Source organism: Oncorhynchus kisutch, linkage group LG8, assembly GCF_002021735.2.
Source record: "Oncorhynchus kisutch isolate 150728-3 linkage group LG8, Okis_V2, whole genome shotgun sequence".
NCBI classification, from domain to species: Eukaryota; Metazoa; Chordata; class Actinopteri; order Salmoniformes; family Salmonidae; genus Oncorhynchus; species Oncorhynchus kisutch.
Window position 1 is genome coordinate 13,060,268 of NC_034181.2, and position 68,423 is coordinate 13,128,690.

The 68,423-nt window shown below is 41.7% G+C and overlaps 1 long non-coding RNA gene across 1 annotated transcript; it reads left to right on the plus strand.

Moving 5' to 3' along the window:
* The first annotated feature begins 20,794 nt into the window (after positions 1-20,794).
* On the plus strand, positions 20,795-22,308 carry LOC116374813 (uncharacterized). Its single transcript, XR_004210740.1, has 2 exons — positions 20,795-20,885; positions 21,255-22,308. It is a non-coding gene; the product is annotated as an uncharacterized LOC116374813 (long non-coding RNA).
* Positions 22,309-68,423: the final 46,115 nt, after the last annotated feature.

Sequence of the window (68,423 nt, forward strand, 5' to 3'; positions counted from 1 at the left end):
AACATTAAAATAACATCAAATTCATCAGAAATACAGTGTATACATTGTTAATGTTGTAAATGACTATTGTAGCTGGAAACGGCAGATTTATATGGAATGTCTACATAGACGTACAGAGGCCCATTATCAGCAACCATCACTCCTGTGTTCCAATGGCACATTGTGTTATCGAATCCAAGTTTATCATTAGAAAACCCTTTTGCAATTATGTTAGCACAGCTACAAAATGTTGTCCTAATTAAAGAAGCAACAAAACTGGCCTTCTTTAGACTAGTTGAGTATCTGGAGTATCAGCATTTGTGGGTTCGATTACAGGCTCAAAATGGTCAGAAACAAAACTTTCTTCTGATGCTTAGACTGCTTTATTTACTTTTAGAGCTAATTTAGCACATACTGTACCTGCAGGAACTATTTTGCCAAGTCTGCTGAGGTAGATCTTTGTCTATATCTGTATTTCTCTTTGTCTCAATGTATCTTGACGTTTCATCATTATTTATTCATATTGTGGAGGAAACAGCTTCTTGCATAAAACTGAATGGCCAACTGAGTGATGAGTACATTTTAGGGTCTGAGATTCCTGCATAGGAACATCTGACAGCTCTACTTTGCTTTTTAACCTTCAATAACTGTTTGTGTTGATCACAATAACACACCAGCAAGCAAGGTCAGGTAAAATGGACAGGATAGGAAGCAATGGGATAGTTCATAAATGTTATAGGTCAATAAGTTGATGGAATTAGGGTTTGTGTTCCAAAACTGTGCCACATTTCCCTTTCACAAGAACCTAATTTGACCTTTTATTAGAGGGTGAATAATATTAGTAATAACATGGTGGGTGTTTATATTTGTCCTGTTTCACACGTGTATTAACACGCACGTGTGAAATGGAAATGTGTTATTTTTCATATCCCATCGCCCCCTGAGACACCCTTGGAGAGTGGGGTCATGCAGGGTCGGCCATTGTCAACGGCGACCCTTGGGCAATTAGGGTTAAGTGCCTTGCTCTAGGGCACATTGACCCATTGTTCACCTTGTCGGCTCGGGGATTCAAAACTTCCTGTTACCTTTCTGTTACTGGCCAAACACTGATATTGCTTGGTACCATAAACTCTAGCTAATGTTATCACTTGTAAACAACTACAATGGTGTATGGCAAGGTGCTAGCTGTTCTATCAATTGTGACTCTTGTAAAAGAGGGTAGAGTTCCACTCAGATCTTACATTTTGCTTTTATATTCACAGTAGCCTTTTATATTCCTGTTATCTTCTTTTTTCTCTCTCTCTCTATCTGAGAGGTACCCAGTTACTGTGTGTGTGTTTGTTCATCTTTAAGGCATGTCTTCTTAAGGGGAAGCATTTTCCCTTCCCATCACAGTACTATTACTCCCCTCAGGGACTCTTTGTGTTGGCCTGATTGATGATGCTGTGATGTCAATCCTCTCAGGAAACTGAAAAATGTCTGCAATAATTGAGGTAAATAATGGTTTTGTCTCCTCTTAAACATCTTCGAAGGTAAAGTCCCCTGTGTAGGGGACCTGCATGGTTCTGGTACTGGTTCTGACCAACATTTTCTTTTATAAATCGATCTGTGGAAACAAAATGGCTTGTATTGAGCGGTAGCCCTGATTCTCATGGACAAAGGAGAATGTCTCTTCTGACTGAATGAAGCAGGACATGATATCTGACGCCACTTGAAGCTGGTATGTCTCTCCTACCATTTAATTCACTCTTCCTACTGTCCATCAACTTCTGGCTAAACCCTATGTCAGAGCCCCTAACAACGCATATGCCCATAATACTTACTTTGTAAAGCACCAGGAGAGAGTGACCATGTCTCTGTAGCACATTCAGAGATGGATTTATAGCCCGTAATCTAAAATAATTCATAGATTTGAAATAAAAAACACTTTCTGTTTTTTGTCTGATACACAGACAAGATCAATATGAGATGAAGGGTGAGCTCTGTGAGACATTCACAGCAGACGTTTTAATCAAGAAAGGCCTTTAGAAAATATACACATTTGCTTTAACAGTAAATATACAAATATGTATTTTACAGTTATAAAGGAAGGTGAAATTTTATACTATATTATACTATATTTAAAAAAAATGACATTTCAAGCCTTATTCATACGGTTTTGTTGAATAGGAAGTTCATCATATAAAATAATTAATATTTTCATAGTTTATTCATATTTGTACAGTGTTCTTGAGCTTGTGTCCACAAAAGTGACTGCACCAGCAATGTTTAACTATTTTTACCTGAAAGCTGAGATGTTAACCTTTATTGTAGTATGGAGCATGACTAGTTGTTGTTTATGGCCTTCTCATGATAAATAATACGTTTTGGGGATTACATAGATTACATTTTCGATTACATTTAAGAGGATTTATTGATAGTTTTTCCTGGCTTTTGTGTGTACAGGCAGACACATGTGATTGTGATGTGAAATTCAGCAGAATCTGTCCCAGGGCTGTAGGTGCACCAATGTAAGGGAAAGATATTTAAATGTACTTCAGTGATGTATTTATTTTATTTTATTTAACCTTTATTTAACTAGGCAAGTCAGTTAAGAACAAATTCTTATTTACAATGACGGCCTACCCCGGATAACCCTCTCCTAACCCAGACGATCCTGGCCCAATTGTGCGCTGCTCACGGCCGGTTGTGATACAGCCCAGGATCGAACCAGGGTCTGTAGTGATGCCGCTAGCACTGCGATGCAGTGCCTTTGACCGTTGCCCCACTCAGGAGCAGTACACAGGGTTGTACTATTAATGTATGTAATGTATGCTTGTATTGATATACGATTGCTTTACATTATTATTGAATGGGGATTACAGTGGCATAACTATCAATGCAAATGTGCCATTCAAATATGTATGGCCCTGTTCCAATAAAAAACTCTCGCTGAATGCACCAGCTCTCTTTTCGGTCTTGTTCCAGTAAGCAGCTAAAACATCACTCATCTCAGACGTCCCCCAGAGTGGTTGAAACCCATCCAGCGCTGACTGCATCCTCATGGGGGAAGCATTGTGGTTAGGAAATTATCAATGCCGTAAGACAGATCGCCCATATGCCACTGATCATTAACTCGCTTTCCCCTAAGCTCATAAATGTATCATGACATTCCAATGGATCAATCACCAACCACGCATTTCCACTGGTAGTGATAACCTCTTCCCTTGTGTCTAGCAGCTTTTGTGTGTGTGTGTGTCTGTGTGTCTGTGTGTGTGTGCTCATATGTATGTTTGTATAAGTGAATGCTTTATAAATGCTGCTGGGAAGGGTCCCAGGAGCCATGTAAATAGATCAGAGATGCATCAAATCATATTGTATTCGTCACGTACACAGCTAAATGCTTGTGTGCTAGCTCCCTCAACATTGCAGTTCCATAACCAATATCCATAATAGAAAGTCTGATGGATAATTACAATAGAAACAGCAGTATGTGAAGTAATAGTCTGATAGGTCAGGGCTCTCCAACCTTGTTCCTGGAGAGCTACCGTCCTGTAGGTTTTCCCTCTAACCCTGTTCCTGGAGAGCTACAGTCCTGTAGGTTCTCCCTCTATCCCTGTTCCTGGAGAGCTACAGTCCTGTAGGTTTTCCCTCTATCCCTGTTCCTGGAGAGCTACAGTCCTGTAGGTTTTCCCTCTAACCCTGTTCCTGGAGAGCTACAGTCCTGTAGGTTCTCCCTCTATCCCTGTTCCTGGAGAGCTACAGTCCTGTAGGTTTTCCCTCTATCCCTGTTCCTGGAGAGCTACAGTCCTGTAGGTTTTCCCTCTATCCCTGTTCCTGGAGAGCTACAGTCCTGTAGGTTTTCCCTCTATCCTTATTCCTGGAGAGCTACAGTCCTGTAGGTTTTCCCTCTAACCCTGTTCCTGGAGAGCTACCGTCCTGTAAGTTTTCCCTCTATCCCTGTTCCTGGAGAGCTGCCGTCCTGTAGATGGAAGGCAGTTCCATGTAACCATGGTTCAATACTATTCGACAATAATAACCGGGCAATAGTCAAGATATGATAAAACCAGACTTGTTTGGTCTAATGTGGTCAAAAAAGCTGAGAATATCTTCTTCACAGACAGACCGCTCCCCATCTTTAAAACAATATAATCCATATGCCTTGACCATGGCAGTTTACAATATAAGCCAAGGTAACAACAATTAGTTTATATTCCTTCTACTTGCTCAACACCTACATCATGCACTACCAGATTCAGCGGAGGTTAAGAACTTAGGGAATGATTTGTACCAAATAAAATACTTAGATATGTTCAGGACTAGTTTATTCCTAGCCACCAATTATAAAACTGACTGCAACTCTTTGTTTAGGGTTGCAGTGATTTCACTAGCTGTGGTTGCTGACAATTATAGTGTTGAATCATCTGCACACATACACACAATCTTTGTTTAATGCTAATGATAAATCATGAATAAAAAATAAAGAACAGTAAAGGACCAAGACAGCTGCAATGTGGAATACCACACTTTACATGTTTTACATCAGAGAAGATCCCATTAAAGACAATCCTCTGTGTTCTATTAGATAGATAGCTCACTATCCACAGCAGGCGATGAAAAGCCATAACGCATTAGGTCAAATTATGGTCAATAATATTAAAGACTGCACTGAAATCGAACAATACAGCTTCCACAATCTTCTTCTTATAAAAGAAAATGTTTCATTAGGGGTGTAATATATCGTATAGGACACCTTATTTGGTCAGAGAGTGGCGCCTTCATGGCACGCCGATGACACAGCGTGCCATCACTTGAACAACTGTATCTTTGTCAAATAAGCACCAATCGGGGTCAAACAAAGCTTTCTAGCTAGCCAATGAGCTGGGCTTTACGGGAGTCTCCGGAAACCCTGTCTCGGTCTCAAAATGTAGGTTCTAACCTTTTGCGACAGCATGCCTTTTCCTTTTGGACACAACATATAAGAATATTAACTAGGGCTATGATATGACAACAGCCAGTGAAAGTGCAGGGCGCCAAATTCAAAACATCAAATCTCATAATTAAAATTCCTCAAACATACATGTATTTTATACCATTTTAAAGGTTATCTTGTTGTTAATCCCACCACAGTGTCCCATTTCAAATATGCTTTACAGCAAATGCACCACAAATGATTATGTTAGGTCACCACCAAACGACAATTAACACAGCCATTTTTTCCAGCCAAAGATGGCAGTCACAAAAAGCACAAATAGAGATAATATGAATCACTAACCTTTGATGATCTTCATCCAATGACACTCATAGGTCTTCAAGTTACACAATACATGTATGTTTTGTTTGATAAAGTTCATATTTATCAAAATATGAGTTTACATTGGCGTGTTACCATTCACTAGTTCCAAAAACATCCAGTGATTTTGCATAGCCACATCATTCAACAGAAACACTCATCATAAATGTAGATAATAATACAAGTTATACAAATGGAATTATAGATATACCTTTCCTTAATGCAACCCCTGTGTCTGATTTCAAAAAAACTTTCCGGAATAAGAAAACCATGCAATAATCTGTGATGGCGCTCAGAAAAATAGTCACAATAGCTGCCATGTTGGCGTCAACATAAACAAGAAATGACATGATAAATATTCCCTTACCTTTGATGATCTTCATCAGAAAGCACTCCAAGAATCCCAGGTCCACAATAAATGTTTGTTTTGTTCGATAATGTCTGTTATTTATGTCCAAATGCCTCCTTTTGTTAGAGCGTTTGGTATACATATCCAAACGCTCATTCTGGTCAGCGTTTACGTCGGACAAAAACTTCAAAAGGTTATATTACAGGTCGAAGAAACATTTCAAACTAAGTACAGAATCAATCATTAGGATGTTTTTAACATATAGCTTCAATAAAGTTCCAATTCCTTTTGTGTCTTGATGAGCAATGGAACGCAAGTGGATACCACGAGGAATGCGCGTGATCAGAAAATGGCTGACTGCCAGTCACCTGATAGATTCTGCTCTCATTCAGTCCCACAACACAGTAGAAGTCTCATTCAAATTTCTATAGACAGTTGACATCTAGTGGAAGCCCTAGGAAGTGGAACATCATTAATATCGCAAGGGGATTTCATTGGGAACTGTGGTGAATTCATACCAAGCTCAGATTTCTCACTTCTTGTTTTCATTTAGAGTTTAGAGTGCTTTCTATCCAATACTAATAAGAGTGCTTTCTATCCAATACTAATAATAATATGCATATATTAGCAACTGAGACTGAGGAGCAGGCCATTTACTTTGTGCAACTAATTCATCCAAGCTACTCAATACAGCCCCCCAGCCATAAGAAGTTTTTTAAGAGTTATAAAGTTATAAAAACTGGTTGTTTTGAAACTGTTGAAATTAAAATATGGCTTCTAATACTTGAAAAGCTAAATAGCTAAGTCCAAGTATACAGATATGATGATATTCTTGCAGAAAAATGGAATATGCATGCGAATGTCTCCTTCACGATTTGCCCAAATATACCCGGGGACTTCACTCAAAAATTATTGTTGTTCACTCATTTTTCAAGTTATCCATCTGAATCATTGCACATACACTGCTGCCATCTTCTTGACACTATCGGAATTAAAACCAGAGTGATGGCTACAACTATGACATTTCTCTTGAATTTCAAAGATGTTGGTTGAAAAAATGTGTTTTTTTTCTTTGTATTTTCTTCTACCAGATCTATTGTGTTATATTATCCTTCATTCAATTCACATTTCCACAAACTTCAAAGTGTTTCCGTTCAAATGGTACCAAGAATCTGCATATCCTTGCTTCAGGGCCTGAGCTACAGGCAGTTAGATTTGGGTATGTCATTTAGGTAAAAATTGAAAAAAAAGTGTCTATCCCCAAGAACTTTTTAATTAAATAAATGACTATCCTACTGATCCTTGACTTCGGGTGATAACATTTACAAAATAGCCTCCAACACTCTACACAGCAAATTGGATGCAGTCTATCAAAGTGCCATCGGTTTTGTCACCAAAGCCCCATATACTACCCACCACTGCGACCTGTATGCTATCGTTGGCTGGCCCTCGCTTCATATTCGTTGCCAAACCCACTGGCTCCAGGTCATCTATACCTGCTCCCCAGCAGGTATATTTCACTGGTCACCCCTAAAGCCAATTCCTCATTTGGCTGCCTTTCCTTCCAGTTCTCTGCTGCCAATGAAGAATTGCAAAAATCACTGAAGCTGGAGCCTCATAGCTTGGCTCCTCACAACATATAGGACAGACATCCCTCTAAGTGCTCATGGTCAGAAATATACTCAGGAATAGAGAATAGGTCATTGAAATCATTCATATTCCAAATCATGAGTAACAACCCAACTATTTATCAAACCAATATTTAGAATACCATTCCTCAGTGATTCAAATTTGTCTTATCACTCAATGTAAAAAATAACCACAATTTAACACACATCAATATTAGCAGATTTACATACAGTATAATTATCCCATAATTCTACTATTAACTTTTTTAATCATGATTATAATACAGATGAGTATCTCAATGCATTCTTAATCTAAATTACTACAATTTACATGGTGTAGACCTCTTCAATCAACCTGATACCACAAAAGTATAAACAATTTTAATGGCACATCTTCTGGCATCTTCGTTTTTCTTCAGATAGCTTTACCGTTCAAAGTGGACGGCCCATGATAATGTCCCAATTTCAATGTCTCATCTTTACCACTCATGTCTTGTCCATTCGTCAACCACTATACCAGCATCATAAGAAAATGTTAGAACAGATCTTTCTCCATGATCACTCCAAGTGGACTCATCACCGTATGAGAGAACCATGAAAGAAAAGCAGTTGATAGCTTAGATCTGATACTGTACACCAATTTCTGGCTTGGTTCTTTTCTCTCGATAGAGGTGGTTTGGAAAGCCTCCTTCAACGCCTTTGTCACTCTTCTTCAGCCAGTTAGAGGGGGTTTTGAGGTACACACACCATTCGTTCCAAATTATCTCTTCCATGCATTAAGATACCGTCTGATGTCACTTTTCATGATAACCTCGAAAGAACAGATCAGAACAACAGTTTAGTTCAGTTCAGTTCATTAACTACATGATAAATGATTACTTTTACCAATTATTCTTAATACACATATCTAAACATATTTCACAGAGAATATCAAAACATTCTATTGAAACTATTCTTTCAAATTGGTTTATACTCCCCATCTCACTGTCAACTCCATCGTAGAGCCAAGGATCAAGAAATTAGACCTATACCCCTCGGGAATAGAACAAAACAAACACAACAATACAATACACTCAACAATACAATACACTCCTTCACATATCACTTAAGTTGTATAACTTCAATTCAAACCCTCAAAAAACGGAATCCTCCCCCATGTTTTACACACATCTCTCCGTATGAGAGTAATGTAAAACAAAACTGAAAACAAATGTAAAACAACATTTCAGCTAACCTAATCAAATTAAAATCACTAAACTGAAAAAAAAAGTATTTAACCCCTATGGTCATAGGAAAATAGACTTAAAGCAGCATACCCTTAGTTAAAAGCAATGCCCTTCACAGTGGTCCAAATTACAAATATGGCTAAGAAACATATTTACCAATTACACAAATTATTTTGAAAGCAGTATTACAAATGACCATACATTTATTATCCAAATGGCTTTCCAATGCGGGTGATTAAGCCACAACGGAAAGTCATCAGAAGGTCATAGGTCATACGAAACCCTTCAAAGCAGTGTTTTTCACTATATTAAACAATTTGCAAACAATAATCAACTAGTTCCAACATTTTTGTATTTCCATGTTCCCAGAACATTCCTTTATCAAAATAATTTCCGTGTGTAATGAATAGTCAGAAAATAAAAACTCATTAAAATCCCAATGTGGTAGTTTATGGCCTCAATTTCACTCACTCTCCCCCAGAGTATAGTCCCTGGAAACATTCCAGAGAGAGACAGTGAAATATCAATTTTCCCGGAGAAAACACAAAAACACTTAGTATTCATTACACTACATCGATTCAGAAACTCAAACGTGAAACTATAAACCAAACCTAATGATAATTCCACTGTGTCTCAAATCATTAAACATAAGTTTTAATCACCATCAATGTATATGTATGATACAATGTTTAATTAAGTTAAATCAACTCCTAAAAAAACTTTTAATCAGCAACCTAATAATTTCAACCTGTTGATATAAATTTAGTAAAAACCAATCCTGATTCTTTTAAACAAATCTAAAATCCTACAAAAGTCGGTGCTGTCTCATCATCGTAAAAATACAAATAAACTTATTTTTCAACAAAGGTCAATACTGTTCAGCACATCCATTAATGATCTTCCTTTAGTCTGTACAGGGTCTGAAGTTCCAATGTATGCAGATGATACAGTGATAAATTCATGCAAATAACAAACTACACAAGAACTCACTACTATAATGATTCAGATGACAAAATTGCTCAGAGACTCATGTTTACATCTCAATAAAATAAAACACAGTCTGCATGTTCCTCAAAAAACAACTACTGATGTAAAAAGCTCCTGGTGGTATCTGATTTTAAGTGCCAAGGCATCAGCTCCTGGTGGTATCTGATTTTAAGTGCCAAGGCATCAGCTCCTGGTGGTATCTGATTTTAAGTGCCAAGGCATCAGCTCCTGGTGGTATCTGATGTTAAGTGCCAAGGCATCAGCTCCTGGTGGTATCTGATGTTAAGTGCCAAGGCATCAGCTCCTGGTGGTATCTGATTTTAAGTGCCAAGGCATCAGCTCCTGGTGGTATCTGATTTTAAGTGCCAAGGCATCAGCTCCTGGTGGTATCTGATTTTAAGTGCCAAGGCATCAGCTCCTGGTGGTATCTGATTTTAAGTGCCAAGGCATCAGCTCCTGGTGGTATCTGATTTTAAGTGCCAAGGCATCAGCTCCTGGTGGTATCTGATTTTAAGTGCCAAGGCATCAGCTCCTGGTGGTATCTGATTTTAAGTGCCAAGGCATCAGCTCCTGGTGGTATCTGATTTTAAGTGCCAAGGCATCAGCTCCTGGTGGTATCTGATTTTAAGTGCCAAGGCATCAGCTCCTGGTGGTATCTGATTTTAAGTGCCAAGGCATCAGCTCCTGGTGGTATCTGATTTTAAGTGCCAAGGCATCAGCTCCTGGTGGTATCTGATTTTAAGTGCCAAGGCATCAGCTCCTGGTGGTATCTGATTTTAAGTACCAAGGCATCAGCTCCTGGTGGTATCTGCTTTTAAGTGCCAAGGCATCAGCTCCTGGTGGTATCTGATGTTAAGTGCCAAGGCATCAGCTCCTGGTGGTATCTGATTTTAAGTGCCAAGGCATCAGCTCCTGGTGGTATCTGATGTTAAGTGCCAAGGCATCAGCTCCTGGTGGTATCTGATGTTAAGTACCAAGGCATCAGCTCCTGGTGGTATCTGATGTTAAGTGCCAAGGCATCAGCTCCTGGTGGTATCTGATTTTAAGTGCCAAGGCATCAGCTCCTGGTGGTATCTGATTTTAAGTACCAAGGCATCAGCTCCTGGTGGTATCTGATTTTAAGTACCAAGGCATCAGCTCCTGGTGGTATCTGATTTTAAGTACCAAGGCATCAGCTCCTGGTGGTATCTGATGTTAAGTGCCAAGGCATCAGCTCCTGGTGGTATCTGATGTTAAGTGCCAAGGCATCAGCTCCTGGTGGTATCTGATTTTAAGTGCCAAGGCATCAGCTCCTGGTGGTATCTGATTTTAAGTACCAAGGCATCAGCTCCTGGTGGTATCTGATTTTAAGTGCCAAGGCATCAGCTCCTGGTGGTATCTGATGTTAAGTACCAAGGCATCAGCTCCTGGTGGTATCTGATGTTAAGTACCAAGGCATCAGCTCCTGGTGGTATCTGATTTTAAGTACCAAGGCATCAGCTCCTGGTGGTATCTGATTTTAAGTACCAAGGCATCAGCTCCTGGTGGTATCTGATGTTAAGTGCCAAGGCATCAGCTCCTGGTGGTATCTGATGTTAAGTGCCAAGGCATCAGCTCCTGGTGGTATCTGATGTTAAGTGCCAAGGCATCAGCTCCTGGTGGTATCTGATGTTAAGTGCCAAGGCATCAGCTCCTGGTGGTATCTGATTTTAAGTGCCAAGGCATCAGCTCCTGGTGGTATCTGATTTTAAGTACCAAGGCATCAGCTCCTGGTGGTATCTGATTTTAAGTGCCAAGGCATCAGCTCCTGGTGGTATCTGATGTTAAGTACCAAGGCATCAGCTCCTGGTGGTATCTGATTTTAAGTGCCAAGGCATCAGCTCCTGGTGGTATCTGATGTTAAGTACCAAGGCATCAGCTCCTGGTGGTATCTGATGTTAAGTACCAAGGCATCAGCTCCTGGTGGTATCTGATTTTAAGTACCAAGGCATCAGCTCCTGGTGGTATCTGATTTTAAGTACCAAGGCATCAGCTCCTGGTGGTATCTGATTTTAAGTGCCAAGGCATCAGCTCCTGGTGGTATCTGATTTTAAGTGCCAAGGCATCAGCTCCTGGTGGTATCTGATGTTAAGTGCCAAGGCATCAGCTCCTGGTGGTATCTGATGTTAAGTGCCAAGGCATCAGCTCCTGGTGGTATCTGATTTTAAGTGCCAAGGCATCAGCTCCTGGTGGTATCTGATTTTAAGTGCCAAGGCATCAGCTCCTGGTGGTATCTGATTTTAAGTGCCAAGGCATCAGCTCCTGGTGGTATCTGATTTTAAGTGCCAAGGCATCAGCTCCTGGTGGTATCTGATTTTAAGTGCCAAGGCATCAGCTCCTGGTGGTATCTGATTTTAAGTGCCAAGGCATCAGCTCCTGGTGGTATCTGATTTTAAGTGCCAAGGCATCAGCTCCTGGTGGTATCTGATTTTAAGTGCCAAGGCATCAGCTCCTGGTGGTATCTGATTTTAAGTGCCAAGGCATCAGCTCCTGGTGGTATCTGATTTTAAGTGCCAAGGCATCAGCTCCTGGTGGTATCTGATTTTAAGTGCCAAGGCATCAGCTCCTGGTGGTATCTGATTTTAAGTGCCAAGGCATCAGCTCCTGGTGGTATCTGATTTTAAGTACCAAGGCATCAGCTCCTGGTGGTATCTGCTTTTAAGTGCCAAGGCATCAGCTCCTGGTGGTATCTGATGTTAAGTGCCAAGGCATCAGCTCCTGGTGGTATCTGATTTTAAGTGCCAAGGCATCAGCTCCTGGTGGTATCTGATGTTAAGTGCCAAGGCATCAGCTCCTGGTGGTATCTGATGTTAAGTACCAAGGCATCAGCTCCTGGTGGTATCTGATGTTAAGTGCCAAGGCATCAGCTCCTGGTGGTATCTGATTTTAAGTGCCAAGGCATCAGCTCCTGGTGGTATCTGATTTTAAGTACCAAGGCATCAGCTCCTGGTGGTATCTGATTTTAAGTACCAAGGCATCAGCTCCTGGTGGTATCTGATTTTAAGTACCAAGGCATCAGCTCCTGGTGGTATCTGATGTTAAGTGCCAAGGCATCAGCTCCTGGTGGTATCTGATGTTAAGTGCCAAGGCATCAGCTCCTGGTGGTATCTGATTTTAAGTGCCAAGGCATCAGCTCCTGGTGGTATCTGATTTTAAGTACCAAGGCATCAGCTCCTGGTGGTATCTGATTTTAAGTGCCAAGGCATCAGCTCCTGGTGGTATCTGATGTTAAGTACCAAGGCATCAGCTCCTGGTGGTATCTGATGTTAAGTACCAAGGCATCAGCTCCTGGTGGTATCTGATTTTAAGTACCAAGGCATCAGCTCCTGGTGGTATCTGATTTTAAGTACCAAGGCATCAGCTCCTGGTGGTATCTGATGTTAAGTGCCAAGGCATCAGCTCCTGGTGGTATCTGATGTTAAGTGCCAAGGCATCAGCTCCTGGTGGTATCTGATGTTAAGTGCCAAGGCATCAGCTCCTGGTGGTATCTGATGTTAAGTGCCAAGGCATCAGCTCCTGGTGGTATCTGATTTTAAGTGCCAAGGCATCAGCTCCTGGTGGTATCTGATTTTAAGTACCAAGGCATCAGCTCCTGGTGGTATCTGATTTTAAGTGCCAAGGCATCAGCTCCTGGTGGTATCTGATGTTAAGTACCAAGGCATCAGCTCCTGGTGGTATCTGATTTTAAGTGCCAAGGCATCAGCTCCTGGTGGTATCTGATGTTAAGTACCAAGGCATCAGCTCCTGGTGGTATCTGATGTTAAGTACCAAGGCATCAGCTCCTGGTGGTATCTGATTTTAAGTACCAAGGCATCAGCTCCTGGTGGTATCTGATTTTAAGTACCAAGGCATCAGCTCCTGGTGGTATCTGATGTTAAGTGCCAAGGCATCAGCTCCTGGTGGTATCTGATGTTAAGTGCCAAGGCATCAGCTCCTGTTGGTATCTGATGTTAAGTGCCAAGGCATCAGCTCCTGGTGGTATCTGATGTTAAGTACCAAGGCATCAGCTCCTGGTGGTATCTGATGTTAAGTGCCAAGGCATCAGCTCCTGGTGGTATCTGATGTTAAGTGCCAAGGCATCAGCTCCTGGTGGTATCTGATGTTAAGTACCAAGGCATCAGCTCCTGGTGGTATCTGATGTTAAGTGCCAAGGCATCAGCTCCTGGTGGTATCTGATTTTAAGTACCAAGGCATCAGCTCCTGGTGGTATCTGATGTTAAGTGCCAAGGCATCAGCTCCTGGTGGTATCTGATTTTAAGTGCCAAGGCATCAGCTCCTGGTGGTATCTGATTTTAAGTGCCAAGGCATCAGCTCCTGGTGGTATCTGATTTTAAGTACCAAGGCATCAGCTCCTGGTGGTATCTGATTTTAAGTACCAAGGCATCAGCTCCTGGTGGTATCTGATGTTAAGTGCCAAGGCATCAGCTCCTGGTGGTATCTGATTTTAAGTACCAAGGCATCAGCTCCTGGTGGTATCTGATTTTAAGTGCCAAGGCATCAGCTCCTGGTGGTATCTGATTTTAAGTGCCAAGGCATCAGCTCCTGGTGGTATCTGATGTTAAGTGCCAAGGCATCAGCTCCTGGTGGTATCTGATGTTAAGTACCAAGGCATCAGCTCCTAGTGGTATCTGATTTTAAGTGCCAAGGCATCAGTTCCTGGTGGTATCTGATGTTAAGTGCCAAGGCATCAGCTCCTGGTGGTATCTGATGTTAAGTGCCAAGGCATCAGCTCCTGGTGGTATCTGATTTTAAGTGCCAAGGCATCAGCTCCTGGTGGTATCTGATTTTAAGTACCAAGGCATCAGCTCCTGGTGGTATCTGATTTTAAGTACCAAGGCATCAGCTCCTAGTGGTATCTGATGTTAAGTGCCAAGGCATCAGCTCCTGGTGGTATCTGATGTTAAGTGCCAAGGCATCAGCTCCTGGTGGTATCTGATTTTAAGTACCAAGGCATCAGCTCCTGGTGGTATCTGATTTTAAGTACCAAGGCATCAGCTCCTGGTGGTATCTGATTTTAAGTACCAAGGCATCAGCTCCTGGTGGTATCTGATGTTAAGTGCCAAGGCATCAGCTCCTGGTGGTATCTGATTTTAAGTACCAAGGCATCAGCTCCTGGTGGTATCTGATGTTAAGTACCAAGGCATCAGCTCCTGGTGGTATCTGATTTTAAGTACCAAGGCATCAGCTCCTGGTGGTATCTGATGTTAAGTGCCAAGGCATCAGCTCCTGGTGGTATCTGATTTTAAGTACCAAGGCATCAGCTCCTGGTGGTATCTGATGTTAAGTACCAAGGCATCAGCTCCTAGTGGTATCTGATGTTAAGTGCCAAGGCATCAGCTCCTGGTGGTATCTGATGTTAAGTGCCAAGGCATCAGCTCCTGGTGGTATCTGATTTTAAGTACCAAGGCATCATACTTGATTCCAACCTTTCTTTTAAAAAGCAAATAATAAAGGATCTGAAACACCAATATTCAACCACGCTAATTTCCCAAAACATATGAAATTGTTTTGACTATTGCGGTAACAACACTATAATTAAAATCTATGATACTCCCCCACTTAACATATTAGTTTACTAGTTTGGCCCAAGCTTGCTTTTCAACATTCATACCCATTCAGTCTTCTGTCAACAGGCTCTCATATTACTCAATCCAGAAATCACCTTTAATGACCTGACATTGTTCCACATAATGGAAACATACTATAATGATGGACTACATGAACTTTCCTGCTCAAATTAACTGGTGTTACTTAAACAATCAAACCAAGAATCAATAACCATCAGAATCTATTCTTACGATGTCTTGTGATTCAGACATCCAGTCTCCCACAAATCTATGATGCCCACCTAGCGAATCAGCTGCTAGAAATACAGAAAAAAATGTACCTGAACAACGGTCAAAACAATTAGAGTAAGGTTATTGTATATTCAAACTAATAACGCAAATTTACGTTATTCTACAACAATCTACCTGCCTCCAGCAACTTTCCCTGACAATTAGTAGCCAACATAGCAACTAACTCTCTTCCTTCTTTTTCCCCCAGTTGGGCAAAAATATAACCCCTCTCATTTCAAAATGTTTTCCTTACCTCTATCGTAAGATTAAAATCCAACTTTATATCTTCCTCTTCTCTTTGCTCTCCACACTTATGAAATGTATCCTATTTCTTTAAAAATAACACACGCAGCACCAAAATTATAACATGCGTCAGTCAATCTATAAGAATGAAAAACATTTCGGTAACCACTTTCTATTGCCATTCTCTCCCCGCTATTATTCAGAATTTCTTTAACTTAGGTAACTGTCTTCTCTATTGATACAGTAATTTAAATACGACCCAATTCTCAATACATTATTCCAGCAGATAATTTAGTGAACAGACATCGTCTTGCATCAGAATTCGCTTCGTTATTATTTTAAGTTGAATTAGTCTATCAATTTAACCTAAACAATCTATTGAAAACGTTCAATTTATCTCTTATACAAACACTAGCGACCATAACTTTCCAGCCAGCTGGGAATGGAACCCGGCCCTCCCGCATTGCAGGCGAGAATTCTACCACTGAACCACTAATGCTATTGCAAAAAACTAAGATTCTCCGCATATGAACCCAATTTCTAAGTAAAATCAAAACACGTCACTATCGGTAATTCCCAGAAGAATAATAGCCCAATTTTAATAGTACAAACGTTACTCCAGCCATGATTCTCAAATTCCAAATGAATATATTGGCAATCAAAGAATAAAATCGACAGTTAATGACTAGGAAACAGATATTGCGCCTTTTAATAAAAGTATATTATGTTTACTTATGCAACGTATTTCAATTACTTTACTACATCACATTAATCACGCAATGATAATTAGTTTGATGGGAAACCTTAGGCTTTGTACGACATTATAAATTACATCGAGAATCCCTCGAATTCTCTTTAACTTTATGGAAAACAGTTTATTCAATAAATCCCACAACTTCTCTCATACTGGGAAGAAAAATTATAACATGTTCAGACCTTAAGGGCAGTTAAATATAAAATGTTTCACCCAGACGGAGATAATCCAATATGCGTTTTATAGTTACATCGTTAGTGTAAGATAACCAAAAGTGGACACACTCTAATCAGTTTCTAGAGCTCAATTTCCCAGATTTTGTAGATTATTTTAATAGTGCTTAAAAACTTCATCTTTATCAAATTATCCATTTAAGATACCAACTCAAAACCTACCTACGTCTACAAATGGGTGGTTTAAATTGTATCTAATCATTCTCAGCATTACTTTATCAAATCTCTAGTAATTGATTATACACACATACAAACACTTTTAATCATAATTTAAAATAATTCACAGAATCCATATAAAACTTAAGAAATCTTAGGTACTCACACAGAACTTTCAGGATCATCCACACAGGATTGGTCAGATGTTCACATAGAACTGGTCAGATGTCCACACAGAACATCAGAAAAAAGGTTTGCCCACACAGAGTCAACCCTACCCCGCTCACACAGAACGGTTCGACAACTATTACCTAGTGATCCCATAACAAAATACTCACACAGAGTAACCCAGGGCATACCTGGCTAGCACATTTAAAATAATTGGAATTATTCTGAGGGTCACTTAGACAAATCACACAGATGCACAGAATGAGGTCCTTCTTCCAATAGGGCTTCACCAAGTGCCGTGTTTCACCTAGAACACACAGACCCCCTGGCCCATCACCCCGACAGACCTCACCAAATCCCCACTGTGATCAATTCAGTGTCAGGAGGGCTCTTGGTCACTGGCAACCGGACAGTGCAGAGTATCTTTTGAGTCCACAAAACCCCCAGATTACTCTCCTCTGACTCGGCCCTGCTTACGCCGCCAAGGTGCCTTCCTTACAAAGGAATTCACGCTCAGAGTATACGTAACAGGCATAATTAAAAAACTCAACTTCAAATCTGTGTGTGGTTCCCTCACCTTTTTATTTAAAAAAAACTCAGTTCGAGATGTGGTATCCACTCGGCTCGCTTCCTTTTAGATCAAAGGTTGGTCCATCTGCTTCGTCCCCGAAGTGTGGTTTCCCTTGAGATCCCAAGTTTAGGGGATCCCTCGTGCACGATTTATTTACCTAGATCGTAGGAACGGTCACAGAGTGAAGATTCACATCCCATCCTCGTCGCTAAATGTCGTGGAAATTTCCTCTATTTACCAAATCATGGGAGCAAACCACAACACAAGTCAGAGTTAGTTCTCAAAGTCCATCTTTAATTATATGAGCTCTATCACAACCCTGTGACTCTCAGAGAAATCAATTCAGTGTCTATCCATGAATTCTCTGAGAGCCCCTACTACATTGCAACTGAGATCCTTTAATAGCAAAGAACACACATAGTCAGACAGCAACAGGCATAATAAATCGTTCAGCTTTGTCTCCTTACTCAAACCCCGAAACCATAAACCAATCCTCCATATCAACAGGCATTTATCAAATTGTCATTTAGATACAACCAATTCTAAATACAACCAATCCTGGACAAACTCAGGGAGAGGAGAGTGATTGCTATAGGTTAAGATAGGGACAACATTAGAGGGAGCATGCCATCCTCCTCTCCCCGATGGGAAAAGTAGGGAGTGACTGGCACACAGACACAGTGGAGCAAAAGATATGTTTACACATGACGACACCTTGACCTCTCCCCTCTCTGCGGACCATGCAACTTAGTCTTGACATAGAACAGATAACTGCCAATGGCCACCACTATAGTACAACAAAATACATTCTTATGAGAAGTAACTTACAAACATATGATGAATATAAAACATCTTACCTATGTTACCAACCAATTCTGATTATTCCCCAACAACCCTCTCTAACTTTAAGAACCAGCTGTCAGAGCAGCTCACAGATCACTGCACCTGTACATAGCCCATCTGTAAATAGCCCATCCAACTACCTCATCCCCATAATGTTATTTTTAATTTGTTGCTCATTTGCACCATAGTATCTCTACTTGCACATTCATCATTTGCACATCTATCACTCCAGTGTTTAATTGCTAAATTGTAATTTTTTCACCACTATGACCACTATGACCATTTACTGCCTTACCTCCCTTATCTTACCTCATTTGCACACACTGTATATATACTTTTCTATTGTGTTATTGACTGTATGTTTGTTTATTCTATGTGTAACTCTGTGTTTGTGTCGCACTGCTTTGCTTTATCTTGGCCAGGTCACAGTTGTAAATGAGAACTTGTTCTCAACTGGCCTACCTGGTTAAATAAAGGTGAAATATATATATATATATTTTTTTTAAACCTTCAGGCAGTTGGAAATTGCTCCCAAGGACGAACCAGACTTGTGGAGGTCTACAATTTTTATTCTGAGGTCTTGGCTGATTTCTTTTGATTTTCCCATGATGTCAAGCAAAGAAGCACCGAGTTTGAAGGTAGGCCTTGAAATACATCCACAGGTACACCTCCAATTGACTCAAATTATGTCAATTAGCCTATCAGAAGCTTCTAAAGCCATGACATAATTTTCTGGAATTTTCCAAGCATTTATAGGCACAGTCAACTTAGTGTATGTAAACTTCTGACCCACTGGAATTGTGATACAGTGAGTTATAAGTGAAATAAACTGTCTGTAAACAATTGTCAGAACAATTACTTGTGTCATCCACAAAGTAGATGTCCTTATCGACTTGCCAAAACTATAGTTTGTTAACAAGAAATTTGTGGAGTGGTTGAAAAACTAGTTTTAATGACTCCAATCTAAGTGTATGTAGACTTCCGACTTCAACTGTGTGTATATATATACAGTATATAGAGTTGTATATAGAGAGAGTTATAGATATACAGTGCCTTGCGAAAGTATTCGGCCCCCTTGAACTTTGCGACCTTTTGCCACATTTCAGGCTTCAAACATAAAGATTTAAAACTGTATTTTTTTGTGAAGAATCAACAACAAGTGGGACACAATCATGAAGTGGAACAACATTTATTGGATATTTCAAACTTTTTTAACAAATCAAAAACTGAAAATTTGGGCGTGCAAAATTATTCAGCCCCTTTACTTTCAGTGCAGCAAACTCTCTCCAGAAGTTCAGTGAGGATCTCTGATGATCATATAATTATGGACAGAAAGACTTTCATTGAATCAGATGGCTCATTCATCATAAAACCTTTTGATGTGGCAAATTATTTAAATGGCTTTATGCCATTGCAAACTCAGACATGAAATGCCAACATCAAACTGGGAGCCATCACATTCATGCATAAAATACCTTATAATGAAAGAAAAGCATTACAATTTTGAATTTTGTAAAGTTAGTGTGGGAGAAGAGCATTTGTTGTTGTTTGTTCGTTATTCCTGGATGTTTGGGAGAAGTTGCTCTCGGAGGATGTGTTGGTACCATTTTTAACTCATGTCTGTGTTCTTAGGCAAAATTGTGAGTGAGCCCACTCCCTTGGCTGAGAAGCAACCCTACACATGAATAGTCTCAGGATGCTTTACTGTTGGCATGACACAGGACTGATGGTAGAGCTTAACTTGTCTTCTCCGGACAAGCTTTTTTCCGGATGCCCCAAACAACCGGAAAGGGGATTCATCAGAGAAAATGACTTTACCCCAGTCCTCAGCTGTCCAATCCCTTTACCTTTTGCAGAATATCAGTCTGTCCCTGATGTATTTGCCTCACTGTGCGTGCAGATGCACTTACCTGCCTGCTGCCATTCCTGAGCAAGTTCTGTACTGGTGGTGCCCCGATCCCGCAGCTGAATCACCTTAAGGAGACGATCCTTGCGCTTGCTGGACTTTCTTGGGCGCCCTGAAGCCTTCTTCACAACATTTTAACTGCTCTCCTTGAAGTTCTTGATGAACCGATAAATGTTTGATTTAGGTGCAATCTTACTGGTGTTACATTCCCCAGTTTCTGTGTTGTAGTTTGTGTATTTGCATGTGTGTATTTCAGGAAATGGCTTCCTGAAATCCCCCAAGCTGCTGATTGGTCGACTCCACGGCTAACTGGAGCTGACCCCGCCCCCTCGTCAAGTTACAGCTGTATCCCATTAGACTCCTTCTCCAGTTATAAAAGCCAGTATTCTGTTGTTCAGGAGAGAGATTGATTGTGATATAGATCATTGCTGAGAGAGGAGGTTGATGGCTGAGGGTTATAGCATGTTGGTCATTGGTATGTACTATGTTAGTTGTTTTTGGTAGCAGCTTTGGTATGTTCTGTGTTTGTTGCTTTGTCCGAGCTTCTTTAATGGCCTGAGTTAGTTTTTTTCTCAGTTTTGGTGTGAAGTGGATTGTTTAATATTCTGTTTCATTTGTTCCCAGGGGAGAAGGGGAAGGCACCTAGGGAGTGCTTAGGCAAGAGGCCCGCGGGCATACATATACCCGTAGTATATTCACTGTCTAGGCACACTAGGTAAGACCTGGGCAGACCACCCCCTGTATTTTGGTTAAGGCACCAGGTGGTGCTAAATTAGGCAAGTAGTGGGTAGGCAGGTAAGGTAGGAGAGGGGGCTTTGAGATTTACTTTGCTTTGGTTCCGTCCAGCCCCTTTTCCCCATATTACCGTGTGAAGGATTAATTCCTAGTAACGGTAAATTCTCTGCCTTTTGTCATCCTTACTCACACCTACAGTCCATACCTCTTTCACTTCACGGAGAGTTGAGTTGTTGCAGGGTGTTGCGTTCTTGCTTCATGGAGGCATGCGTAACAACTGGCAGCAATATCCTTGCCTGTGAAGACATTTCAGTGCAAAGCAATGATGACGGCATGTGTTTCCTTGCAGGTAACCATTGTTGACAGTGGAAGAACAATGATTCCAAGCACCACCCTCCTTTTGAAACTTCCAGTCTGTTATTCGAGCTCAATCAGCAGGAAGGAGTGGTCTCAGCCTTGTCCTCGTCACACACACCTGTGTTAATGAGAGAATCACTGACATGATGTCAGCTGGTCCTTTTGTGGCAGGGCTGAAATGCAGTGGAAATGTTTTTGGGGGATTCAGCTCATTTGCATGGCAAAGAGGGACTTTGCAATTAATTGCAATTCATCTGATCACTCTTCATAACATTCTGGAGTATATGCAAATTGTATCATACCAACTGAGTCAGCAGACTTTGTGAAAATTAATATTTGTGTCATTCTCAAAACTTTTGGCCATGACTGTATATTATCAAAGACCATGCTACGAGTGAGGAAACAGATGACACTGCGATTGTCCTGGAACCGTCAAGGTGCTGCAGGATCGGGGCAATGTAGCATTTGCTGTTGCAATTAACAGCCTCATGAATGACATGAACCTCAGTTACCCTATGAGCTCCGCTACACCTTAAGTCTTTCAAAAGGTTTTTATGGAACTGACTGAAACGTTCTAACAAATCTGTTGCATTTAAGTGTTTTGTGTGTTTCAGACTGTATGTTTGACTTATGTTGAACTTGTTAGATTGTTTACAAAAACTCTAAACAGAATGAGCATGTTCAAAGATGGAGCTATTGTGATATTGTTAGATATTTTTTACGGTGTTTTGAGTATATGCCCTTAATGTTCTTTGCTGCTTATAATATAATTAACATGCACCAATATGTACACATACCTACCTCATTCTTTGTCTATTGCGCCTCATGAAAAATAACTACCTAATTTTGTGACAATGCATTAGAAAGAATGCCCAATCATTGTTAGGACAACTCTTTATGTAAAGCCTACATTACTGTGATTTAGACCTGTGCAATTAATTGCACACTGAATGTCAGGCAATGGGCATTTGTCATTCCAAAGAGCTGAACCGTTACACAAATAGTCATTTTTTTAGCACATGCCTTTTGTGTTCTTTGTCACTGATGCACATGGTCTCTTGCTCCTTGGTTACACATCCTTAGCGTATACTTTTTACTTCCCTATTCATTAGTGTAAATACAAGCTCAAAGGTAGAAAAGGGCAGCATTTCATCTCGTGCTTACATTAATAATTATATTTAAATGATGGACAAAGTTCTACATAAAGTTCTACATAAAGTTCTACATTAAATTAAAATGATGGACAAAGTTCTACATAATTATGACTATCCTCAATAAAATGTTTCAAGTAGTGATCAGGTTTAGGGAAAATGATCAAATCCATTTGAAGCTACACATTTAATTCAAATAAAATTAGCTTTACCAAATCATGTTAAATTGATTCTATTCCATTACAATACATTTACTTGAACAAATTATTTTTGCTTGACAAACAGTAAATAAGTCAACTGAAAATAAAAAAGTGTTTATCCAACTTGTTTCAGTCATGTGGAACCGATGTACACATTTTAATTAAGTAAATTCAAAGCACAATTTTTTTTCAGTGCACTAACAAACACACACACACACTTATGCATGAAATCACTTACACACACACCCGTCAGTGTATAATGCATGTAAACATGAAAAACACGCCTCAGCCCTGCTGAATAACATCAAATCACTCCTTAGCACATTCTGTCAATGTTGGAGACTGTAGGCCTATGTATATTTAATCAAGGGTTTCAGAGCTACAGCCCAGCGATTTCACAGGCTCAAAGTCAGACTTTACACTGGAATTAAGCAGAATAATCACATTCGCAGCACTGTAGCGTGATCAGGCAGTAAAAACTACTGTAACAATGGCTATCTACAGGTTGACAGTGTGCTCAGTAGGCCCTATATCCATAGCCTGTTTGTTGCATGACAGGCTCAGCTAATGGTGGAGCCGTGACACACCCGACAGCTAGTTTCACTGTTAATGGTTGCGAAATCAGCTGGCCAATGGTTCTTACTCTCCTCTTTAATCTCCTACGGTACAATCATACTGTACATAACTACTAAAACCTCTGGGACAGCTAAGAAGCGTGTCCCAGATTGTAGACTGCAGGCTGCTAGCTGATGAATCAATTTGACATTACAGCAGATGTGTCCTCATTGAATAGGAGAGGATTCTTTAATCCGGGCCTCTGCAAGAAAAGGAGGGAGGGGAGCTCAATGTGTAAGCAAAGCCGCAGTAAGAAACTAGAAAATCACAATGAAGAAAAGAGAAGAGGGGAGGGCATACATAAATCACAGTCACATTGATTGCCTTGATTTATTTGGTGCCCCTTAGGCTGTGTTTACACAGGCAGCCAAATTCTGGCAAATTATTGGCAAAAAAAGGTCAAAATACCAATTAGTGGAGAAAAAAAAAACAGAACTGGGCTGCCAGTGTTAAGGCAGCCTTAATATTCCAATTTGTGCTTTTCACTTTTTATGCCAAATGACATAATGCACTGTACATCACTATATTCTTTCAAACACAGCAGCAGTCTTATTATCAGTCTGTATGTACGATGTGTGACCTCTGTAACAATTATCTTAGTGTCGTGCCTTGGACCATGTCACAACTGGAAGATTTATGAATCACTTCTATCCCATGGTCTCTGGAGCTGTATGACATTCATGTCCTTCTTCTATATACCCCATACACTTTTTAAAGTATATTTTACACATTGATTACCCACCATGTTGTTTCACCATTAACCTTCTAAAGGTACCAGGGCTGGGTTTCTACCAAGCTAACATTATGTCATTTTTTTAAGATGGTCATACCAAGAATCAATTAGCTATTTGATTTTAGGACCACTGTATGTATATATATAAACATTTTTAAAAACTTTGAATTTGCCCTACTGCTATTAGCCCATAGAAACACGTTGATTAACAAATCGATTCATACATGGAAACACAGAAGAAAAAACTAATTTAAAGTATATCAAAAGGAACTATGTTTGGAAGTGTCTGCACTACATCTGAGCAATATAAACTCAGCAAAAAAGAAACTTCCCTTTTTCAGGACTCTGTCTTTCAAAGATAATTAGTAAAAATCCAAATAACTTCACAGATCAGCAGCGCTACAGGGAGATAGTGGAGGACCACGTGTAACAACACCTGCACAGGATCGGTACATCTGAACATCACACCTGCGGGACAGGTACAGGATGGCAACAGCAACTCCCCGAGTTACACCAGGAACACACAATCCCTCCATCAGTGCTCAGACTGTCCCCCATAGGCTGAGAGAGGCTGGACTGAGGGCTTGTAGGCCTGTTGTAAGGCAGGTCCTCACCAGACATCACCGGCAACAGCGTTGCCTGTGGGCACAAGCCCACCGTCACAGGAGCAACAGGACTGGCAAAAAGTGCTCTTCACTGATGAGTCGTGGTTTTGTCTCACCAGGGGTGATGGTCGGATTTGCGTTTATCGTCTCGCGAATGAGTGTTACACTGAGGCCTGTACTCTGGAGCGGGATCGATTTGGAGGTGGAGGGTCCTTCATGGTCTGGTCTGGGGCGGTGTGTCACAGCATCATCGGAGTGAGCTTGTTGCAGGCAATCTCAACACTGTGCCTTACAGGGAAGACATCCTCCTCCCTCATGTGGTACCCTTCCTGCAGGCTCATCCTGACATGACAATGCCACCAGCCGTACTGCTCGTTCTGTACCTGATTTCTTTAAAGACAGGAATGTCAGTGTTCTGCCATGGCCTGCGAAGAGCCCGGATCTCAGTCCCATTGAGCATGTCTGGGACCTGTTGGATCAGAGGGTGAGAGCTAGGGCCATTCCCCCCAGAAATATCTGTGAACTTGCAGGTGCCTTGGTGGAAGAGTGGGGTAACATCTCATAGCAAGGACTTGTAAATCTGGTCCAGTCCATGAGGAGGAGATGCACTGCAGTACTTAATGCAGCTGGTGGTCACTAAAGATACTGCCTGTTACTTTTTATTTTGACCCTCCCTTTGTTCAGGGACACATTATTCAATTTCTGTAAGTCTCATGTCTGCGGAACTTGTTCAGTTTATGTCTCAGTTGTTGAATCTTGTTATGTGCATGCAAATATATACACATGTTAAGTTTGCTGAAAATAAACGCAGTTGACAGTGAGAGGACATTTCTTTTTTTGTTGAGTTTATGATATGGTTAACCCTTTCATGAATGCTAGCGTGATTAATGGAGTGGTACAGTGAATAGCATTGGTGTAAAGTACTTTAAATTGGTTTTAATTAAATACTATTTAATTAAGTCGTTTTTGGGCTGTACTTCACTATTTATATTTTTGACCATTTTAATTTGTTTGTACTTTTACCCTCTCCCCAATTGGAAGTTACAGTCTTGTGCCATCACGGCAACTCCCGTATGGAGTTGCGAAGGTCGAGAGCCATGCGTCGCCCGAAACACGACCCTGTCAAGCCGTACTGCTCGCTTAACCTGGAAGCACCAATGTGTTGGAGGAAACACTGTACAACTGTCGACTGAAGTCAGCTTGCAGGCACTCGTCCTGCCACAAGAAGCTGCTAGAGTGGGACAAGGACATCCCGGCTGGCCAAACCCTCCCCTAACCCGGACAACGCTGGGCCAATTGTGCACCACCTCATGGGTCTCCCGGTCACATCCGGCTGTAACACAGCGATGCAGTGCCTTAGACTGCTGCTCCACTCAGGAGGCCCACATTTTTGACAACTTTTACTTACATTCCTAAAGAAAATGATGTACTCTTTACTCCATACATATTCCCTGACACCCAAAAGTACTCATTACATTTTGAATGCTTAGCAGGACAGGAAAATGGTCCAATTCACACACTAATCAAGTGAACATGATTAATGCATGATGGCTGGTAACATAGTGGTTAGAGTGTTGGACCAGTAACTGAAAGGTTGCAAGATCAAATCCCCGAGCTGAGAAGGTAAAAATCTGTCATTCTGCCCCTGAACAAGGCAGTTAACTTAATGTTCCTAGGCTGTCATTGAAAATAAGAATTTGTTCTTAACTGACTTGACTAGTTAAATAAGTACATCCATACTGTCTCTTGTCTGGTGGACTCTAAATGTTTTGGAAATTATGTCTTACTGTTGGAGCATGCCCCTGGCTGTCTATGTAAAAAAAACTAAAAAAATGTGCCATCTGATTAATTTAATAATTTAAAATTATTTATACTTTTACTTTTGCTTTGCGGCCACTTTTGCCACTGGGTTCAGGTGACGGAGGGGTGGACAGTGGTGTGGGTTGGGGTGAAATTGATGGGGGTGTGGGAAAACTCCCTCTCTCCCATCACTCCATGGTGTGCAGCATGCGATCCATGGCTGTGCCAAGATTTTGGAGCATTGTCGTGTGCTGCTGGACGCGCTCCTCCACTGGTAACGGAGGACTGGGTGCACCTGCTGACTCCATACGTGGTGCTTGTTTCTGTCATGTGTCAATGTGCAGCGGTTAGGACTAAGTCAGGCGTAGGACACAGAAGTGAGTAAAAGACGTGCTTTACTCGAAAAAGAAACAACTAAATTTCCACACAGGGAAACACACCAGCTCACAGAAGTCTTGAACACTAAACAAAGAACATACACGCACAAAACCATGTGGGAACTAGAGGGTTAAATATGGATTAAATTATCAAGACAAAACAAACAGAAAAAGAAACGTAGATCGGTGACAGCTAGAAAGCCGCACGCCGCCCGAACAGGGAGAGGCACCAACTTCGGCGGAAGTCGTGACAGACTGTGACAGCAGAAAACTTTATAATGAGGTTGACAAAAAATATAAAGTTGCCAAAGTATTTATAATTGTTACAAACAAGTGACAGAAAAAACGATGCTTAAAATTAAAGCTGAGATAACTGCATTAAAAGATAAATAGGCTACATGGGCCTATATAATTAAGTCATATTTAGTTAGTTAGCCACTTTGCTTCAATATGTTTCATGACGTGTGACAACATGAGTCCAATTTGTGATTGAGTGCATTATTATTGGGTAAGCATAATCAGCCACCTCAAAATTTGCAGCCATAGGTGGTAATATCTCACTAGGAGCTGATCCATCGTCAGTATTGTGGAATAATTCAAATGTTAAGGTAAGATTTGAATGGAGAATGCTGATCAGAGAGCAGCGCTGCTTTTCTTTTGATCCTATAAGTGTTGAAACATGGTCAAACTAAACACTTAGTGAACGTTCTCTCTAAATGCTTGTTTGGGAAATACTTAAAATACTTAAAAAATAATACTGCAGCTGGTATAATCATCCTAATGCTTAAGTTACATCGCAACTGGGAAACGAGGGTCAGGCCAGTAATGGAGAGAAATCTCAATGGGTATGGTGACAAGACCAGAACGAATGGATTGCAGTTGTCGCCCTCAGGTTTTTCATTTGACGCCTTAGTGCCTTCGGAGAGTATTCTGACCCTATTTTGTTACTTTACAGCTTTATTCTAAAATTGTAACTATAAAAAAAGCTATTTTTTATTTTACCACAGTTTGTTTTTTGAAGGCTTCATGTTCAACATTGAACATGGTTTCAATTTTATATGGTGGAGCGTGAGGTTTGCCATCTCCAATACAAAAACTTGAATGGAAACCAACGAGGCAATACATTTCCCATCATTCATCTCTAACAATTTGCATCACAGTAGATGGGATCATGAATAGTTAACAATAATGTCAGTCCTAAAAAACTGCATTATCCCAAGACTATTCGCTGCATACTGTATGTGTGAACTAAATTCTACTCAAAAAGACACAGACTAAGCTTTGTCTCCAACTAAGAACAACAACCTCCTGAAATCACTTTTTTATTCCAGGTCTAGTCTTAATAGTCTTAACCTGTGTCTGGGAAGCCAACCCTAACAAACATACGAGCTCAATTTTATCTGAACCACTGCTCCAGAGGCATACAATTGTCAAGGTTGCGAAGGCGGCTGGTATTTTATGCCCGCTGTCTGCCTTCTGCTAAGCGATGCGGAAACCGAGTTGGAGAGGCCAATTAATCCGATGTCAATTTGTACACATTTCAATGAGAAAGGAGGAGGTTTTAGCATCTTGTTAGTGGCTTCCAGGAGGTATGCACACCACAGGAGGTTGGTGGCACCTTAATTGGGGAGGACGGGCTGTTATTAATGGCTGGAGCGGTTTATTAGTGAAATGGTATCAAATACATCAAATACATGGTTTGATACTATTTCATTCGCTCCGTATGAGCCGTCGTGCCCTCAGCAGCCTCCTCTGATGCACACTACGTCATAAAACATAATGGCCAGCTCAAGGTGCTCAGTAACTGCGTCCTAAATGGCACCCTATTCCATATTTAGTGCAAACAGGCAACTAAACATAGAATAACAACCCACAAACTATCCAAGGAATATGGCTACCTAAATATGGTCCCCAATCAGAGACAACGATAAACAGCTACCCCTGATTGGGAACCAATCTAGGCAACCATAGACATATAAACACCTAGACTAGAAACAACCTCATAAACATACAAAAACCCTAGATAATGCGAAACTAAACAAATCACCCTTGTCACACCCTAACCAAATAATAAAGAAAACAAAGATAACTAAGGTCAGGGCGTGACAAAGGCAAAGGTTGGCTACTTTGATGAATCTAAAATCTAAAATCTATTTTGATTTGTTTATAACACTTTTTTTGGTTTACTATCATTCCACTATGTTATTTCATAGTTTTAATGTCCTCACTATTATTCTACAATGCAGAACATAGTTAATTAACATAAAGAAAAACCCTTGAATGAGTAGGTGTGTCCCAAACTTTTGACTGGTACTGTTTACATTATGAGAAGTTCAGATGTGGTCTGGTCCTGACCAACCAAATTTGGTCTTCTTTGTTTGCGGAGCTCATTAAAAAGTAGCCAATATGTATAATAATACCTACATATGTACATGAGAATATTACATATTTCTACCTTTGTGTACTTATTTAGGTTAGGTTACATCACCATGAAAATAATTATCCATAATTATGTATGTCTGTGTAGTACAGATCAGGGACCCATGATGAAGTTTCATTACAGGAATTTTGTTAGCAGGTGTAAATAGACTTCACATACTATAGTTCTGTCACCAAAAGAGATCGTATCAAACGCAAGGTGTGATGTCATCACTGACACTCCGTTCTTTCTACAGATTTTTTAAAATCTTAATTCAGAGTTTTGGAAAAATGTGGTCGCATAAAAAACTGAAGAAGATTTTACCATCATTCTGTTACCAAACTTTACATTTGCCCTGTTCTTCTAGTAAATGTGTTTTGTAACATTTTCCGTGGAAATTATTAAAAGTAGTCCTTGTGCATCATTTGTGCATAGAGTTGTATGTTTTGTTTAACTTTGCAATCAGTGGTTTTTGTTTGGCATACTTCGAAAGTGAGAAATCGGTGTCTCAGCATCATTCTGTTTTACCGTGGAATTACCCATAATACAATGTGATTAAGGGAGGAAGGAGGAATGTTAAAATGTTTGCACTCCAAGAGCTTTACCTTGTCTGTCCCAATTCCAAGGCATTCAGTGCTTCCGCTGCAGTTTACAAGACACCTTTAAACAATTTATGTTGTCTAATTTTTAAGGGAAGGGGTGAGTAGGGGGGGTTGAGGAAACCCTCCCATAACCCAGAGGTAAAACTGTAAGAAGTAACAGAAATGTTACACAGTTGATGATTGAAACAAATACTGCAACTGAGTAGGCTGTACAATTTGTTTTCAATACATTTCTGCCACAACTCCCTCAGCAGTGGGTGTAAAGGAATACTGTTTGAATAGAAAAAAAAAAAAGTATTATTGTCTGCAGTTACTCCAGAGAGAATGAAGTCATTATCGTCTGCTGTTATTATGGAGAGAATGAAGTCTTTATTGTCTGCTGTTACTCCGGAGAGAATAAAGTAATTATTTTCTGCTGGGTTCGCGAGTGGTGCAGCAGTCTAAGGCACTGCATCTCAGTGCGAGAGGCGTCACTACAGACACCCTGGTTTGAATCCAGGCTGTATCACAACCGGGCGTGATTGGGAGTCCCATAATGCGGTGCACAATTAGCCCAGCGTTGTCCGGGTTTGGCCGGTGTTGGCCGTCATTGTAAATAAGATTTTGTTTTTAACTGACTTGCCTAGTTAAATAGTCTATTGTTACTCCAGAGAGAATGAGTGAGTGACATCAGACAAGGAGGACGAGAAACGAGAGAAGCCCTATTGTCCCAGAACCTCATAATCACCACCTTTTGTCGCCCTGTCCATTCAGGGTAGTATTATCCAGTTGTCCCTGTGATAACATCCGTCCTACGGTGTGTAGCTCTGTACAATGTTACCAAGATAGATGTGTCTTTGTCATAATATTAATATATGATTTTCCTATGTTACAGGCATATTATAACTTGTTTGCTACCTCTTTGTGTTTGTCCTCAGGTGTGAAGATATGCATCTTCATTAGTAAGCCAGGTTAAGTTTGCTCTAACAATGGTACAAAATTTAATTAGCCCAAAACTGCTAACCCTAACATATGTATTTTTTCAACTCTGAAAATAATGTGCATGTGTCAGCTAGCTGGAGCTCATACTGTATCCATACCATACACTACCGAAGGCCCTCGGCGCTTGCCATGGGAAGCTCCATAGTAAGATACGTTTCTACTGATGATGCCAGAACCTTGTTCTTTCCTGGAGTGAAAATTCATGATATTTTATAGGTAGATTTTCTGGTCTGTGAAAGGAGGAGCAACCAGATGACACACTTGAAGCATTTATGAAATTGCTTCTTGCAGTTTCTGATAAGCATGCACCCATTAAGAAACTCACTCTCAGAACTGCTATATCCCGGTGAATTGATGAGGAATTGAAAAACTTTACAGTTGAGAGGGACAAGGCAAAAGGAATCTTACTGTACATCTAGAAATCATTTGACTAATATAAAGAAAAATAAGAATAAACTGTACTATGAAAGAAAGATAAATAAGAATAAACTGTACTATGAAAGAAAGATAAATAAGAATAAACTGTACTATGAAAGAAAGATAAATAAGAATAAACTGTACTATGAAAGAAAGATAAATAAGAATAAACTGTACTATGAAAGAAAGATAAATAAGAATAAACTGTACTATGAAAGAAAGATAAATAAGAATAAACTGTACTATGAAAGAAAGATAAATAAGAATAAACTGTACTATGAAAGAAAGATAAATGATATAAAGAATAACAGTAAAAAGCTTTGGAGCTCCGTAAATAACATTTTGGTAACACTTTATTTTAAGGGTGGATAATAAACCATTTGTAAGGGATTTACAAACCCTTTGCTCACCGTTCATTAATCATTAATCCCACATTGGTAAATGTTAGTAAGCTAGTTATTCACACATGTATATATTTCTTTGTGTGCTTATTTATTTACCAAGTACTGCAGCATTGTCTACCAAGGGCATGCCCATCTTTTTGTGAGAAATTACACTGGTAGCTCAAAACATTTATAAATAGCACTCAATTTAGATTAGGGACTGCAAAAATACATTACTAATGACTAATAAATGGTTTATTAATGTGGGAGTAATGCTAAATAAATGGTGAACACACACTTTATAAATGCCTTATAAATGTTTTATTACGGACCCTTAAATAAAGTGTTTCCAAAATGTAAGGAAAAAGGGGAACTCAGCTCCATCCTTCATTGAAACAGATGGCTCATGCATCACAAATCCTCTGATATTGCCAACTACTTTAATGACTTTTTCATTAGCACGATTAGCAAGATCAGACATGACACACCAGCAACAAACACTGAGCCTTCACATTCATTGATAACTACAAGACAAGCATTGTAATGATGTATTCTGTAAAGTGAGTGTGGAAGAGGTGAAAAGTGAGTGGGGAAGAGGTGAAAAGATTATTGCTGTCTATCAATAATGACAACACACCTGGTACTGGCAACTTGGATGGAAAATGACTGTGGATGATAGAATAGTATATTGCTGTCTATCAAAAATGACAACACATCTGGTACTGGCAACTTGGATGGAAAATGACTGTGGATGATAGAATAGTATATTGTCACTCCTATTTGCCATATTTTGAATCAAAGTCCAGAGGAACCTGGGGGGAAGCAAATGTCATTCACCTACCCAAGAATAACAAAGCCTCTGGTTCAAACAGCCGACCAATCAGCCTACTCTCGTCATTTTGTAAACTTTTGGGAAAAATTGTGTTTGACCAAATACAATGTTATTTTAGTGTAAAAACAACAGACTTGCAGCATGCTTATAGGGAAGGGCACTCAACATGCACGGCACTGACACAAATGACTAATAATTGGCTGAAAGAAAGTGATCAAAATAGATTGTAGGGGCTGTATTGTTAGACGAGTGCAGCTTTTGATAACAATCTGTTGCTGAAAATACTTGTGTGTTACGGATTTACATCCTCTCCCATATAGTGGATTTAGAGCTACACAGATTACCCCATATTGACAAAGTGAAAACATGTTTTTAGATATTTTTGCTAATTTATTGAAAATGAAATACAGAAATATCTAGTTTACATAAGGGTTCACACCCCTGAGTCAATACTTTGTAGAAGCACCATTGAAAGTGATTACATCTGTGAGTCTTTCTGGGTATATCTCTAAGAGATTTCCTCATCTGGATTGTGCAACATTTACCGATTATTCTTTCAAAATTACATCAAGCTATGTCAAATTGGTTGTTGATCATTGCTAGACAACCATTTACAGGTCCTGCCATATATTTCAAGTAGATTTAAGTCACAACTGTAACTAGATCACTCATGAACATTCACTGTCTTCTTGGTAAACAAACCCAGTTATTGTCCTGCTGAAAGGTGAATTCATCTCCCAAGGTCTGGTGGAAAGCATGTGCTTAGCTCCATTCAGTTTCTTTTTTATCCTGAAAAACTCCCCAATCCTTGCCTATTACAAGCCTACCCATAACCTGATGCAGCCATCACTATGCTTGAAAATATGGAGAGTGGTACTCAGTAATGTGTTGTATTAGATTTTCCCCAAACATAACATTTGTAATCAGAACAAAACATGTATTGTTTTGCCACATGTTTTGCAGAATTACTTCAGTGCTTGTTCCAAACAGGATGCATGTATGGAATATTTGTACAGAATACACTCAAGCGTACAGAATACACTCTTTTCCCTCAGTCAGTTAGGTTAGTATTGTGTAGTAACTAAAATGTTGTTGATCCATCCTCAGTTTTCTCCTATCACATCCATTAAACTCTGAAACTGTTTTAAAGTCACCCTTGGCCTCATTGTTAAATCCCTGAGCGGTTTCCTCCTTCTCCGGCAATTGAGATAGGAAGGACACCTGTATCTTTTTATTTATACACATCTACCAATAGGTGCCCTTCTTTGTGAGGCATTGGAACACTTTCCTTGTCTATGTGGTTGAATATGTGTTTTAAATTCACTGCTGGACTAAGGGATAATTTTTTATGCCAGAGACCTGATGACTGAAAACTCTTTAAGTCACGTGAACGACCGGAGACCATGCAGCACCCCCTAATAAATGCCTTTCCCAGCAAACACCATAAAAACCTTCACTGAGTGCAATTAGATTGGGCCCGTAAATCAAAACACAGCAGCTGGATCAATAAAAGTGGCATCCACATGTAGTGCTGGCGCAGCTAGAGGGATAGCAAGGGCTTTATATTGTGATTCATTAAGCCATTAATGAGGCATTTCACACCATGTCAGCTTGGAGATGATTGAAGAGCCTTTATTTATTCAGCGAGAGATGGTGACACCCCAGTTGAAAACGACTCGATAGTCTTGCAACAGAGGGACAGGGAGGGAGGCAGGCAGGGAGAGAGGGAGAAAGAGAGAGATTGGAGCGAGAGAGAGATTGTGACACCCACCTGCAAAACGTCTCGATCGTTTCGCAGCAGAGGGACAGGGAGAGAGGAAGGAAGGGAGGGGGATGGTGGGGGAAGTGAGAGAGAGAAATGGACCTGAGAGAGAGAGAGAGAGAGAGAGAGAGATGGAGACACCCCACTTTAAAATGTCTCAATTGTCTTGCAGCAGAGAGACAGGTAGAGAGAGGGGGAGTGAGGGAAGGATGATAGAGAGAGCAGAAGGTCATATCTTTAAAAGAGGTAGAGCCACTCTTGATTTGTAGCGCGTGGTAGGATATTCACAGCCATTAGCATGCCTCCGGTATAAATGCTATGACAAATCATGTGAGAAAGTGAGTGGTATTACACCATTATGGTCAAAAAATATTAACTCAAATCATGTGAGAAAGTGAGCAGATTTCTCCATAGGTAGCTATCCGAGATATGTGGCATGCAAGGCTTTTCATCTATTATAAGTCCTGCCTGCTGATTAACCATGAAGAAGATAATGCCCCTTAACATCTCTTTGTATTATACTGATAATAGAAATATTTAATTAGTGTATTTCTATCTGCCATGAAAGGATGTCATGAATTAGTGTTGTAATGTGTGCTAATAGCTCTGCTTGTAGATCATAGGGTAGCTGCAAAAGGTAAAGGCAAGGCGGCGAACAGCGTGAACCAGGCACAAAGCAGGAAATTACAGCATGATGACGATAGGAGCTGAGTCACAATTTGAACCCATAGGGACCATGGTATTCACAGAGAGAGACAAGCCAGCCACGGCACCCATAGGGACCATGGTATTCACAGAGAGAGACAAGCCAGCCACGGCACCCATAGGGACCATGGTATTCACAGAGAGAGACAAGCCAGCCATGGTACCCATAGGGACCATGGTATTCACAGAGAGAGACAAGCCAGCCACGGCACCCATAGGGACCATGGTATTCACAGAGAGAGACAAGACAGCCAAGGCACCCATAGGGACCATGGTATTCACAGAGAGAGACAAGCCAGCCACGGCACCCATAGGGACCATGGTATTCACAGAGAGAGACAAGCCAGCCATGGTACCCATAGGGACCATGGTATTTACAGAGAGAGACAAGCCAGCCAAGGCACCCATAGGGACCATGGTATTCACAGAGAGAGACAAGCCAGCCAAGGCACCCATAGGGACCATGGTATTCACAGAGAGAGACAAGCCAGCCACGGCACCCATAGAGACCATGGTATTCACAGAGAGAGACAAGCCAGCCATGGCACCCATAGGGACCATGGTATTCACAGAGAGAGACATGACAGCCAGGGTGTCTGAGTCTGACATTCGATCCCAACCAGTGTTGTGAAAGAGAGTGTGTATTGAGCAGGGAGGATAGAAAGGAGAGAGGAGAATGTCAAATTGATTGTGCATTTGCGAGAGAAATGCCAACAAATACTAAAAGCTGTGAGCCGAGGTTAGTGTATCAGTGCATTTGAGCCTCTGGGGGGGATGGAGGAAAAGTGACATTCCAAAGAGCCAGGTTGGATGTGATTATGTAATAGAAAAGAGAGTGAGAAGAGAGAGTTACAGAAATGGGCATGTACATGTATACTGCCTACCAACCATGGTTGGATCAATGCTAAAACAAATCCAATACAAACACCTTACATCTGGGGAGTCTTCTTATCAATAATATAATGAGCTTCGTCATTGTAATAGCGTGCTTAGGCTATACAGGCAGACCACACAAGTTCATAGAGTATAAAAGCAAGCGTACCAACTTGTGTTTTATAGTGGAAGAATACAGCCAAAGTCTCTGTTAAGGTAGTTCATACATATTATATACAATGTTGCTCTTAGTTTCACATAGGATACACACATACATGCAGTAGTACTGGTAGACATGCATGACTTTACTGTACATGCACTATACAGTATGTTCATTTGTAGAGGTGGGACCCAAGTAGAATGGGTTGAGGCTCGAGACAAGTCCAAGTCCTGCATTTCAAGAGCAAGTCGAATCGAGTCAAATTATTATTTTTTCAAGTCAAGTGAATTTACAAATTAATCTATACATACGTTCAAGTCTTTGTCTATTTATTGAGGCTAAACTCTAAAAAGAAAAGGTTCCTGGGGTAACCTTTATGGGTTCTTTAAATTGAAACTGTGAGGGAACCCCTATAAGTTCTTAGAATAACCCATTAAAAGGGTTTTTCAAATTACCACTTTTAATGGATCTTCGAAGACCCTTCAGATGAACCTTTTGGGGTAAATGTTTTAACTACCCCCCCATATTATTATTAATAATATGCATAACAACAATAGCATATTTAGATTTTCTTTATTGTGCTTCATCACAGACATTGAGAACAAAAATATTGTGAGGTAATGTGACGATCGTCTGAAGAAGTAGACCAAGGTGGGGCGTGGTAAGTGTTCATGATCTTTAATACTCAGAACACCAAACAAAAGGGAAAACCGACCATCATGTTCTGCCGGCTTCACAGAGCTAACAAAAAACAAGACCCCACGTAGGTAGGTGAGAAAACAGTCTACCTAAGTATGATTCCCAATCAGAGACAATGATAGACAGCTGCCTCTGATTGGGAAGCACACGCTGCCAAAACCAAAGAAATACAAAACATAGAATGCCCACCCCACATCACACCCTGACCTCACCAAATAGAGAAATAAAACGGCTCTCTATGGTCAGGGCGTAACAGGTGAACTCCCAGCAGAGTCCTAAGTCCAATGGTTATGCCCTCTGGTGTGTTGATGTTAATGTGTGGATGTGCTCTGTATCCATAGCCAGAATTATTTGGCAGTGCATGATGATCGAACAGGTTTCCCATTATATGCATCAGGGGTGTAAGGAACGTACCCAATTGACAATTACAACCATTTGTCACGCCCTGGTCTTAGTATTCTGTGTTCTCTTTATTATTTTGGTTAGGCCAGGGTGTGACATGGGTGATTTATGTGGTTTGTTTTGTCTAGGGGTTTTGTAGTTTATGGGATTGTGTTTAGTTAAGTATTCTAGGTAAGTCTATGGTTGCCTGGAGGGGTTCTCAATCAGAGCCAGGTGGTTATCGTTGTCTCTGATTGGGAACCATATTTAGGCAGCCATATTCTTTAGGTCTCTTGTGGGTGATTGTTCCTGTCTCTGTGTTTTGCACCAGTTAGGACTGGTTTCGGTTTGCCACGGTTTCTTATTTAGTATTATACATTGGTCAAGTTATCATCTTTATTAAAGATGTTTATAAATAACCACGCTGTGTTTTGGTCCGCCTCTCCTTCCCAGGAAGACACCTGTAACACCATTAAACTGGTTCTACAATGTAGAAGGCAATTTCCACATCCATTGATACATTTGTCTTATTTGGACTTAATGATTATTAAGGAAATTTAATCACCAATCATTCATGGAACAATTATTTTATCTTACTCAACTTACTGACTCTAAAGCGTGGCGCGCAGTTCATGTAGCCTATTCTATGTGCTCCTATTATGCACAACCGGGATGACAGAGGTAGGATGCAGAAACAAGGAACATAACCTACATAACCCGGGAACTATGAACAAAGGAAAGAATACATTGAATTAGATAAACAGAACTTCTACCTCATGAGTCATGCAAACCTTCATGTGCACAATAAACATCACGCCCACTCAAAGGGTAAGACATGGTAGGCTGACTGAAAATGTATTGTATCAAACATCAAAAAGAAATGTCTAAGGCTATGTTAACACAGGGAGCCCAATTGTGATATTGTTTCACTAATTGGCACTTTGCCCAATGAGATCAGCTCTGAAAAAGATCTGATGTGAAAAGATCTAGAGTAATTGGTCAAAATATCAGAATTGGCCTGCCTGTGTGAATGCAGCCTAAGTGTTGCAGTAAATGGTATGGGGATCGAAGGGTGAAATGCTATCAATTATTGCAGGATTAGATGGAATATAGATGTACCAGAAATACATTTTAACCTTTGAAAGCAACAGCAAACATTTCAACACCAGAACAAACTGCGCTCCATTGATGGGAGTTTGGCGAGTGCAAGTGGAAAGACAAGCCTATGGTGCATCCTCCCCACAATAATAATTCATTTTAACAACAAATGCAAGCTTCATAAGTAAATCATCAATTTCAAGCAGTTTTGACATAGCCTTTCATAAGACCAGTGGGCCATCCCATTGCCGGTGGGCTTGCAAAGTAAATCGTTAATATTCTTGATCACCAACTGTTTTAAGAGCTGCATATATACAGTACCTTCAGAAAATATTCATACCCCTTTACTTTGTTCCATGTTTTGTTGTGTTACAGCCTGAAATTAAAATGTATTAAGTGTAGATTTTGTGTCAATGATCTATACACAATACTCCACAATGCCAAAGTGGACTTATGTTTGTAGAACATTTTAGAAATGTATAAAAACTGTCAAGCTGAAATGTCTTGAGTCAGTATTCAACCCCTTTGTTATGGCAAGCCTAAAAATGTGCTTAACAAATCGCTGGTTGACGGCTCTGGCAGCTCCTGGCTGACAGACGGCTCTGGCAGCTCCTGGCTGACTGGCGGCTCTGGCATCTCCTGGCTGGCTGACGGCTCTGACAGCTCCTGGCTGGCTGGCGGCTCTGGCATCTCCTGGCTGGCTGACGGCTCTGACAGCTCCTGGCTGGCTGATCGGGGCAAGAGTCACTCTCCCTCAACGTCAACCAAACGAAGGATCTTATCATCGACAGCAGAGAGAGCACGCCCCGATCCACATTGATGGGAAGCAGTGGAGAGCTCCAAAATCTTAAAGTTCATCGGCGTGCACATCACTGAGGACCTAAAATGGTTCCTACACATCAACAATGTGGTGAAGAAGGTGCAACAGCGCCTCTTCAACCTCAGGAGGGTGAAGAAATTAGGATTAGCCCCTAAGACCCTAAAAAACGTTGTCTGACGTTGCTCGTTCTGATATGTTTTAAATTTTGTTATATTTTGATTATTTGTGAATTTACTGCACTGCTGGAGATAACATTTCACTGCACTGCTTTAACGTCTCCTAATCTGTGTACGTGACAAATACACAATACACTGATTTGATTTGTGAGTGTGTGTATGTGTGTGTGTGTGTGTGTGTGAGTGTGTGTATGTGTGTGTATGTGTGTGTGTATGTGTGTGTGTGTGTATGTATGTGTGTGGCCTTTTGACAGAGCTTTTGATTGATCTTTCCACTTTTGCCATTTGCCAAAACGGATGAGGGCCAGACAGAAGAGAAGAGAGGGAAGGAAAGGTATAAATTGGCTCTGAGAGACTGACCTTCAAGGCTGAGGGGTTATAAAGGTTCAGGGGCAGACTTTAGAGGATTTTTCTTTTGCCATGTGAATGTTGAGAGAAGGGAAGAGTGAGGAGAGAGTGAGGAGAGATTGAGGAGAGAGAGAGAGAGAGAGAAAATGGCCTCAACCTTGTAACTTAAAAGCAGCCATAGGTGTTATCAAAGTACCTTTCATTACTCAAAACTGTATTAAGAATAGCTTGTTAATTTGACCACCCGTAATGTTAAGAAAGGGTTTCGCTTCACTGCTTTCCCAATTTGTCAAACACAAATTGCAATCATTTAAAATGAATGTTCATTAAATACGCATTTTCAACAAAACATTAAAGCCAGTCAGAGAATATTAGTTGAATGTATAATGCTATAATTGATGACAGTGTTTCATTTGCAAGGATTTACTCTCTAGAAAACATTATTTTTGAATTATTTTTGCTGTATTGTAACACAACACAAAAAGTTGTTGTTGTACAACCAGCTGAAAATGATGCAATTCTGAGGCCAAAACTGAGAGAATAGTAGAATAAGATATACACTGAATAGAACAGGTCATTTTATACATTTTTCATTCCCATACCTGTTATCCTGCACTCTCTCACACGGTAACTGTCCAATACATGTCCCATTATCAGGCCATTGGACAACTACTGTAACATCCAGTGTAATTGGGCCTCCAGGGAGAGATGGCTCTGTCACATGTACTAACTCATCCCTCACGCTTCTCTCTGGAGCCCCAGCATGCACTGGGAACAACACTCAAGAAGCATTGCGTCAGAGAGTTTGGGCACATCCTATCCTATGTGTACATTTTAGTGTAATACTTTTCGCCAGGGCCCTATAAACTAGAACTGTCAGTTAGCACAAAGCCCAATGTTGCTATTCCCGAGTGGCGCAGTGGTCTAAGGCACTGGCTAGAGGCATCACTACAGACCCTGGGTCATTCCCAGATTTTGTCACAACCGGCCATGACCGGGAGTCCTATAGGGCGGCGCACAATTGGCCCAGCATCTTCCAGGTTTGGCCGGGGGGGGTAGGCTGTCATTGTAAATAAGAATGTGTTCTTAACTGACCTGCTTAGTTAAAAAAAATACAATTAAAATTAAAAAATAAGGGAGCGTACACATGACATGTCAAGAACTGAGTAAAAAGGAATCAGCTGGTATACAGAATTAAACAAAGATTCCCCCAAATTATCTCAAATCCTGCTGCAAGCAATGAAATTATGATTAATCTTTCCAGTTCAGTTGGTCTAAAGAGAAAATTATCCACACAGCAAAACCTCCTAAACATAGACTAGAAATAGCCACACTTTGGTCCTTAGAAGTTAATAATCGACAAACAATTTATTTTGATAATCAAACCCCTTAAAGTACCACAACAGTGGAAATACACTTTTTTCAACTGAAAGACAATATCCAGAGATTTAACATTATGTTGCACAACAACGTAAGTGAACAAGTCATCGTTTAAGTCAAAATATGATATATTTGGGCTTGATGTGTGAAATCCAAACTGGGACATTACTGGAAATCTGTATGAATGCCTTGTGTTTCATTTCATGAGATGCCAAGCAGATACTTTTCAGACTGTGTTTCGTTTCAGGACTGGGGTTTTTGAATGATACCACTCACCAGCATGGCATTGTTAATTAATCAGAAACAGCTGCAAAATTCTTCCTCTTCGTGACTCAACTGAGCCAAAAAGCCTTGAGTCCACTTGGCCGCTGGAGCCATGTAGAAAATTCAGTGGTGGAAAAAGTGCTCAAATATCATACTTGAGTAAGTTTAAATACTTTAATATGAAATTACTCAAGTAAAAGTTAAAGTTACCCAGTAAAATGATACTTGAGTAAAAGTCTAAAGTATTTGGTTTTAAATATAAATAAGTACAGTTGTGGAAAAAGTACTCAAGTAAAAGTATATGCTATATTTGGTATTTTTGTTTTTTTATTAGGATCCCCATTAGCTGTTGCAAGAGCAGCAGCTACTCTTCCTAGGGTCCACACAAAACATGAAACATAATACAGAATGACATAATACAGAACATTAATAGGCGATATCAGCTCAAGGACAGAACTACATACATTTTTTTAAAGGCACACGTAGCCTACATATCAATGCAAACACAAAAACTGTCTAGGTCAAATAGGGAGGTGTTGTGTGTTGTGCCACGAGATGTTGAAATATGTTTTTTGAAACCAGGTTTGCTGTTTATTTGAGCAATATCAAATCAAATCAAATTGATTTATTACGCCCTTCGTACATCAGCTGATATCTCAAAGTGCTGTACAGAAACCCAGCCTAAAACCCCAAACAGCAAGCAATGCAGGTGTAGAAGCACGGTGGCTAGGAAAAACTCCCTAGAAAGGCCAAAACCTAGGAAGAAACATAGAGAGGAACCAGGCTATGTGGGGTGGCCAGTCCTCTTCTGGCTGTGCAGGGTGGAGATTATAACAGAACATGGCCAAGATGTTCAAATGTTCATAAATGACCAGCATGGTCCAATAATAATAAGGCAGAACAGTTGAAACTGGAGCAGCAGCACGGCCAGGTGGACTGGGGACAGCAAGGAGTCATCATGGCAGGTAGTCCTGAGGCATGGTCCTAGGGAGAGAGAAAGAAAGAGAGAATTAGAGAGAGCACACTTAAATTCACACAGGACACCGAATAGGACAGGAGAAGTACTCCAGATATAACAAACTGACCCTAGCCCCCCAACACATAAACTACTGCAGCATAAATACTGGAGACTGAGACAGGAGGGGTCAGGAGACACTGTGGCCCCATCCAGGGACACCTCCGGACGGGGCCAAACACCCACTTTGCCAAAGCACAGCCCCTACACCACTAGAGGGATATCTTCAACCACCAACTTACCATCCTGAGACAAGGCCGAGTATAGCCCACAAAGATCTCCGCCACGGCACAACCCAAGGGGGGGCGCCAACCCAGACGGGAAGATCACATCAGTGACTCAACCCACTCAAGTGACGCACCCCTCCTAGGGACGGTATGAAAGAGCCCCAGTAAGCCAGTGACTCAGCAATATGAGATGGAAGGAAGTTCCATGCAATAAGGGCTCTATATAATACTGTACAGTATACTTTCTTGAATTTGTTCTGGATTTGGGAACTGTGAAAAGACCCCTGGTGGCATGTCTGATGGGATAAGTGTGTGCATCAGAGCTGTGTGTAAGTCGGCTATGCAATTTGTGATTTTCACATTAATGTTTCTTGTAAAAAGAAGAAGTGATGCAGTCAGTCTCTCCTCAACATTTAGCCAAGAGAGACTGGCATGCATAGTATTTATATCAGCCCTCTGATTACAATTAAGAGCAAAAATATACATCAATTGTCCTATATTAAGCAAACCAGGTGGCACATTTTTTTATTTTTTATTTATGGACAGACAGGGGCACACTCCGACACATCTTTTACAAACACAGTACTTGTGTTAAAACTTGTTAAGCCTATGGGTTCCCCTACAGGAACTACACCCCCCGTTCAGCTGAAACCGTGGCGCAGGGAATGCAAAAATATTCCTAGAAATATTTGACCTCCACACATCAACAGAAATACAAAATTACAACATAAATATTCCCTTACCTTTGATGATCTTCGATCAGAATGTAGTGCAAGGAGTCCTAGTTCAACAATAAATAGTTTTGTTTCATAATGTTCAATTCTAGTGTCCATGTAGCAGCATCTGCTACCACTTTCAGCTCAAATGCCCAAAAAATTACTTCTGGTCCAGGATAATTTTGTATCAAAACTTCCAAATTACATATTACAGGTCGACAAAACTGGTCAAACTAAGTGCAGAATCAATCTTCAGGATGTTATAATCATACACATCGAATGGCATTCCAACCGGGACATCCTAGTTCATCTGGGGCTGATTGGAACAGACGAAGCACTCCAACGCACATGAATCTTTTGCGACACTCTAGCAATTTCCTTCCCATTAGGTCAAAGTTCACAGCAAATGCTCCATTACACTTTCTACTGAATGAGGACATCTAGTGGAAGACATAGGAAGTGTTTCCAGATCCATAACTTGTTGGGAAGGGAGGGGGCGATGACATCAAATTGCCCCAACTTTCAGGATTTCAAAACTAGTTTGCAAGATTGCCTGCCCTGTGAGTTCTGTTATACTCACAGACATAATTCAAACGGTTTTAGAAACTTCAGAGTGTTTTCTATCCAATATCAATTATAATACGCATATATTAGCAATTTAGGACAGATTTTGATGCAGTTCACTATGGGCACGCAATTCATCCAAAGGGGAAATACTGCCCCCTATCCTTAACGTCTGCTAGATCAGAGGCACGTAAGGTGACAATGCGTTATATGTGTGCATGATTTTAACCATATTAATGTCCTGCCTGAGCATTCAAAATGTAACAATTATTTTGGTGTTTTAGGAAAAATGTCCGGGATCAAAAAGTACATATTTTCTTTAAGAATTTAGTGGAGTAAAACTAAAAGTAGTCAAATATATAAATAGTGCAGTAAAGTACAGATACGCCAAAAAAACTTCTTAAAGGGGAATTTCACCATGGGCGAATCTGTGCTTGTTTTCATCATGTCTGAACTGTTTCTAGGACAGTGAGATATTTTTCACACACAATTTCCCAGGAGGAATCCACGTCAGGGATTCGCTCGCTGAATGATACAACCAATGACGTCTTCCGGTGTACTGAGCGAGATCAAAAAATACAAGTAGTCCTGCTTTGTGGCATTATGCCAAGACTCTATTTTATACTGATTGTACTTCAATTCTTTGGGTGTAGATGGTTGTCCTTGTTCAATAGAGACATTGAACTTCATTCAGCAATGTTCCTATCGGCGGAATAACTGCTACTTATACAAGCAGACACAATATTTCCAGTCTCAAAAAGACTACAACTTGTGTTACAGTTGGGGGGAAATTGAATTATGATTCTGTTTGCTAACTTAGCTAGCTAGGTAGATAGCTAACTAATGTACCGTGCTAACCAAGTTAACTAGCTAAACAACTAACGGTAGACATATCTATGACTAAAAAGGGAAGAGGTTATACAATCGGAGATCTTTTGTATCTCGATTGCAAAACATTTTCTCTTATTCTCTTTTAAGTCGTAGATACTACTAAACTACTAAACAGCAAACTACAATGTTAAAACCAGCCACCTAAAGCTAAGTTTACCAGCAAACATTAGCACATGACTGGAGTTCGCAAGCTAGTTAGCCTGGCACCTTGTTAGGCACCACACCTCACATTTGTAAGCAAACTGTTACGGTCGTCCTCTTCATCTGAAGAGGAGAGGCGAGATGGATCCAAAATGTGGCGTGGTATGTGTTCATCATTAATTTTAATAAAGAAAACACTGAACACTGAAACCCTATACAAGAACAATAAATGAAATAACAACCGTGAAGCTAATGCGAACTGAGCTGAAACAAGCAATCAACATAGACAATCACCCACAAACAAACAGTGCAACCCAGGCTACCTAAGTATGATTCTCAATCAGAGACAACTAATGACACCTGCATCTGATTGAGAACCATACTAGGCCGAAACATAGAAATCCCCAAATCATAGAAAAACAAACATAGACTGCCCACCCCAACTCACGCCCTGACCATACTAAATAATGACAAAACAAAGGAAATAAAGGTCAGAACGTGACACAAACGTGTAACATCAGTAACTGTAAATAATGTTGCTGGTTACTATTTACTGTTGTAAATCTCTAAACTGAAGCTGGTTTTACCATAAATATCTTGCCTGATAAACATGGCTGTAGGTACAGTTGAAGTCGGAAGTTTACATACACTTAGGTTTCAACCACTCCACACATTTCTTATTAACAAACTATAGTTCTTGCAAGTCGGTTAGGACATCTACTTTGTGCATGACACAAGTAATTTTTCCAACAAGATTTTTTCACTTATAATTCACTGTATCACAATTCCAGTGGATCAGAAGTTTACAGTCACTAAGTCACTTTAAACAGCTTGGAAAATTCCAGAAAATGATGTCATGGCTTTAGAAGCTTCTGATAGGCTAATTTACATAATTTGAGTCAATTGGAAGTGTACCTGTGGATGTATTTCAAGGCCTACCTTCAAAATCAGTGCTTCTTTGCTTGACATCATGGGAAAATCTAAATAAATCAGCCAAGACCTCAGAAATAAAATCGTAGACCTCCACAAGTCTGGTTCATCCTTGGGAGCAATTTCCGAACGCCCGAAGGTACCACGTTCATCAATACAAACAATAGTATGCTGTATAAACACCATGGGACCTCGCAGACATCCTACTGCTCAGGAAGGAGACGCGTTTTGTATCCTAGAGATGAATGTACTTTGGTGTGAAAATTTCAAATCAATCCCAGAACAACAGCAAAGGACCTTGTGAAGATTCTGGAGGAAACAGGTACAAAAGTATCTATATCAACGGTAAAACGAGTCCCATATCGACATAACCTGAAAGGCCGCTCAGCAAGGAAGAAGCCACTGCTCCAAAACCGCAATAAAAAAGCCAGACTACGGGTTGCAACTGCACATGGGGACAAAGATCGTTCTTTTGGGAGAAATGTCCTCTGGTCTGATGAAACCAAAATATAACTTTTTGGCCATAATGACCATCGTTATTTTTGGAGGAAATGGGGAGGCTTGCAAGCCTAAGAACACCATCACAACCATGAAGCACTGGGGTGTTAGCATCGTATTATGGGGGTGCTTTTCTGCAGGAGGGACTGGAGCAATTCACAAAATAGATGGCATCATGAGGTTGGAAAATTATATGGATATTTTGAAGCAACCTTTCAAGACATCAGTCAGGAAGTTAAAGCTTGGTCGCAAATGGGTCTTCCAAATGGAAAATGAGCCCAAGCATACTTCCAAAGTTGTGGCAAAATGGCTTAAGGACAACAAAGTCACACTATTGGAGTGGCCATCACAAAGCCCTGACCTCAATTCATTTGAAAATGTGTGGGCAGAACTGAGAAAGCCTGTGTGATCAAGGAAGCCTACAAACCTGACTCAGTTACACCAGCTCTGTCAGGAGGAATGGGCCAAATTTGTGGGTTTCTTTGTGGGAAGCTTGTGGAAGGCTACCTGAAATGTTTGACCCAAGTTAAACAATGTAAAGGCAATGCTACCAAATACTAATTGAGTGTATGTAAACTTCTGACCGACTGAAATGCGATGAATGAAATTAAAGCTTAAATAAATCATTCTCTCTACTATTATTCTGACATTTCACATTCTTAAAATAAAGTGGTGACCCTAACTGACCTAAGTTATGGAATTTTTACTTGGATAAAATTTCGTTAATTGTGAAAAACTGAGTTTAAATATATTTGGCTAAGGTGTATGTAAACTTCCGACTTCAACTGTAGATACTTTCTGCCTACTTACCTAGGCTCATTTGTACAGTCTGGTCACTCTGCTAATGTTAAGGTTCATGCCATATTTCATTCTAGTAGGCTAGATATTGTTGTATATGTAAACTCTGTTTCTGTGCACATGTATGCATGTTCAACTAGTCTGCGCTAATGTTGCTGTCATGCTGGCACAGTTCAACTGTTGTTATGCATTAGGGGGCGATATTAAAAGTTTGGGAATGAAAACGTTCCCGTTTTAAACAAGATATTTTGTCACGAAAAGATGCTCGACTATGCATATAGTTGACAGCTTTGGAAAGAAAACACTCTGACGTTTCCAAAACTGCAAAGATATTGTCTGTGAGTGCCACAGAACTGATGTTACAGGCGAAACCCAGATAAAAATCCAACCAGGAAGTGCCGCATTTTTTAAAACCGCCTCATGCCAATGACTCCTTATATGGCTGTGAATGAGCTACGAATGAGCTTACGTTTTCCACGTATTCCCCAAGGTGTCTACAGCATTGTGACGTCTTTTTACGCATTTCCATTGAAGAATAGTCGTAAGGGACCATATATAGCAAGTGGTCACATGGTGTCTCCCGCAGAAAATCTTGCGTAAAATATGCCATGATAAACTTACACAAATGCTTGTCTAGTGTTGGCTGTAACGCATATTTTGAAAATCTGAGATTACAGTGTTGTTAACAAAAGGCTAAGCTTGTGTTTGAATATATTTATTTCATTTCATTTGCGATTTACATGAATAGGAAAAGTTACTAGGGGTATTTATGTCCGCTGCGTTATGCTAATTCGTTTGAGGCTATGATTACAATCCCGAATCCGGGATTGCTCGTCGCAAGAGGTTAGTAGTCCAATAATATGTGCGTCACCAGACAGGTCTCTATCATCATGCCATGCAGCCCTTTGGGTAGACATGCAGCCCTTTGGGTAGCCATGCAGCCCTTTGGGTGGACATGCAGCCCTTTGGGTGGACATGCAGCCCTTTGGGTGGACATGCATCCCTTTGGGTGGCCATGCAGCCATTTGGGTGGACATGCAGCCCTTTGGGTGGACATGCAGCCCTTTGGGTGGACATGCAGCCCTTTGGGTGGACATGCAGCCCTTTGGGTGGACATACAGCCCTTTGGGTGGACATGCAGCCCTTTGGGTGGACATGCAGCCCTTTGGGCGGCCATACAGCTCTTTCTGTGGCCTTTCAGCCCTTTGGGTGGCCATGCAGCAGTTTGGTGACATTATCTGGTGTCACGATCTGTAGCTACTGTTCTCTGCACTTTTGTCTCTACCCCTGAGACACAATCGTACACGCTGAACTGCACTGCACTTTTACCATTCTTGTTGAATACCCAGTTCTCTTGAGTTAGCATTATATAGTGTACACTCCCCTATATTTCAGAATTTGACAAATAAACACACTTTATTTGGATATCTGAATGTCTAGTATCTATTTGAGGCTACAGAGGCCTGTACTGCTTACAGTGCATCCGGAAAGCATTCAGGCCCCTTCTCTTTTTTCCACATTATGTTTCATTACAGCCTTATTCTAAAATCAATCTACACACAATACCCCATAATGAGAAAGTGAAAACAGGTTTTTAGAAAAAAATAGTATTTACATAAGTATTCAGACCCTTTGCTATGAGACATTTAATTAAACGCAGATGCATCCTGTTTCCATTGGTCATCCTTGAGATGTTTAAATTGATTAAATTAAAATTGATTGGACATGATTTGGAAAGGCACACACCTGTCTATATAATGTCCCACAGTTGACAGTGCATGTCAGAGCATAAACCAAGCCATGAGATCAAAGGAATTGTCCGTAAAGCTCTGAGACAGGATTGTGTCGAAGCACAAATCTGGGGAAGGGTATCAAAACCATTCTGCAGCATTGAAGGTCCCCAAGAACACAGTGGCCTTCATCATTCTTAAATGGAAGAAGTTTGGAACCACCAAGACTCTTCCTAGAGATGGCCGCCCAGCCAGACTGAGCAACCGGGAGAAAAGGGCCTTGATTAGGGAAGTGACCGATGGTCACTTTGACAGTGTTCTAGAGTTCCTCTGTGGAGATTTGGAGAACCTTCCAGAAAGACAACCATCTCTGCAGCACTCCACCAATCAGGCCTTTATGGTAGAGTTGCCAGACGGAAGCCACTCCTCAGTAAAAGGCACATGTCAGCCCGCTTGGAGTTTGGCAAAAGGCAGAGGCTGTAAATGCTGCCAAAGGTGCTTAAACAAAGTACTGAGTAAAGGGTCTGAATACTTATGTAAATGTCATATTTCAGTTTTTAGATTTAAATAAATTGGCAAAAATGACTAAAAACCTGTTTTTGCTGTATCATTATGGGGTACTGTGTGTAGATTGATGAGGCCAAAAAATGTAATACAGTTTATAATAAGGCTGTAACCCAACGAGACGTGGAAAATGTCAAGGGGTCTGAATACTTTCTGAAGGGACTGTACTTTGGCCAACTTACCTTCACCTTGTGCAGAGCTAGGAGTTGGAAGCGCATGTTGGTGTAATGCAGATCCTGTACCACCCAAAACAAAATAAACAACTTTTTTTAACCATCACACTAGTTGATCTCTGTTTGACTGGTAAGCTATACATACCTAACATTTTTTTATTTTTTTATTTGACCATTATTTAACCAGGTAGGATAGTTGAGAACAAGTTCTCATTTACAACTGTGACCTGGTCAAGATAAAGCAAAGCAGTTCAACACATACAACAACACAGAGTTACACATAGAATAAACAACCAGACAGTCAATAATAGAGTAGGAAAAAAAATAACTATATGGACAGTGTGTGCATTCAGTTCTGGAAAAAATGAAGAGACCCCTGCAAAATTATCAGTTTCTATGGTTTTACTATTTATAGGTATGTGTTTGGGTAAATGAACATTGTTTTATTCTATAAACTACTGACAACATTTCTCCCAAGTTCCAAATAAAATATTGCCATTTCGAGCATTTATTTGCAGAAAATGACAACTGGTCAAAATAACAAAAAAGTTGCAGTGTTGTCAGACCTCAAATAATTCATGTTCATTTTTAAACAACACAATACTAATGTTTTAACTTAGGAAGAGTTCAGAAATCCATATTTGGTGGAATATCCCTGATTTTCAATCACAGTTTTTTAATGCGTCCTGGCATGCTCTCCACCAGTCTTTCACATTGATGTTTGGTCGGCTCTTCTCAAGTCCACCTCCAGATATTGTCGACAAGCAGATCACGACCGGTCTCCGGCTCCCCGCTATCGTACAGGCAGAGGGTATGGTTGTCCACTCAGGACCTGCCCCTCCGGGTGGAATCACACAAACTTTCCACCCACTCCATTGGTCCTTTCCCCATTTTTAGAGTCCTTAGTCCCACTGCTGTCCATCTGCTGTTGCCCGGTACCCTCCGTGTTCACCCTATTTTTCATGTGTCTAGGATTAAGCCTTTGTCTCACAGTCCTTTGTCTTCTGTTTCTAGGCCCATCCCCCCCGTGACATCGATGGCCAGCCAGCGTACACGGTTAGATGCCTCCTGAGGGTTCGACCACGGGGCAGGGCTTTCCAGTACCTGGTTGACTGGGAAGGTTATGGCCCAGAGGAAAGGTTCTGGGTTCCCGCTAAAGACATCCTGGACACGGCCCCCAATTGCTGACTTTCACCGACAACACCCCGGTCAGCCAGGTATGCGCCCAGATGGGGCATCAGGTGGTGTCCCTAGAGGGGGGGGGGGTACTGTTACACCCTGATCTGTTTAACCTGTCTTTGTGATTGTCTCCACCTACCTCCAGGTGTCACCTGTTTTCTGTTTTCCTCATTAGTCCCTGGGTACTTATTCCAGTGTTTCCGGCTTGTCTGTCGCCAGTTCGTCTTATTTTGTCAAGTCAACCAGCGTTTATTTCCATGCTCCTGCTTTTTCCTGTTCTGTTTTTGCTAGTCCTCCTGGTTTTGACCCTTGCCTGCCTTGACTCTGAACCCGCCTGCCTGACCATACTGCCTGCCCTGAGATCGAGCCTGCCTGCCACTCTGTACCTCCTGGACTCTGACCTTGTTATGATCTTTTGCCTGTCCACGACCATTCTCTTGCCTGACCCTTGGATTTTAATATATATTAGACTCGAACCATCTGGACTGTGATTACAGCATGAGCAGTCGCAAGTAGATGCACTTGTTTTGAGATCAAAGCGACAACTGCCTGTAGCCACCTTTGCACATTTGTTCATATTCTTTACTAGTTAGTGAGCTATTAGCTACTTGTTAGTCAATTTTAGGGAGTGTTTGCTTCCTACAAGGGCACAACATTTGTGCATTTCTGGACATCTTTGAAAAGCGAGCCAGGTAAAGGGCAGTGTTATATTTTTGGACAGTTTTGAATAGTCTAAGTAGCCAACAGACAGAAGGTAGCATAATTTCTCTGATTCTCTGTAATAATGGTATGGGAATAATCCTGACTTCTATTTTGTCAAGTGGTTTGTTGCCTCAAACAACACATTTTCAGTCACCTCCTTGTGTGAACGACAAGTGGATATACAGGTTAATATTAAGCCCTGCATGTTTTTTTCTTCTTCAACAGTCTCATGGAATTTAACCCTAAATTGAACACCACACATTTGCTGCTACTGTAGGCTGAATGATAGAATAGCTATTTCCATGTTATGGGATGAATTTTTCTTCATAGTTTTTTGATGGTAGGCCACTCTGGTAGGCCTACATTATGATCAAGGAGCCAGAGTAGCCTAGTTGGCCAATGTTAAAACTGTAAGTTAAAGTAGGTACATCCTCGATGTTCAAAGTAAAAGTGCGCCGAAAGTTGCACAAAACTTTCACAATGCTCAGGTGTGAACTCAGCAGACCTGAAATTTGGTCATATCTATGCTACTAAGGCAAAATAAGTTGCTAGCTAGCTAACCAACAACTGTAACAATGTATTTGAGACGCAAAAAGTGATCATTGTTTAAATGTATTTATGTGTTCAATAAAGTTTGCAGACTAAATATAGTTTACATGTTGTCAACAATGTAAGTGGATGCACCCATGTGCAAAGCTGTCATCAAGGCAAAGGGTGGCTACATTGAAGAATGTCTAAATATCTACTATGAATAATAATATAACATATGTTTTGATTTGTTTAACACTGTTTTGGTTACTAAATGATTCCCTATGTTTTATTTCATAGTTTTGATGTCTTCACTATTATTCTACAATGTAGAAAATAGTACAAATAAATAAAAACCTGAGTAGGTGAGTAGGTGTGTCCAAACTTTTGACTGGTAGTGTATGTCATCAATTTGGGCCCCAGGCCTCTCCTGCCCGGGGCGAAGCCCACAGCCTATACCCATCTCAGGGAACCATGCAACCTTATGAGTTACACAACCATTTTCATCCCTTCTTAGCACTGTAGACCACTTTAGCATTCTTCAAACTGGTCTCAGAGCATTTCATATTATTCTGTACGTATTTACTTTCACTATGTCATGTCTAGTCTATGAGACCAGGCTGCATTGTTGAAAAGGAATAGCTACCAATATTAAGTTAAGTTGATTTAGACATCTTGCTATTCAAAGATACATAGACATTGAGTTTGTTTCTCTCCGCTTCTTCTGTTCCCCTAATGGTCTTGCTTAGGTTTTTAATTTTGCTTGAGAAGAAAGTTTCTGTATGTATCTATCCAGGCTTAGAACGTTTAATGGGTGCATCTGTTCAATTTTCCAGTAACTGAATAACCGATTGGGACCCCCGTATTCAAGGATCTTAGTTTCAACAGAGGCGGAAAAGTAAGAGACTATTGCTTCTCTGGCAATTAAAGAGCAAGACAGGGTAATTGGACCATTAATTAGGCCATGGGCACAGTGATAATGCAAGCTCAGATACAAAGGAAGGTTCAGCCAAAAGCAGCATGTATTTTATATCAAAGAGAAGAATAGCTTTATATCCATTTGTGCTGCCACTGCAGGGAGACAGCGAGACGGTTCTGTTGGCAGGCTGTACGTGGTGGATATTTCACTCAGAACCGCACCACTGTAATTTCAATGAATTATCTCTGCAATAATTAAACTGGCAATGATACTTCAGGCTGTGGGAATGAAGGCGGGCTTGTTGGCCCATTTCACTTCTCTCAACTGTTACTGGTTTATCTGACACCTCCACAGCCTCTGCAAGGCAGGGGGACCCACGAGCGCTAGGGACCCATGTGCCTGTCATCAATGTCTATTTTTTATTTATGGGCAGTAGGGGGAAAAGTATGCAAATGTCATACTTGAGTAAAAGTAAAGGTACCTCAATAGAAAATGACTCAAGTAAAAGTGAAAGTCACACAGTAAAATACAGTGCCTTGTAAAAGTATTCACCCTCCTTGGCGTTTTTCCTTAATTTTTTGTTGTTGATAAAATCAAACTCAAAAGTGGTGGGTGCATATGTCTTCACCCCCTTTTGCTATGAAGCCTCTAAATAAGATCGGGTGCAACCAATTACCTTCAGAAATCACATAATTTGTTAAATTAAAACACATTTTACAATCTGCAATGTTTGAATTTCCAACTTCAATTACTGAATAAGTAATTACATTATTGCATCCAGCCAGCAGTCTAAATGGCAGCTTTGCGACTTTGTGAAATGTTAGGCTTAACATGACAAAATGACGACCAAATATGCCTACCAATAAGCATTTATCCAATAGCTAAAGCAAGGATATAGGCTCCATGCCCTGGCACCACAGAAAGCCTTTCATCGATTCAATAGGCAGCCGTTTAGACATGTCACAAGTTCAGCACCGTGGACAGCGATCGGTAGTCTATAGTCTACTTTGCAAGTGGCTGGCTGACACATTTGTATTTTTCTGTTTTTTTTTGGAACCGCCCGCAAGAGAAACTGTGTTATGTCAGTTTCAACTGTCTCTCTCGGCAGAGATTTTTCATTTTTACTTACACACAGATTTTTGTTTTATGTAATAAGGACGTTGTTGTAGGCTACAACCACCCAATATGTGTCAAATCAATAACCATATTCACATCTAATATCAATGGGATCTAAGAGGATGTTTAAGGTCCCAGGTCTTCCTTGGGAAAGAGGTCTTGTGACCTGAATGCAGCTTCCTAGTTAAATAAGGGATGCTCCTAGTCAGACCTTGATTGATGTCAGGGATTTTACAGTTTGCATGCACGGCCCTTTTTAGGATAGGATGCGGATGTGGGCTTTTAAAGATGATGGGACAGAAGTAGTTCCAATCTTTGGAGGCCTGCAGAGAGGATGTTTCTCTTTTTCTCTCTCTCTCTCTCTCTCTCTCTCTCTCTCTCTCTCTCTCTCTCTCTCTCTCTCTCTCTCTCTCTCTCTCTCAGGATTAGTGTTTAAACCATGACCCGGTCTCCTGGGGATGATGAGAACACCAAATCTACTCCAGTATGTTTTTTCGCTCTCTGTGATCCTCCCTTCGCAGCATCGCATCCCCACAGCACATGACTTATAGATAGAGACAGACAGGGGTTTTTCCATTCAATATTTGACACAGCTATAGGAAGAATTCCAGTCCCTAAATATTGATTATAACTAGGGCCCAGAGTTTCTCCTGGTCAGGTCACGTTGTCAAGACAAACTCCTGCCCCTTGTCCAGCAATGTGGACATGCAAATCCCAAAACGTTATGCAATGGAGAATAACAAGGCATTGACTTTTATTGCTAGGAGAAGAATGAGTTGTCAGCACCAGCTAAGTAGTACATGGCCCTGAAACCCCTTGGCCTTCTCAGTGGCTCTTTTCATGCTGCTGCCTTCACAGTGTGTTGGATGATGTGGTGTATAATTATCACTATCCACTCTGTCAGATGTATAATTATCACTATCCACTCTGTCTGGTGTATAATTATCACTATCCACTCTGTCTGGTTTATAATTATCACTATCCACTCTGTCTGGTTTATAATTATCACTATCCACTCTGTCAGATGTATAATTATCACTATCCACTCTGTCTGGTGTTTAATTATCACTATCCTCTCTGGTTTATAATTGTCACTATCCACTCTCTGGTTTATAATTGTCACTATCTCATGTGAGTCAGAGCACCCAAATGCCACTTTAATTTCAGGCCATTTGCTTGGCGTGTTTACAATATTATGAAATGTTGACATTGAACTTTACTGAGTGTAATGGGAACTTAATATCAGTCAAATCCCTCTGCTAAACACGAACATGTTCACAGTCATTTGGGTTAAGATCTAATGTATTGCCAGCTGTAAGCTTGCCAGAGCTTGTTTGATAAAACTGGCTAGGCAGAAAATGTGCCGGGAGAATTATACATTACAGTATGAGACATAGTTTACGCTCTATGGTGTCTTATACTTATACCACTATACATTATGTATAGACTGTGCATGGTTGCTCTCATCCACATTAAAGTATCTCTTGATAGCAAATGGGGATGGTAAAACTTGTGTGTGACATTTAAGAGTAACTGTATAATATCTAAGTGACTTTACAGTCGTGGCCAAACGTTTTGAGAATGACACAAATATACATTTTCACAAAGTCTGTTGCCTCAGTTTGTATGATGGCAATTTGCATATACTCCAGAATGTTATGAAGAGTGATCAGATGAATTGCAATTAATTGCAATGTCCTTCTTTGCCATGCAAATTAATCCCAAAATGAATCCCATGCAACTGAATCCCCCAAAAACATTTTCACTGCATTTCAGCCCTGACACAAAAGGAACAGCTGACATCATGTCAGTGATTCTCTCGTTAACACAGGTGTGAGTGTTGACGAGGACAAGGATGGGGATCACTCTGTCATGCTGATTGAGTTTGAATAACAGACTGGAAGCTTCAAAAGGAGGGTGGTGCTTGGAATCATTGTTCTTCCTCTGTCAATCATGGTTACCTGCAAGGAAACACGTGAAGTCATCATTGCTTTGCACAATAAGGGCTTCACAGGCAAGGATAATGCTGCCAGTAAGATTGCACCTAAATCAAACATTTATCGGATCATCAAGAACTTCAAGGAGAGCAGTTCAAATGTTGTGAAGAAGGCTTCAGGGTGCCCAAGAAAGTCCAAGGACCGTCTCCCAAAGTTGATTCAGCTTTGGGATCGGGGCACCACCAGTACAGAGCTTGCTCAGGAATGGCAGCAGGCAGGTGTGAGTGCATCTGCATGCACAGTGAGGCGAAGACTTTTGGAGGATGGCCTGGTGTCAAGAAGGGCAGCAGAGAAGACACTTCTCTCCAGGAAAAACATCAGGGACAGAATGCTATTCTGCAAAATGTACAGGGATTGGACTGCTGAGGACTGGAGTAAAGTTATTTTCTCTGATGATTCCCCTTTCCGGTTGTTTGGGGCATCCGGAAAAAAGCTTGTCCGGAGAAGACAAGGTGAGTGCTGTTAGCAGATGTTTATGCAAGTGTAGCGAAATGCTTGTGCTTCTAGTTGTGACAGTGCAGAAATATCTAACAAGTAATCTAACAATTCCACAACAACTACCTTATACACACAGGTGTAAAGGAATTAATAAGAATATGTACATATACATATAGGGATGAGCGATGGCCGAACAGCATAGGCAAGATGCAGTAGATGGTATAGAGCACAGTATATACATATGAGATTAGTAATGTAGGGTATGTAAACATTATATAAAGTTGCATTGTTTAAAGTGACTTGGGATACATTTATTACATCCAATTTTTATTGTTAAAGTGGCTAGAGATTTGAGTCAGTATGTTGGCAGTAGCCATTCAGTGTTAGTGATGGCTGTTTAACAGTCTGATGGCCTTGAGATAGAAGCTGTTTTCAGTCTCTCGGTCCCAGCTTTGATGCATCTGTGAACAGGCAGTGACTCGGGTGGTTATTGTCCTTGATGATCTTTTTGTCCTTCCTGTGACATCGGGTGCGGTAGGTGTCCTGGAGGGCAGGTAGTTTGCCCCCGGTGATGCGATGTGCAGACCTCACTACCCTCTGGAGAGCCCTGCGTTTGTGGGCGGAGCAGTTGCCGTACCAGGCAGTGATACAACCCGACAGGATGCTCTCGATTGTAAATCTGTAAAAGTTTGTGAGTGTTTTTGGTGACAAGCCAAATTCTTCATTCTCCTGAGGTTGAAGAGGCGCTGTTGTGCCTTCTTCACCACGCTGTCTGTGTGGGTGGACCATTTCAGTTTGTCCGTGATGTGAACACCGAGGAACTTAAAACTTTCCACATTCTCCACTACAGTCCTGTCGCTGTAGATAGGGCGGTGCCCCCTCTGCTGTTTCCTGAAGTCCACGATCATATTCTTTGTTTTGTTGACGTTGATAGTGAGGTTATTTTCCTGACACCACACTCTGATTGCCCTCACCTCCTCCCTGTAGGCCATCTTGTCGTTGTTGGTAATCAAGCCTATCACTGTAGTGTCATCTGCAAATTTGATGATTGAGTTGGAGGAGTGCATGGCCACGCAGTCATGGGTGAACAGGGAGTACAAGAGAGGGCTGAGAACGCACCCTTGAGGGGCCCCAGTGTTGAGGATCAGCGTGGGGGAGATGTTGTTTCCTACCCTCACTACCTGGGGGCGGCCCGTCAGAAAGCCCAGTTGCACAGGGCGGGGTCGAGACCCAGGGTTTGGAAGGTTCTATGGTGTTAAATGCTGAGCTGTAATCGATGAACAGCATTAGCTTATTTGATTGCCCTGCGGAGGGAATAGCTACACTGTTTGTATTCGGTCATGTCATTTGATTGCCTTGCCATGATTGAAAGCAGTGGTTCGGCGCTTTCAGTTTTGCGCGAATGCTGCCATCAAGTTTCTGGTTGGGGAAGGTTTTAATAGTCACCGTAGGTAGAACATCACCGATGCACTTGCTAATAAACTCGCTCACCGAATCAGCGTAGACAATGTTGTTGTCCAGAACATATCCCAGTCCACGTGATCGAAGCAATCTTGAGGCGTGGAACCAGATTGGTCGGACCAGCGTTGAACAGACCTGAGCACGGGCATATCCTGTTTTAGTTTCTGTCTATAGGCTGGGAGCAACAAAATGGAGTCGTGGTCAGATTTGCCGATAGGACGGCGGAGGGGGGGCTTTGTATGCGTCGCGGAAGTTAGAGTAGCAATGATCCAGGGTTTCTCCTGCCCGAGTCGGGCATTCGATATGCTGACAAAATTTAGGGAGCCTTGTTTTCAGATTAGCCTTGTTAAAATCCCCAGCTACAATAAATGCAGCATCGGGATATGTGGTTTCCAGTTTACATAGAGTCCAATGAAGTTCTTTCAGGGCCGTCGAGGTGTCTGCTTGGGGGGGATATACACGGCTGTGATTATAATCAAAGAGAATTCTCTTGGTAGATAATGCATGTATTTGATTGTAAGGAATTATAGGTCAGGTGAACAAAAGGACTTGAGTTCCTGTTGTTATGATCACACCATGACTCATTAATCATAAGGCATAGACCCCCGCCCTTCTTCTTACCAGAGAGATGTTTGTTTCTGTCTGCTCGATGCGTGAAGACACCGGGTGGGTGTGCCGACTCTGATAACGTATCCCGAGTGAGCCATGTTTCTATGAAACAGAGAATGTTACAATCTCTGATGTCTTTCTGGAATGCAACCCTTGCTCGAATTTCGTCTACCTTGTTGTCAAGAGACTGGACATTGACGAGTAGTATACTCTGGAGAGGTGAGCGATGTGCCCATTTACGGAGCCTGAACAGAAGACCGCTCCCTCTACCCCTTCTGCGGTGCCGTTGTATTGGGTCTCCTACTGGGATCCGATCCATTGTCCTGCTTGATGGTCCAAACACAGTATCTGCTACAGGAAAGTTGTATTCCTTGTCGTAATGTTGGTAAGTTGACGTTACTCTTATATCCAATAGTTATTCACATCTGTATGTAATAAGACTTAAGATTTCCTGGGGTAACAGTGTAAGAAATAATACATAACAAAACAAAATACTGCATAGTTTCCTAGGAACGCGAAGCGAGGCGACCATCTCTTTCAGCGACATAGTCGACAGCCCTTTCACTATCACGCAGTAGGTTTCTGTTCTCCACCCTCGCCATTTTTAGAAAGTCCTGACAGAGCTCATTCTTCAATCATGCAGAGACGGGCAGCATGAAGGTCTCGTCATTGATTTTGCTGGAAAAGGGAGAAATTGTGCTTTACAATGGTATTCATATTACAGTTGAACTGGAAGTATTACGTTTTTGGGGTGCTAAAATCAGGTCAATTGTACGTTACAGCGCAATGTACAAAAGTGCGTTAGCTAACTATATTCCCTTAGAGATCTGTATGATGCACTGTGTAGTGATTCAATGCCACTCTCACAAAAACGTTTTTTTTTGTACTTCTGCTACACTGCTCTTTCTATCCCTGTAAATTCACTATTTCATTGCCACTCTAACAGTTTGCCAATTACAACACTGCTCTTTCTACCTCTCTCCTAAACTTTCCATAACCCCATGCTAGATGCTTGGTCTGTTCTGTTCTCTTCAGCCCAGCTGGTGGGTGTCGAGGCACAGGCACAGCTGTGGGGGATCTGAATGCAGGCCTCTGAATCCTGAATAGGATTAGCCAATCGCTAGTGCTTCCTGCCTCAAGGCTGCAGTCCAGGTCGCTGTAACAGGGTGCCTGGTCCCCAACGCTTCCTGCCTGAGAGAAAGGGGTAGCCAAGCCATGCAGAACCACTGGGAGGGGAACAGGAGAGGTATTGTGGGTTATTTCAAACAAGGAAGGAGAGGAGGACTTCAAAGGACAAGGGGCAATAATCCCCCTCTAGCTTTCACTTTCTGCATAGCCTGTTTAGAAATGTGCCTCCAAATCCAAACGTTTGGTTCTCGGGAGAGATGATTTAAATCCATTCATAATGTACATTTTTCCTATCTACAATGCATATTTTTGTCCTGGTTTAATTAACCCAAAGACCCAAAGAAAATATTTTCCTTTCTCCCTCACCTTTACCTTTGCCTTTCTCCCTCACCTTTACCTTTGCCTTTCTCCCTCACCTTTACCTTTGCCTTTCTCTCTCACCTTTACCTTTGCCTTTCTCTCTCACCTTTACCTTTGCCGTTCTCCCTCACCTTTACCTTTGCCGTTCTCCCTCACCTTTGCCTGTCTCCCTCACCTTTGCCTGTCTCCCTCACCTTTGCATTTCTCCCTCACCTTTGCATTTCTCCCTCACCTTTGCCTGTCTCCATCTCCTTTAACTTTTCTCCTATCTACATGGTCTAATTTAGTCAGCGTGACATGTGCTGTGACAGACAACTCTTGAGGGGGGAGGAAGACTGGCGTATGCAGTTTTCAACTTTCAAGTGCACAACTTTCAAGTGCATTTAATTGGTAAAAAAAACTTTCATGGAGACAAGTAATTTAAAGTAATCAGCCAATGTTCTCTCCAGCTGCCTCTGACATTGAAAAGCAGAAATTTACCACATGATTTTTACAACACTGATCAAACATTCATATTATTTTGATTTGTATTTTCCTTGTCTCTGTGACCCACATCACTAATGTTGTTTTTAATTTCAAACAGAAGCAACACACACTTCTCTTGAGTGGTAAAATTGGTCTTTAACTCCAAAAGACATTTCATATCTTCCAAGATGTCAGAGTGCAGAAGACAGTGCTTGCTGTTGTTGTTGTATTTAAATCACCTTTCGTCATAGGCCTCCTCTTTAAATATTACTTTGGACTTTAATTAAAGGATCCTCAGGTGAGATGAAGGCAGAGTTACAGCTTCAGAATAAAAGCAAATGGAGGGGAGAGGAGAAGGAGTGAGTGGAGGAGCAAGAGGAGATGAGGCATAGAGGTAGGGGGAGGGGGAGGAGAGCTGGAGGAGAAGGACTGAGAGAAGAGAAGAGGAGGAGAGGAACAGAGTCAGAATAGGAAGGAAAGGAGGGAGGAAGGGAGGGAGGCAGTATAAGATAAGAGAAGTGGGGCTAGGGGGTGCAGCAGGGCGATTCTCTCCTGTCTTCTCTCTCCCACCGCGTGGGAGGCAGAGATTCCCTCATAATGAGAATCTGGTGGGTGTTCTCAAGGAGTCGTGACTCCTTTATTATTATATTATTCCCCTGTTCCTTCTCCTCCATACTTCTATCCCTCCATCCTTCTATACCTCTACCATTCTATCCCTCCATCCAAACGGCTTGGCTGCTGCAGCTCAACTAAAGCTGAGATAAAATGACGTGTGTGTGTGTGTGTGTGTGTGAGGCAGCATAGCCTTTGTCTAGCTGTCACCAGCTCCCTGTCACAGAAGCTAATTGGATCCAGTCTACTTGACCCGGCATCCTTATATTTCTTCTTCTTCCACAATGACCTGCTCTTTCATGCCAGTAACAAAATATGTATTAAAATGCTTTAAATTCTTCCAAATCATTGCAAGTGCGTCATTGAACCTCTCAAGTCATTTTCCTATCAGTCCACCATCGCAACGGCTGTCTGACAGTAATAAGTGGTCGCTAAAAAGATGTAGAGAAAGGTTACTATTTTTACATACCAAACATTAAGAACACCTTCCTAATATTCAGTTTGTCCTCAGAACAACCTCACTTCGTCCGGAGCATGGACTCTACAATGTGTCGAAAGAGTTCCACAGGGATGCTGGCCCATGTTGACTCCAATGCTTCCCACAGTTGTGTCAAGTTGGCTGATGGACCATTCTTGATACACATGGAAAACTGTTGAGTGTGAAAAACCAGCAGCGTTGCAGTTCTGACACAAACCAGTGCCCCTGGCACCTAATAAGAGAACCCCTTCAATGGCAAGAATGGTCAAGACACATACACAATCCAAGTCTCAATTGTCTCAAGGCTTAAAAATCCTTCTTTAACCTGTCTCCTTCCCTTCATCTACACTGATTGAAGTGGATTTAACAAGTGATCAATAAGGGATCATAGCTTTCACCCGGATTCACCTGGTCAGTCTATGTCATGGAAACCATTTAGTGTATAGCTTAACAATAATACAAGTGTAGAAATAAACACCTCGGTTAACTTCCCCTTGATGAACCAATATTGCCTAACTTTCTGTGATAAATATGCTACCTTCCAGGGAGAGGGAGAGAGAGGGAGAGAGAGGGAGAGAGAGGGAGAGAGAGAGAGAGAGAGAGAGCGAGAGAGAGAGAGAGCGCGAGAGAGAGAGAGCGAGAGAGAGAGAGTGAGAGAGCGAGAGAGAGAGAGAGAGAGAGAGAGAGAGAGAGAGAGAGAGAGAGAGAGAGAGAGAGAGCGAGAGAGAGAGAGAGAGCGAGAGAGAGAGAGAGAGAGAGAGAGAGAGAGAGAGAGAGAGAGAGAGAGAGAGAAATATGGAAAGTGATAGAAAGAGAAAGATAGCGGGCGTAAAGTAGATTACGTCCCATCCAGGCATCTGAGAGGTGTGAACTAGAGAGCCGAGCAGAGCTCAGCCGAGCAGGAGCACCCAACTCAGCCAATTAACAGGAAGAAGATAAAAGCCCATCATTCATAATTCAAGCTGGCAGAGGAATCTTGTCATCCCCTGTTATTAGAAATGTGCCAGCAGTGAGAAGGTTGAAGCTACGTGAAACTATCCCGGCCTGCTTTCATGTTGCCTTGGTCTTAAACCACACCTCTAAAGGGTATATTGTATGTGGTATCAAACCACCTCTAAAGGGTATACTGTATGTGATATCAAATCACCTTTAAAGGGTATACTGTATGATGTTTCAAAACACCTCTAAATGGTATATGTGGTATCAAACCACCTCTAAATGGTATATGTGGTATCAAACCACCTCTAAAGGGTATATGTGATGTCAAACCACCTCTAAATGGTATATGTGGTATCAAACCACCTCTAAAGGGTATATGTGGTATCAAACCACCTCTAAAGGGTATATGTGATATCAAACCACCTCTAAAGGGTATATGTGATATCAAACCACCTCTAAATGGTATATGTGATATCAAACCACCTCTAAAGGGTATATGTGGGAACAAACCACCTCTAAAGGGTATATGTGGTATCAAACCACCTCTAAAGGGTATATGTGGTATCAAACCACCTCTAAAGGGTATATGTGGTATCAAACCACCTCTAAATGGTATATGTGATATCAAACCACCTCTAAAGGGTATATGTGGTATCAAACCACCTCTAAAGGGTATATGTGGTATCAAACCACCTCTAAAGGGTATATGTGGTATCAAACCACCTCTAAATGGTATATGTGATATCAAACCACCTCTAAATGGTATATGTGATATCAAACCACCTCTAAAGGGTATATGTGGTATCAAACCATCTCTAAATGGTATATGTGCAACTGTTTAGGGCAGAAGCAAAGACAAACTAAAAGGTTGTTTTTTGTTGTTGCTGTTTTGAAATTGATGGGCATGTAGATAGTAAACACTACGGAGCCTGGATGATTGTTTCGGTGTTGCTGCTGGAGCCATGCTACAATTTGGGGGAGCAGGTTGTGTGTGTCAACATCCCCCAGAAAGATGATTAATGCCATTCTCAAACACTGTGGGGCCATACTTGCGGACATAATAACACATACATTCAAGTTAAGCAGGTTATCATGGATAAAATGAGTATCAGTCAAATAAAATAGTTGATTTACTTGCACGTGAACGAATACTAAATTATAGCTGATCCCGTCAGATAACATGGAACATGGGGACAGGGGACATGGGACATGGGACATGGGACAGGGGACAGGGGACATGCATTTTTGTCTCCCCCAGAGGTCCTTACAATGTTTATTGCACATTGTAAAAAAAAACATAGAGCCTTATATATTTGTCAAATAAATAATGTAAGCTATCGCAAAACTGAACACTGCTAAAGTGGTTGACTTGTAACTATTTCTACTGTATACATTGGATCATCTTCCTCCAGTTAAATAACACATATGTGACAAAGCAGACGATTATAAAAATGCATATAAAACGTCTGCCTACATTTAGGTGTACACGGCCATGTAATATAGCCTATGCAATATGATTATTAGGCAATAACAGTGTGTTTGTGTGCAAGGCCGAAATTAAATTCCTTTTTTATTTTCAAGCTGTTCGCTGCAGGCTACGTCCCATTTCAACACACTAACACAACAGGCTACATGTAAAAATACATTTCAAAAGGAAGGGGGCAGTCAGTTTCGTTTAAGGTGAGGGAGGATTACATATTTTTTTATGAATATGGCCTCATTTCGATTACAGCACATTGGATGACTATCATTCATATTCCATTCATCCAGCTCAATGTAGCATCAATATGTTTAGGCTATTACATGTTACTCAGATTTTACCTATACCCATCATGAGGTTGCTACAACCTAGCCTATGATTGAAAATGTACAATTTACTGTAGGTGCAGACAGTTTGAGTAATAAAGGTGACAGACAATGACACATTCAATACCGCCTTGCACACTCTTGCCTGCATCTAGCTGATCTACTGTCGGGTGTAATCATTAGTCCAACAGTTGCAAACAAGAGTTTCCATTGGAGCAATTCAGGTATGTTTATCCCGTTTTGTTCTGTTTGCTTCTGTTTAAGAAATGTTTTTCAACAGAATTGGGGCAATGAATATACCCCCGATCACTCTCAAACACAGTTCAGTTAATGCAGCTGGTGGCCACACCAGATACTGACTGTTACTTTTGATTTTGACCCTCCCTTTATTCAGGGACACATTATTCCATTTATGTTAGTCACATGTCTGTGGAACTTGTTCAGTTTGTCTCAGTTGTTGAATCTTGTTATGTTCATACAAATGTTTACACATTAAGTTTGCTGAAAATTAACACAGTTGACAGTGAGAGGACGTTCTTTTAGAACTAACACGTTAGTAAACCAGCTACAATCGTGCAGTACAGTGTACAGTCAGCAGCAAACCGTTTAGCAGTTACACCAGCAGGCCCTGGTGGCAATAAATTATCTGATCCTTTGATTGGGTTGACAGCATGTCAGTTCGTGTTGCAAGAGCTCTGATAGATTGGAGGACGTCCTCTGGAAGTTGTCATAAGTGATCTCTACGTCTTTGGAAGGGTGTGAGAACCTTGAGCCTCCTAGGTTTTGTATTGACGTTAATGTACCCAGAGGAGGACGGAAACTGGTTGTCCTCCGGCTACAACATGGTTGTCAGCGATTGAGTGCAGATTTATAGTGGAGTCAGGCACAGGACACAGGTATTGAGTAACATAACTGAGTTTACTCAAAATATCAAGCAAAATTCCAAATAGGAACATACAAAAACCACTTGCACAAAACACAACAATCACGGACAGAACAGGAATGTATGCCAGAAGGTTAAATAAGGAATGTGATATGTAATAGAAACCAGGTGTATGTGTAATACAGACAAAGCAAAGCAAAAATTAAACATGGATCGATGGTGACTAGAAAGCCAGTGACGTTGACTGCCGAACACCACCCGTACAGGGAGAAGGGTCGACTTCGGTGGAAGTCGTGACAGTACCCCCCCCCCCCCCTTGACACGCGGCCCCAGCTGCGCGCCGACATCGGCCTCGGGTGACGACCCGGGGGAACGGGACGCAGGGCGATCCGGGTGGAGACGGTGAAACTCCTGTAGCATTGAAGGATCTAGGATGTCCTCCACCGGTACCCAGCATCTCTCCTCCGGGCCGTACCCCTTCCACTCCACTAGGTACTGAAGGCCCCTCGCCCGACGCCTTGAGTCCATGATGGCTCCTACGGTATACGCCGGGACGCCTCAATGTCCAAAGGGGGCGGAGGAACCTCCCGCACCTCAGACTGCTGGAGTAGACCAGCCACCACCGGCCTGAGGAGAGACACATGGAACGAGGGGTTAATGTGATAATTAGGGGGGAGTTGTAACCTATAACAAACCTCGTTCAGTCTCCTCAGGACTTTAAATTGCCCCACAAACCGCGGACCCAGCGTCGGGCAGGCCAGGTGAAGGGGCAGGTTTCGGGTCGAGAGCCAGACCCGGTGCATACACCAGGGCCTCACTGCGGTGGCGGTTGGCACTCACCTTTTGCCTCCTGACGGCCCTTTGTAGCCGCACATGGGCAGCGTTCCATGTCTCCTTTGAGTGCCTAAACTATTCATCCATCGCAGGAGCCTCGATCTGGCTCTGATGCCATGGTGCCAGGACCGGCTGATAACCCAGCACACATTGAAATGGTGATAGGTTGGTAGAGGAGTGGTGGAGGGAGTTTTGGGCCATCTCCGCCCAGGGGATGTAAACCGCCCTCTTCCCCCGGCCGGTCCTGGCAATAGGACCGCAGAAACCTACCCACATCCTGGTTGACTCTTTCCACCTGCGCGTTACTCTCGGGGTGAAAACCGGAGGTAAGGCTGACCGAGACCCCCAGATGTTCCATAAATGCCCTCCAGACACGAGACGTGAATTGGGAACCCCGATCAGAAACTATATCCTCAGGCACCCCGTAGTGCCGGAATACGTGGGTGCACAGGGCCTCCACAGTTTGTAGAGCCGTAGGGAGACGGGGCAAAGGAAGAAGGCGGCAGGACTTAGAAAACCGATCCACAACGACCAGGATCGTGGTGTTACCCCGCGACGGGGGAAGATCCGTCACGAAATCCACCGATAGGTGTGACCACGGTCGTTGTGGAACGGGAAGGGGTTGTAATTTCCCTCTGGGCAGGTGTCTAGGTGCCTTGCACTGTGCGCATACCGAACAGGAGGAAACATAAACCCTCACGCCCTTAGCTAAAGTGGGCCACCAGTACTTCCCAGCAAGGCAGCGCACCGTCCGACCGATGCCAGGATGACCAGAGGAGGGTGACGTGTGAGCCCAACAGATCAAACAATCGCGGACATCAAACGGAACGTACAGACGCCCAGCTGGACACTCAGGGGGAGTAGGTTCTGCACGTGACGCCCGCTCGATGTCCGCATCCACCTCCCATACCACCGGTGCCACCAGGCGAGGAGCTGGAATTATGGGAGTGGGATCCATGGACCACTCCTCTGTATCATACAGCCGGGACAGTGCGTCTGCCTTAACATTCTGGGAACCTGGTTTGTAGGAAAGGGTGAAAACAAAACGGGTGAAAAACATGGCCCACCTTGCCTGGCGAGGGTTCAGTCTCCTCGCTGCTCGAATGTACTCCAGATTGTCCAAATGAGAAAAGGGTGTCTAGCCCCCTCAAGCCAATGTCTCCATGCTTTCAGAGCCTTGACATCAGCCAACAACTCCCGGTCCCCCACATCATAGTTTCGCTCCGCCGGGCTGAGCTTCTTCGAAAATAATGCACAGGGAAGGAGCTTTAGTGGCGTACCCGAGCGCTGAGACAGCACAGCCCCTATCTCTGCCTCGGATGCGTCCATCTCAACTATGAACGAAATAATAGGATCATGAGAGGCCAACCAAGGAAGACCCAGTACAACAGGAAACGCAGGAGAGTCGATCAGGAAGAGACTAATTCTCTCCTCGTGACCCCCCTGCGTTCCAATAGCAATGGGCGCTGTGATCTCCCCAATTAGCCCCGACCCCAAAGGGCAACTATCTAAAGCATGTACAGGGAAGGGAACATCAACAGGAACAATAGGGATCCCTAATCTATGTGCCAAGGAACGGTCAATAAAGTTCCCAGCTGCGCCTGAATCTACTAGCACCTTATGCTGGGAATGTGGGGAGAACCCAGGAAATTATATAGGTAACCACATGTGTGCAACAGGGGGCTCTGGGTGAGTTGTGTGCCTACTCACCTGGGATGACCCACCAGTGCTTCGCCTGCTACCTCGACCTCCTGGAGAACCACCCCAGCACCGACCAGCAGTGTGCCCTCTGCGGCCACAGTTGGTGCAGGGAATGGTCCCCCCTCCAGTGCCCCTCATAGCAGCCCCTCCTAACTCCATCAGTGTGGGATCCAAGGTGCTGGGAAATGGAACGGGCGGACCCCGATCCAGAGGTTCAAGGGAGGCCAACAGGTTATCCAGCCAGATAGACAAGTCCACCAGCTGGTCAAGGTTGAGAGTAGTGTCCCTGCAGGCTAGCTCCCTACGAACATCCTGTCGTAAACTACACCTGTAGTGGTCGATCAGGGCCCGCTCATTCCATCCCGCACCAGCTGCCTGAGTTCTGAAGTCCAGTGCGAACTCTTGAGCGCTCCTCATCTCCTGTCTCAGATGAAACAATCTCTCTCCCTTCAGGTGGATGATCAAAAAACGGGAGAAGTCCTCGTAGTCATCCAGAGTCGGGCCTTCCCTTCCCCAGATGACGTTGGGTGTGTGTGTGGGTGTGTGTGTGTGTGTGTGGGTGCGTGTGTGTGTGTGTGCGGGTGTGTGTGTGGGTGTGTGTGTGTGTGTGTGGGTGTGTGTGTGTGTGTGTGTGTGTGTGCGGGTGTGTGCGTGTGTGTGCGTGTGTGCGGGTGTGTGTGGGTGTGTGTGGGAAATTTATTGAGGATGGTCCTCCCTATCTCCCTCTGAGGTGCCTCCACTGGGTGGAACTCATGTGAGATTCGAATCCTTTCAACAACCTGCAACAATTACATGGACCAGGCACTTTACATATAGAGCATTTTGACCAGTCAATCAAAAACATGTGATAATTACTATGATCAAATCAAATCAAATCAAATGTATTTATATAGCCCTTCGTACATCAGCTGATATCTCAAAGTGCTGTACAGAAACCCAGCCTAAAACCCCAAACAGCAAGCAATGCAGGTGTAGAAG